The following is a 72,089-nucleotide window of genomic DNA, read 5'->3' on the forward strand; positions in this document are numbered from 1 at the left end:
GTCTGCACGTCCAGCACGAACGCTGGTCCAACTGAGGCGCCAGGTGGAAATGGCATGGCAAGCCGTTCCACAGGACTACATCCAGCATCTCTACGATCGTCTCCATGGGAGAATAGCAGCCTGCATTGCTGCGAAAGGTGGATATACACTGTACTAGTGCCGACATTGTGCATGCTCTGTTGCCTGTGTCTATGTGCCTGTGGTTCTGTCAGTGTGATCATGTGATGTATCTGACCCCAGGAATGTGTCAATAAAGTTTCCCCTTCCTGGGACAATGAATTCACGATGTTCTTATTTCAATTTCCAGGAGTGTATATTGTTGACGCACTGCCACCCTGAGTTCTTCGGTGAGAAAGTGCTACATCTGCTAGCATCTGGAGTCACAGTGAAATGTAGTGAGAAATACAGTGCAAAGAGCTAAAGTATCTTGGTTTTGTTCTTGTTTACAATCAAGCTTATCGCACTCAAATTTATATTTAGTCGCGTTTGTAAAAATTTTTAATTTGGATGACAGTAGATTACATGTATGTTATCTTGGAAATGATCAGGGCTATATAATATAAGAGATGGCGAAATACACGTGGACCTTTATTTCCTGTGCTTAAGGATTCTTCTGTTATAGTCGCATGATTAATGTCAAACCAACATCTGGCCGAGCGCTTCTAGACGCTACAGTCTGGAACCGCGCGACCGCTACGGTCGCAGGTTCGAATCCTGCCTCAGGCGTGGATGTGTGTGATGTTCTCAGGTTAGTTAGGTTTAAGTAGTTCTAAGTTATAGGGGACTGATGACCTCAACAGTTAAGTCCCATAGTGCTCAGAGCCATTTTTTGAAACCAACATCGGCACTTCAGTCCACTTTTGTAAATGTTATATTTATTTACTTAGTATTTGTTCTTTTCATACTTATAGGAGATGTAGCTTGGGGTCTGAGTTATCGATCTGAGCTTGAGACAGATCCTGTTTTTATAAGGTTTATTGTTGTTGTGGTCTTCAGTCCAGAGACTGGTTTGATGCAGCTCTCCATGATACTCTGTCCTGTGCAAGCTTCTTCATCACCCAATACCTACTGCAACCTACATCCTTCTGAATCTGTTTAGTGTATTCATCTCTTGGTCTCTCTCTTCGATTTTTTCCCCTCCATGCTGCCCTCCAATACTAAATTGGTGATCCCTTGATGCCTCAGAATATGCCCTACCAACCGATCCCTTCTTATAGTCAAGTTGGGCCACAAATTTCTCTTCTCTCCAATTCTATTCAGTACCTCCTCATTAGTTACGTGATCTACCCATCTAATCTTCAGTATTCTTCTGTAGCAAAGGTGTATTATAAGTTGTATTTTCGCGCTTTAATGTTTCGTGAAAGCAATTTTTCTTGACTTATTGTAGTCCTTGTCGTAACTAAGTGGGTCTCATGTTTACACTACTGGCCGTTAAAATTGCTACACCAAGAAGAAATGCAGATGATAAATGGGTATGCATTGGACAAATATATTATACTAGAACTGACATGTGACTACATTTTCACGCAATTTGGGTGCATAGATCCTTAGAAATCAGTACCAGAACAACCACCTCTGGCCGTAATAACGTTCTTGATACGCCTGGGCATTAACAGAGCTTGGATGGCGTGTACACGTACAGCTGCCCATGCAGCTTCAACACAATACCACAGTTCATCAAGAGTAGTGACTGGCGTTTTGTGACGAGCCAGTTGCTCGGCCACTTTCGACCAGGCGTTTTCAGTTGGTGAGAGATCCGGAGAATGTGCTGGCTAGGGCAGCAGTCGAACATTTTCTGTATCCAGAAAGGCCCGTACAGGATCTGCAACACGCGGTCGTGCATTATCCTGCTGAAATGTAGGGTTTCGCAGGGATCGAATGGAGGGTAGAGCCACGGGTCGTAACACATCTGAAATGAAACGTCCACTGTTCAAAGTGCCGTCAATGCGAAAAGAGGTGACCGAGACGTGTAACCAATGGCACCCTATACCATCACGCCGGGTGATACGCCAGTATGGCGATGACGAATACACGCTTCCAATGTGCGTTCACCGCGATGTCGCCGAACACGGATGCGACCATCATGATGCTGTAAACAGAACCTGGATTCATCCGAAAAAATGACATTTTGCCATTCGTGCACCCAGTTTCGTCGTTGAGTACACCATCTCAGGCGCTCCTGTCTGTGATGCAGCGTCAAGGGTAACCGTAGCCATGGTCTCCGAGCTGATAGTCCATGCTGCTGCAAAAGGTCGTCGAACTGTTCGTGCAGATGGTTGTTGTCTTGCAAATGTCCCCATCTTTTGAGTCAGGGATCGAGACGTGGCTGCACGATGCGTTACAGCCATGCGGATAAGATGCCTGTCATCTCGACTGCTAGTGATACGAGGCCGTTGGGATCCAGCACGGCGTTCCTTATTACCCTCCTGAACCCACCGATTCCATATTCTGCTAACAGTCATTGGATCTCGACCAACGCAAGCAGCAACGTTGCGATACGATAAACCGCAATCGCGATAGGCTACAGTCCGACCTTTATCAAAGTCGGATACGTGATGGTACGCATTTTTCCTCCTTACACGATGCATCACAACAACATTTCACCAGACAACGTCGGTCAACCGCTTTTTGTGTGTGAAAAATCGGTTGGAAACATTCCTCGTGTCAGCGCGTTGTAGGTGTCGCCACCGGCGCCAACCTTGTTTGAATGCTCTGAAAAGCTAATCATTTGCATATCACAGCATCTTCTTCCTGTCGGTTAAATTTCGCATCTGTAGCTCGTCATTTTCGTGGTGTAGCAATTTATAGTAGTGTAGATTGGAAGCAATATAATAAAATGTGTCCGTTGAGTGCTTTCTAGCGTCCAACATACTTTCACCGTTCTTTAGCTACTCACCGTGAGCATAGTCACATTATGAGGTAGCACCACACACAGTACACGTGGGTTAAGTCAAGCGCTGTCCAGACAAGTACACAGTTCAGAGCGGTAAGGTATAAACTAGCTTAATAGCGCCACATGAAATTCTTAAAAGAACTGCATGTGTACTAACAGTTTTCAGTATTTCTCTGCGAAACTTATCTCATTCAGTATCTCTGATCACGTTCAAATGAAGTCTTAAAATTATGAACAACTTAGATGTTTTAAGTATAATGCCTTTCGCATAGTCCGTACTTATTATTTATTTCATTTGTCCAAACAGATGATATCAGTGAAAAACAGTCAATAGTTTCGTCAAGCCCTGGATCAGCGATAAAATGCTCTACTGTTTGAACATTTATGAATGACAATCACCATCCATACTATCGCTGAAATATGCAGTCAATTTATTGTTAGAGTTTCAGTTGCGAAATGATCATGGATATTTTTTCTGGAGCCACTGACAGTCACAACGTTTGCTGCATTCCTCATTTACAATGTTAGCTTTTAGTGTGAGCAAATACCAGGATACCAGGCGGTGCATGCCCAAGAAGAATCCTTCGCCAGCTGGACTAGTTGGCTGCAGATCGCTGCTATCAAATGGCTCTGAGCACTATGGGACTTAACATCGATGGTCATCAGTCCCCGAGAACTTAGAACTACTTAAATCTAACTAACCTAAGGACATCACACAACACCCAGTCATCACGAGGCAGAGAAAATCCCGGAGCCAGCCGGGAATCGAACCCGGGCGTGGGATGCGAGAACGCTACCGCACGACCACGAGCTGCAGACGCTGCTATCATTTAGGTCAACGATATATGTCACTTGCAATCTCCCAGTTCTGGAGAATGGCAGAAGTGGCAAAGACAGCTATTCTTACTTGTAAGGCCCCAGAGCACCTGTCAATTTGAAGTATCATTAAGGAGATGGGTAAGCTTCTCGGACATGAAACTCAGTGGAGAATCTACAACACAGGTCTCATTGGTTCTGCGCCGATTTCGCATGTAGATTTCTTGACATTTGGTATGAGGCAGACACTACTAAAGTCTGATCCACGAACTGCGGCGGTTCTCGCATGTCAAGGTACGGACGGGGATGGATTGTTGCAGATTCCAAGCGGCAGTTGCGGTACGCGTATGCGCGTGCTTTACGTTTGAAGAAAGAGTAATTCCAGAAAATTACACTCCTGGAAATGGAAAAAAGAACACATTGACACCGGTGTGTCAGACCCACCATACTTGCTCCGGACACTGCGAGAGGGCTGTACAAGCAATGATCACACGCACGGCACAGCGGACACACCAGGAACCGCGTGTTGGCCGTCAAATGGCGCTAGCTGCGCAGCATTTGTGCACCGCCGCCGTCAGTGTCAGCCAGTTTGCCGTGGCATACGGAGCTCCATCGCAGTCTTTAACACTGGTAGCATGCCGCGACAGCGTGGACGTGAACCGTATGTGCAGTTGACGGACTTTGAGCGAGGGCGTATAGTGGGCATGCGGGAGGCCGGGTGGACGTACCGCCGAATTGCTCAACACGTGGGGCGTGAGGTCTCCACAGTACATCGATGTTGTCGCCAGTGGTCGGCGGAAGGTGCACGTGCCCGTCGACCTGGGACCGGACCGCAGCGACGCACGGATGCACGCCAAGACCGTAGGATCCTACGCAGTGCCGTAGGGGACCGCACCGCCACTTCCCAGCAAATTAGGGACACTGTTGCTCCTGGGGTATCGGCGAGGACCATTCGCAACCGTCTCCATGAAGCTGGGCTACGGTCCTGCACACCGTTAGGCCGTCTTCCGCTCACGCCCCAACATCGTGCAGCCCGCCTCCAGTGGTGTCGCGACAGGCGTGAATGGAGGGACGAATGGAGACGTGTCGTCTTCAGCGATGAGAGTCGCTTCTGCCTTGTTGCCAATGATGGTCGTATGCGTGTTTGGCGCCGTGCAGGTGAGCGCCACAATCAGGACTGCATACGACCGAGGCACACAGGGCCAACACCCGGCATCATGGTGTGGGGAGCGATCTCCTACACTGGCCGTACACCACTGGTGATCGTCGAGGGGACACTGAATAGTGCACGGTACATCCAAACCGTCATCGAACCCATCGTTCTACCATTCCTAGACCGGCAAGGGAACTTGCTGTTCCAACAGGACAATGCACGTCCGCATGTATCCCTCCCGTGCCACCCAACGTGCTCTAGAAGGTGTAAGTCAACTACCCTGGCCAGCAAGATCTCCGGATCTGTCCCCCATTGAGCATGTTTGGGACTGGATGAAGCGTCGTCTCACGCGGTCTGCACGCCAACACGAACGCTTGTCCAACTGAGGCGCCAGGTGGAAATGGCATGGCAAGCCGTTCCACAGGACTACATCCAGCATCTCTACGATCGTCTCCATGGGAGAATAGCAGCCTGCATTGCTGCGAAAGGTGGATATACACTGTACTAGTGCCGACATTGTGCATGCTCTGTTGCCTGTGTCTATGTGCCTGTGGTTCTGTCAGTATGATCATGTGATGTATCTGACCCCAGGAATGTGTCAATAAAGTTTCCCCTTCCTGGGAAAATGAATTCACGGTGTTCTTATTTCAATTTCCAGGAGTGTATGTCTCTCGCTCCTTTATGCAGAATTTCTGACCTACCACCACCATCAGTGATGAGAAATCGCAACAAACGGAATAGAAATTCACTAAGTATCTCTTTACGGTGACATTTAATTCCCGCATTAGCTGCAGCATTCGCAGTAGAGTGCTGAGACAACTATTGATCGCTCATTGGCTGTCGGAAAATGAGTCACGTAGATGCGCAGAACAGGCCTAAACACCACGGCCTTCGTTCGTGACTCCAACTATAGTGTTTCCAAACTGAAATATTCACTGTGCAGCTTAGTGTGTGCTGACATGAAACTTCCCCTGCAGATTAAAATTTTCATTATAGAAACATCGCCGGGCTGTGGTTCGGCCGTATCTCCGCAGTATCCTTTCGTACAAGAGTGGCTAGTCCAGCAAGTTTCGCAGGAGAGCTTCTGTGATGTGTGGAACATCAGAGACGAGGAACTGGAGGAAGTAAAGCTGTGGTGAGGGGTCGTGTGTCGTGCTTGTGTAGCTCAGTTGGAGAAGCACTTGTCCGCAAAACACAAAGGTCCCGAGTTCGAGTCTCGGTCCGGCTACAGTTTTAACCTGCCGGGAAGTTTCTCTACTAACGTTATTCAAAATCGGTCAGGTGTGCATTGTGCACCACGTTCAGCTAGTCAGGTGTACGTTTGTGTAGAATGCAAATGGAATTTTCCTGATTAGTACGAAGAGACAAGGTATGTTTCAGTTAAAAAGTGAAAGCACGCTACATCTGCAGGAACGCTAACCAATACGCTTGACTGCATTGGTAACTGCGAAGTCAGCGTGGCTGGATGCCAAACAGAGGGGTCTGGGTTCAATTCCTGGCTGTGATGCAGATTTTCTCCTCTTGGTAAATGAGTGTTGTGACACCTTCAACAGCGCACCATTATCAACGAACGCAACTAAAAAGACTTGCGCCTGGCGGCGTAGCCGCCATGAGAAAGAGAGAATGGCGGTGTGTATCTCATACGCATTACTTATCCACTGCTTACCTATTCCTCACCAACATACGAAGAATATGGCACAATTGTTTTTCAGACTGTCCAGATCACTGATTATTTAAACACGCGGAATGGTATTTCTAGTAACGACCTTCCTGTAAGAACACTCAACACTTTCATAACAACGTCTTACTTGTAACTGCAAATTTGGCATAAGACTGATCTCACACGATCTTCTGAAATTCGTAAAGAGTCTAGCATTATCCCAGAAGATGTTGCATGAGTATTCACTTACGTGATATCCTCTTTACTTTACTTCCTATAATTCTAATAATAAATCCAAGTTTGAATTTGTCCTAATTATTAATATCTTGTGTTCCATCCACTTCATAACACTATGCAACCCTACTCCAAGACATACGAGTGGCCCTAAATAAATAGTGCAACACATTTTTTTTTTCTGGAAGCACATTGGTTTTATTCAGGATTTTAATACACCATACTATTCTCCACTCTTTTAGCTACAAAACCTTATTTTTCAACACAATCGTCTTTCAATGTGACGGTCTTACGCCACCTTACTGGGAGGGCCTATATGCCCGCATGGTACCACTCTACTGGTCGACGTCGGAAGCAACGTCTTGCTGCATCAGTAGCCTCCCCATCATCCATGTGCTGCTTCCCGCGGAGTGCATCCTTCATTGGGCCAAACACATAGAAACAAGGAGGTGCGAGATCCGGGATGTATGATGGATGAGGAAGAACAGTCCGATGAAGTTTTGTGATCTTCTCTTGTGTGCGCACACTCGTGTGAGGCCTTGGGTTGTCTTGGAGTAGGAGAAGTTCGTTTTTGTGGCGACGAACACGCTGAAGTCGTTCCTTGAATTTCCTGGAGGGGGGGGGGGGGGGGGGGTTAACTCACTTCCGACTTGATCGTTGCACCATGAGGGAGGACATCAAACAAAAGATTTGCGGCTTTGAACTTTTCTTCGCAGGAGAGATGGTGTAGCGCCACTCCATAGATTGACGTTTTGTTTTCAGTTCGAAGTAACAGGCCCATGTTTCATCGCCTGTGACGATGTTCGACACAATATTGTAACGATGAGCCTCGTAACGCGCAAGTAATCCCGCACAGATGGCCCTTCGACGCTCTTTATAGTCTTCTGTTAGGTGGCGAGGAAACCTTCGGTCACACACATTTGAGTACGCCAACTGGTGAACGAGCGTGTCGGCACTACCAATAGAGATGTCCCATTGTGCAGCGAAGGTGTGATTGGGATCCGTCATTCACTTGGAATGGAAGTATCCGCATGCTACAACATTGCAGGAATCACAATATTGTGTGCAACCGCCCGACACGCGGGAAGTCAAAGAAGTTCGCGCGATCTTGTTGCAATAATGACTCACCCTGTTTTTGTTCACTGCTGGTATCCGCAGATATTTTGCAAGCAACTATGAATAAATGCAGTGCTCTGGTTTTCCACCAAAAGAAACTCAATGACAGCTTTCTGCTTGGACCGCACATCCTTTACAGACGCCATTTTCGAGGTTATGTATAGCGCAGCCACCTGTTGGAATTTCATGAAGCCTCGCGGGATTAGCCAAGCGGTCTCCGGCGCAGCAGTCATGGACTGTGTGGCTGGTCCCGGCGGAGGTTCGAGTCCTCCCTCGGGCATGGGTGTGTGTGTTTGTTCTCAGGATAATTTAGGTTTAGTAGTGTCTAAGCTTAGGGACTGATGACCTTAGCAGTTAAGTCCCATAAGATTTCACACACATTTGAACATTCGAACAATTTCATGAAACTATAGGGGCCGAAGCGAGACCATTCCTAAATATCGTGCAACAAATTACACTTTTTTTTTCAACTGAAGTTCGCCAAGAAACACAACTGTTTTGCATTTCTTACTGAACACCCCTCGCATAATAAGCATAAGTGTCCAACCTCATACCACTCTTATGTCCCAATATTGCAGACACCCCTCTGTCCTGCGAATATGCACGCCAAAGTCACATGGAAGACACGCAAATTGCTGCGAAAGTCAAGTAAAAAATTAAAATTCCTTCGCTGTGATTCTCAGAAAATAATTTTGTATTGAACCACACAAATATAATAAATTGATAGTGAATATCTTCACAATTTGTATGCCATTAAGGAGACGTAGTGTTACCCGGCCCCACAGCTGAGCACATTAAAACGCCAGATTCTGGGAAACGGGCGAGGCTTGCCAGCCTCGGGTAGAATCTGCTCAGCGGGTTAACAAAGAGCGTCAGTGCGTGAGGCAAGCCTGAATGTGATATTAGGCGATTTCCCACATCCGACTAGGAGGAAACCTGGCTGGTACCCTCAGCCTGCAACTACACGATTCTAAATCATTTCGAAAACGTTCTCACACTTGCACGTGAGATAATACTCGACGCAGACAGTTAGGGTACACAGTTTCCGACCTGGGGTGATGTGGTACAAAGGGGAAGGGCGTCTGGCCACCCACTACCATCAACACTGCCAAATCAGTAACAACAGATCGACCCCTTTGAAACATGGATTAAGCCCAGGAAGAGGAAAAAGAAGTAGAAAAAGAGGAACTAGAGATAAACATGGTGTTACAACAAAAGTTTACCAATAATTTCTGGATAGGTGTAGTTAGCACGGTGCCCAAAACCACGTCGGTGCGTGGAGGGCTAGGGAGAAGAAGTTGTTAACTAATCAGGCGAATGGCTTTTGAGAATATTAGCTGAGTGATCAATATCTCTGCAGCCGGGCACTGTACTTACGAGATGAAGCCTACACATTAACTCTCCAGAGTTAAATTTCCTCTCCCCTTAGTAATTACGAATGAGCCACATGGCCATCGATAACAAACGTAAACGTCCTGTCGATAGTCAAAGCAACACTGAACAAACAGCAGTCAACAGACTCCCGGGCGGCAATGCTTGACACGGATGCAGTAGTTCTGTACTCAGCATTTCGTCAGGAAATATGTGAAAGAGTGCCTGGCCGCTGACCACTACATTGTTGAGCGACCGAAACTCAATAACAACTAAAAATCGGTGACTGCAGATCATAAGCTCTAAGCTGTACATCAGCGTCTTTGCTTAACTTCCAAAACCCTCCATATATTTTCAAGGAGTGACATCTTATGAATAATGAGTGTGTACCACTTTCAGAACAATGACCCCATTGTTCTCCTTAGGTGAACAAACCGGTCATTTGTGATAGCCTAATTTAATGACCTTTTTATACAGAAACTGTTCACTTGGGTGCATGTGTCCTTTATTTTTGTCACATTTAATGGTCAATAGTCGTCATGTTATTACCATAATTTATAGACATGATGACTGCCTAGTGGCTTCAGGTTTACCCTAGTGTTGAATGATTTTATCTAGGTGATAACTGTCATTTTTATGTGATGGTAGTTTATGACCCAAAAATGACGCCTGTCACCGTCCCTACTGTGCTATAATTGGTCATCCCCCTCCACATCACCACTGCCCCCACTGATCCTTAGCATCCCCGAGATTGTCATTCTTAATGCGGATCTCACTGGAGCAGCAGCGGCAGTAGCAGTACATTCAGATGATGTTGCAGATTTCCATCATAGCATAGCACGCAGATATACTGGCTTTATTTTCACGTTTGTTCAGCTCCCACACTGTTTTCTGCGATATACGATGCTATTTATGGTTTCGTTGGTATTTTTGAGGAAGATGCAGTTTTTCATTGCTGTTTTCTGATTCCTCTGCACTTTTCTATAAGATATATGTAAATATGGGTTTAACTGATGTTTCCCCCCCCCCTCTTTTTAAGAAGATACACGTAAATATATGTTTCGTGACTAATTTTACCGATTTTTTGAGGCAACACATATAAATATGGGTTTCGCTCTATTTTATCGATTTTTTGAAAACACATGTAAAAATATACGGCTTTAAATTTTGAATAACACCGCCAACACATGACACGGTTTACTGTTTTTAGACGAGTCGTTAGAATTTTGTCGATTATCCCTCAACGTCCCAAAAACACAACTATTCAACAACATCGACTTAAATACGGAACTTTGTATGTCTAGCAACTAACACCATTGTGAATACAATCAACAAATGACACTATTTACAGTTATTAAAAATTTTACCGGTTTCCACCGCAAATAGCCACTTTCTTCAGGAAGACACACAAAAACGTGAATAATGCAGCAGGCGTATGTTTAGCTCAAAGTAAATTTATCTCCCCGCGCTTTTAGTGTATGACGTAACTATCAGCTCCCATAACAATATATGATTATACCAGATTTGTAAAAAACAATTCCTGTAACACTTCTGCAGAGGGAAGTATACATTCTACTCGCGAAGTCTGCAATGGCCCAGTGGAGTCTTATGTTTCTGCGACCACCGACCGCATCTAACCATCACTCACAGTCAGCATTTTACTACTTCGCTTTAACCACTTCCTTCCTTTCCCCTACGTATTCGAGCAGACTGAATGGGCTAACTGCGTCCTATCCTGAAAACTTGCATGCCTTTCCAGAGGTACGTGACGTCACTTGTTTCATTAAAACTCACGTTCATTTATTGTTTGGCAATTCTAGTATTATTTTTTTCCTTTCTTTCCGGCCGAATGATAATCGATGAATGTTTCAACATTCCAATTCCGGCGGATGGCACTGCCCTCATTTTAAGTTTCACTATCGGAGCGATAAAATATACAATTTGTCACTTCTATTAGTCGAGAAGCATGTCTGTTTTTTCGTCTGCAGCTAGAACTATTCGAAAATAGCTCGTGGAAAAAAGGCCTTTCCGTTAGCCAGAATTTTTGGGCTGCAGAGTAGTTCCATAATTTGATCCGTTGGATTTTTCTATTTAGTCTGCCTATCGAGATATCAGTCTATCAATTTAAAGGCTGACAAAACTCACAGAAGAATGTACACTACCACCCAGCCTACTCACGCACTCACGAAGGATCTAACACTATTTACTGTACAGCGCACTGATCAGACGATTGATAATAACTGACGAAGTAACGCTATTATATTCCATAACTGAGCACTCAGAACAAAATGTTAAATTACAAGTAAAGTCTGTGTCGGTAATATTCAACATTTTCTTCCACAAGTCATCGAAAAGAGCCTTCGTCTATTTAGCTTGATGTTACAGACTGTGTAAGGCTATTTGTTCATCGTCATTTATTACATAATCATTATTCAACGGGGTTATTCGATACCTTGACAGCGCAGTTTTAATTGGAGGTGGGGACCACCGACCAGCTTTAATAACGAGAGCTGATCCTTCGTGAATGACACCGCTTTTCCCCTCATATTCTTGTCTTTTAAAGTGCCTCAGTTTAAAAACTTCAGTCATCGATATATAGATGTCCAATGGAGCAGTAATATTATCTTTATTTCTTTTTTGTCCTACCATATTTATAGAGAGAAAAGAGAAAGACAGAACTTCTGCTGCTGAATGTCTCTCGGTAAAAACCTTCGTATTAGTCCTTTATTTTCTCACTGCAGTCACTTCATGAAACATATGTGGGAGGGAGCAATATGTATCCTCACAACATTTAGAAGAAGCTGTAAAATGATCACCTCGCTACTTCCTTTTTGCCAGAGTAGTGTTTGCCCTCTTAGATTCTCACGAATCTTCCAGTCTTCGAAGTAAGCCTTTTGCATCCACCTGATTTTCAAGAGTGAGGTTGGCTCTAGCTATCCTAGCCAAGTCACAGACCTCTGTTAATTGTCTCGAAATCCCATCACGCTGTGACAGCACTATTCCATAGTTATAAGTATGTGGAGAACTATTACAACGAGAAAAATAGCATACTAACACGCTACGGAAAATTCACCAACATGGGGATTCATACGTCCAGATATTTTACTGTCGGTATTGTTTCCAGTGATTTGTAGTCAGTGGCGTAATAGGACAGCAGCAGGTCACTTTAACTATTTTACATACAATATTTACATTTATCTGCATTCAGCTTCAACTCAAACCTGTCCTTAATCAAACGCAAATCATAGCCTACCGCTGTCACCACCCTGCTATACGCAGGAGCCTGCATCTAAACACATATTTCACAAATCACTTTACAGTCCAAGGCGTAGGCTATGTATTGTATTAACTGAATCATTTCTACTTATTCAGCTGGTTCACACGATCAAGCACAATTCAGAATTACTGTAACGGTAGGGAAAAGACTTTGGGATTAATCAGAGTGTTGTTCACCCCCACACCCCCCCCCCCACCCCCCACCACCACCCGTTATTAGGGAATGGGCTGAAGATGAAATCTTATTCCAATTAGACCAATGGACATTGTGCGTACTAAAAGTGGTACTAATTTTTTGTTATTCGAAACCAACCCACCAGTATTTACAAGTCCATCCGAGATTTATTGTTAGTTAGCTGACAAGCAGAGGGGATTTACAGTTGCTCGCCTGCCACATGCAAGTCGACCTGTCAGTTCTTAGTCCTTGGGTTACTTCCCTTAAGGTAACAGCAAATGATTCTGCGTCTTATATACACATTCTACTTCAGCTCGCTCCAGATGCTTACTGCTAGGCAGTTTACTGCAGTTAATGCTTCCGATACAGTGTACGGAATTTTTACTGATTTTAATGTGTCATAGATTTAGTTACGTCCACGTTAGCTACCAGCCCGACCACAGGTCTTTCCACCTGCTTCTAGTCAACTCCATCCCCTCCAAACATCCTAAGTCTAAAACAAGTACGCCACGCCACATTGCACGATGGAGGGTATATAGCACCAGTATTATCGATTAACCTTCCATCCTACCCTGGCGCATTGATCAAGTACAGAAATGATTGTCTGTACAGTTCCTTTACATAATCCACCCTTACGTTTCCGGGAAAAACGCATCGTCTTTTCCAGAGATTTTTTGCCACTTACATATTCGAATGGAGTATGCCAAATTATACGATCCTAGCAGCATCCACATGTTCTTTTGCTTCGAGATCACCCACGTAACACCAACAGATGTGGGCTCTGATGATTGGTGTACGTCTGCTAGGATGTACTGAGCTGTCAAATCGATGTTACTGTTCACCTACATGTATAATCTAGCCACTAATGGGTTATGCACGTTAATGCCAAGATGCCAGCTGACAGTGGCCTCGAGTTACAGTGAAAATTGAAATTGTATGGAGAGGTACAAACGTGATGCTCGTTCAAATGAAGTAGAAGTTGTGTGACAAATTGTCATATATCGAGGACAGTTAATGGCTAAGTATGGATCATTCTGTCTTGGCATACCTGTCTTCGACAGTGCTTCATTGCTCATACCTAACATCTGAGTGCAAATCTGTTTGTGTTACGTGGATGATCTCGATGCAAAAGGATCATGTGGATGCTGCAAGGGTAAAATTAACAGGTCGAGTGTCATCGCAAAGCGCATTTCTAAAGCATCGAAGTATCACGACCATACTTGGATGCAGGAAGCGCTGAGTGCTATAGTGAAGCGAGAGTAGATCTATGGTATTTTTTTGATTAAGATAGTGGTATCGTTTAGATGGAGTTGTGCTGTTTGTGATTTCGGTCACTCAGTCTGTCTAAGGTCAACGAAAGTTCAATGTAAGACGGTATACCTACATCAACAGGTTTTGGATCCAATAAATGTGGAATTAAAAGCATGCAAAAAACAATTATTTGCGTCATACTGTACGTAGTTTCTAAACGTCTACCAGTGCCCTTTAAGGACAGCGACGCTGTGTGTGGTACTTCCTCTCCTGTTAACAAATGTTCCATAAACACTACAGTCGTCCATTCCATATATGTACATATTATAGACTCCCTCCTCACTTTGAAATATAATTACCTTACGGTGAACTAGCCAGCTATCCAGCGGAGCAACGGATTCAGATGTCTGCGACATACTTTCTAAACTTTTGTCAGGGATATTTAAGTATAATGATGCAGCACGTGGTATTGCATCCCACCATCAACAATGTTCCATTAAAACTACAGGCTTCTACGCCGTAAACACCCCATACCGATTTTTGAAATGTACTTCCGTATCGCTAGCATTCAGACAAGATCAAACTCGAACAGTAGAATTCCGTAATTATAAATTAGAGCTTAAAAGCGAAGATCTTTTTAGCGGGATAAAATGTAAACGTTCCTGCCTGACGTTAGGTAGTGGCACATTTCCATTCTGTCAAAAAAATCGCCCATTTAATCCAAATCCATAAGGTAGTGTTCATTTATAGTGACAATTGCAATAGTAGAGGCTGACGGTCCATTTCAACCGCAACCAGCTGTGATTTAAATAGATTTCTGATGCTCTCATTGCATTCATACCAATGTATCCTAATACACCTCCTGCTCCTGACTGTGGGAAATGACACTGTCTCTAGACTGCACAAACTTTCCGCTATTATAGCAGTGATATATGACATCATCCTTCTGTCCAACATATAGTGAATACATTAAAAAACGAAGCTCCTTATATGGCCAATTACGATTACATCTGCTGTGTAACGCTTTTTATTGAAGTAATATGACGCAAGGGTGTAGGCAGCACTCAGATTTTCTTTTTCTCCCTGCACCCCAATGCAGAATCTAATAGTTTAGTAGGAGGCACGTGTCACAAAGCACTTGTTACTGGATATGAAACTGTTTGAAGCACAGGTGTTAACAATGGTACTATGATTAGGGATGAAATGATGTTTTTTTAACCCCATGGAAGAATTTATGTATTGAGAGAATAGTGGAATTGTCTGTTATTGCTATGTTTCTACACTAAAATATGACGATTATTCAATGTAGGCAAGGAGGAGTTATGATCATAGCGTAATCATTGCTATCACATGAAGAGCAGACCTGATTGATGTAGGAAAAGAAAACAAGAAATAAATGCATTTTAGTGATAGTGCTTTTTTCTTCCCAATGTGCATTAACAACGTATAAAAAATAGATAGTAAAATAACAGCATCTCTTACAATATCGTTGCTTCGTCTAAAGCGCTCTTACAGGTTCTGACACACAGCACACACAAGCAACGGCAGGTCCGCATTTATCGTAACCAGCAAGACACTGAGGTGACAAAAGTCAATGGTTATATCGTAATATTGGATGGAACCTCCTTTTGCCGGTGTAGAGCAACTCGAGCTGACGTGCAGTCAACAAGTCATTGCAAGTCCCCTGCAGAAATACTAACCAAACTGCCTCTGTAGCCGTCCCGTCCATGACTGCGAAAGTGGTTACCGTTGCAGGATTTTGTACACAAACTTCTGTCGATTGTATCCCATACATGGTCGATGGGATTCATGTCGGGAGATGTGGGTAGCCAAATAATTCGCTCGAATGGTCCAGAATATTCTTCGACCCAACTGAGAACAATTGTGGCCCAATGACATAAACATTGGCGTCCACAAAAAATCCATCACTGTTTGGGAACATGAAGTCCATGAATCGCTGCAAATGGCCCCTAAATAGCGGAACATAAACATTTCCAGTCAATGATCGGTGCCATTCCATATAAACATAGACCACACCATTATGGGACCACCACCAGCTTGCACAGAGCTTTGTTGAAAAGCTCGGTCCGTGGCTTTGTGGGGTCTGCACTCGAACCCCACCAACACCTCTTACCAAAAGAAATAAAGACTCAATTGACGAGGCCACGGTTTTCCAGTCGTCTAGGGTCCAACCGATATGGTCACCAGCCCAGGAGAGGTGCTACAGGCGATGCCGTGCTGTTAGCAAAGGCACTCGCGTTGGTCGTCTGCTGCCATAGCCCTTTAACGCCAAATTTCGCCCCACTGTCTTAACACAAATGCCGCTGCTCTCGGCCGTTGAGTGAATGCCTTCGGCCACTGCCTTCTCCGAGGTAAGATTTTGCATTCTCGGCACACTTTGGATCTCGAAATAGTGAATTCCCTAACGATTTCCGAACGGAAATGTCCCAGGCATCTAGCTTCAACTACGATTCCGCATTCAAAATCTGTTGGAAACATTTTCACATGAATACAAATAACAGCTTCCACTCCATCACAATATCACAATGGAAACCACGATTTCATCTCCGTCACCACGTCGCCAGCATAAAAGAATAGAGCTTCACATAAAGTCCGGGAACACTTTCAGTTATTTATTGCTCAAGAACCAAACAGTGAACAGATATCATACATATGTCATTTTGAAGAGAAACCCTGAAAGTTTTTTTTTTTCACGTATACCGCCACAACGTAGTTTGGTAATTTGCCTTTAGTCAGCGCTAGTCGCAGAGATGGCGAGCTCAGATGCGGAGCGAGCTTTCTGCGTGTAGGAGTTCGACACAAACAAGTATGATACAGCTGTTCAGCGGATGTTTAGAACCAAGCACAGTGAGACACCAACTTCAAGGAAGGCCATTTACCACTGGCACAACGAATTCGTTACGATGGTTGCTTGTGACCGGCAAAGAGAAACGGACGTCCCATTGTGAGTGAAGTGAATGTGGAGCGCGTACGAGAGACATTCATAAGGAGTCCAAAGAAATCGGTGTGTCGTGCATCCCGTGAACTCAAAATGGCTCCAATGACAGTGTGGAAAGCCCTGTGACAGAAGCTGTCTATGAAACCATTCAAATTGGAGTTAGTGCAGAAGCTCAATGACGACGACAAAGACAAGCGTTTTGAGTTCTGTTCGCAGTAGCAACAGTTGAATGAGGGTGAGGATGGCATTGTTGATCGCTTAATCTTCAGCGACGAATCCATCGCCTCTGCCACGCGATGTAGCAGAGTTCAGGGAGAGAATACCCTGAAGCGACTGCCACAGTCGACGATGCCATGCTGGGACAGGTATGGCAAGAATTTATCATCATTGGGTTGTCTGCCTTGTGGCAGGTTTTGACTGCATAGCCCCCCATGCTTCTCTGCCTTCTGCGTTCCTCTTCATTCTTTGGTATTCTCCTTGTGGCCTGCTGACATCATCCTCCATCTGGAACCTTCTCCTGCCCTTCCCTCTCTTTCCCGGAACGAAGCCTTCAGCTGTCTCTACTACAAGGCAATTCCTTCTTAGATTGTGGCCTATCCAGTTTAGTTTCCTGTTCTTCACCATCAGCAGCATCCTCCGTTCTTCTCCAACTCTGCTCAATACTTCTTCATTCGTGACTTTATCAGTCCAGATTTTCTCCATTCTACGCCATATCCACTTTTCACAAGCTTCAATTCCCTTTTCATCCTGCTTTCTCGAAGTCCACATTTCTGCTCCATACAGCGCCATGCTCCATATTAAGCACTTAACCAGTCGCTTCCGTGATACCTTGTTTAAACAGCTAGTTATGAGTCTTCTCTGCTTTTGAAATGCCTCTTTCGCCAGAGCCATTCTCACTTTGATATCTTGTTGGCAATCCATGTCTTCTGTATTCCAATTTCCCAAATATTTGAATGCTCTTACCTGTTCTATGATTTCTGACCCCAACTTAATTTTCACTTTCCTTTTCTTTAGGCCTATGACCATGCTTTTGGTTTTCCTTTTCCTAATTTTCATGCCATATGCTGTACAGGCTTCATTCAGCATTTGAGTCAGCGTCTCTTGATTTTCTGTGAGGATCGCCATGTCATCTCCAAATCTTATACATTCAATTTTCTGCCCACCTATCGTGACGCCTCTTGTCCCATCCAAACAGCTTTCCAGTACTTCCTGTTGATACATAGGGTCGGTGAGAGTCAACAGCCCTGTCTAACACCTCTCCCAATCTTGCTGTCTCCAGAGATTCCATTAGCTGTTCATATCCAAGCTTTCTGATTCAGGCACAGATTTGCGATCAATCTTCTCTCCTTCCACTTTAGTCCCTTCTTTTTCGAGATATCTAACAGCTTATACCACTGCACTCTACCAAAGACCTTTTCGAGGTCTATGAAGACAGCATACATTTCATTGCCCTTTTCTATGTATCTTTCGCCGATGGTTCTTAGAAGTCCAATGGCATCTCGTGTTCCCTTTCCCCTGATTAAATCATACTGTTCTTTACCAAGTGTTTCTTCCAGCATTCCATATAGCCTCCTATTCAGAATTTGAAGATCTACTTTTGCTGCCTGCGATATTAGGCTGATTGTTCTGTGGTCTTCACACTTTTTGGGATTATTAGTCTTTGGGATTGGGACCATTATACTTACGAGAAAGTCTCCTGGCCATTCCCCTTTGTCATAGCTGTAGTTGCAAAGAGAGGTCAACTCATTTTCGCCTGTTTCTTTTAAACTATTTAAGATTTCTGCCGGAATGCCATCTACACCACACGCTTTGTTGTTTTTAACTTCTCCCAATGCCTTATTTACCTCTGAACCTAGGATAAAATCTCATTTTTCGTCTTCATTTACTGATTCTTCCTTCTCAATCTGCAGATCGCAAGGTCTTTGATCTGCTTCATAGAGAGTTTCAATATATTCTTTCCATCTATTCTGAACAGCATGTGAGTCACTTAAAAAGAGTCCATCTTTCCCCTCTATCTCCATATTTATTTTGTTCTTCCTGAAATACTATTTCCTTGGCTACTCGATACATCTTTTCGTACTTGCACTCTTTCTCCAGTGTCTCAATTTCTGAGCAGATTTCTCTCGTCCATTTTTCCCTGATCTGGTCAGTTACTCATCTCAGTTCATTGTTCAGTCTTCTGTATGGCCTTTTTGCTTCATCACTTTGAGCGTTTTTCCATTTTCTCCTTTCTGCCATCTTCATGATCATGTCATCGGCAACCCATGGTTTCCTTCTACGCTTGCACTTCACCAGAGCAACATCTTTACTGGTTGCTTTCAGGGTGTCTCTGAACTGGATCCATAGTTCATTTATGCCCTCTGTCTTTTCTCTAATTTTCCTCTTGTCTCGGGACTCAAATCAAACTTTTTGATTATTCCTTCTTCCTTTAGAACATCGAAGTTAAATTTCTCTTTCACTTTAACTACTAACATTCTTTTCAATCTAACCTGCACATCTGCAACAACCAAATTGTGGTCAGAGTTAATATCTGCTCCTGGATAAGCCTTGGCATCTGTCATGAATATCCGGAATCTACTCTGTATTAGTATGTAATCGAGCTGCTATCTGCTACTATCTATATTCGATGTTCATGTGTACTGTCTCCTTTTGTGATGTTCAAAAAGTGTGTTTCCAAGTACCAATGAGTTTTCCTTACAAAATCTGACCATTCTCACACCTCTTTCATTTCTGTTACCCAATCCAAACTTTCCAACCACATCTCCGTCTTTCTCTTCGCCAACCACCTCGTTCCAATCTCCCATTACTATGATGCACGCTTTTTTCTTTTCTCTCTCCACCAGTGTTTCAATTCCGCTGTAGCACTCTTCAATCTCATCATCGCTGCTGTGGCTGGTTGGCATGTAGACCTGTATCAGAACTACATCTTTCTTGTGACCTTTCAACTTCAGCATCATCAGTCTGCTATTTATGTATTCCAACTTCATTATCATGGTTTTTACGTTCTTCTTTACCATGATAGCGACTTCATTCATTCCGTTTTTTTTTCCTCGCCTGAAAAAAATCGTTTGTAGTAATCACTTCGTAACACACCTTTGCCTCCCAATCCCACCTCGCACATTCCAAGAATATCTATATTGTCGTGCTCCATCTCTTTTTCGCATTTTCCAGTTTGCCAGACTGTAAGAGGGTGTAACGTTCCATGTACCAATCCTTAGCTTTTCCTCTTTCCTTTTCTTTATCTTTATCTTTACATATTCAATTAGTCTCGATGTGCTCCCCTCCTGGAAATCCGACTGAGGGGATGTTTTATCTCCAGAATCATTATTTTGCACATACAAGGCCATGTCAAGTGCACATTGGGAATAGTAATGTGGTTGGTAGCTTCCCGTTGCTTTTCACATGTGATACCAGCCGCCCACTCTGGGTCGGACGCTGTTTGCAGTCGCTCACTCTGAGTCAGACACTGCAGCTGCCTTTTGATCTGTGGGAAGTATCTGATTTCCCTCCCATACCTGGGAGGCGTTCCCCAATCCGCCACCTGGGGACGCGCCCTCTAGGGGTTTCAGGCTCCCCAGAAATGGCAGTAATTCGATTACCGTATTGACGTTTGCAGGGTCACTAATGGTTTGCATATCGAATGTTTCTAAAAAAACTTTCAGAGTTTCTCTTCAAAATGCTATATGTATGACATCTGCACAATGTTTAGTTCTTGTGTAATAAATAATTGAAAGTGTTCCCGGACTTTATGTACACCTTATATATATATATATATATACTCCTGGAAATGGAAAAAAGAACACATTGACACCGGTGTGTCAGACCCACCATACTTGCTCCGGACACTGCGAGAGGGCTGTACAAGCAATGATCACACGCACGGCACAGCGGACAAACCAGGAACCGCGGTGTTGGCCGTCGAATGGCGCTAGCTGCGCAGCATTTGTGCACCGCCGCCGTCAGTGTCAGCCAGTTTGCCGTGGCATACGGAGCTCCATCGCAGTCTTTAACACTGGTAGCATGCCGCGACAGCGTGGACGTGAACCGTATGTGCAGTTGACGGACTTTGAGCGAGGGCGTATAGTGGGCATGCGGGAGGCCGGATGGACGTACCGCCGAATTGCTCACCACGTGGGGCGTGAGGTCTCCACAGTACATCGATGTTGTCGCCAGTGGTCGGCGGAAGGTGCACGTGCCCGTCGACCTGGGACCGGACCGCAGCGACGCACGGATGCACGCCTAGACCGTAGGATCCTACGCAGTGCCGTAGGGGACCGCACCGCCACTTCCCAGCAAATTAGGGACACTGTTGCTCCTGGGGTATCGGCGAGGACCATTCGCAACCGTCTCCATGAAGCTGGGCTACGGTCCCGCACACCGTTAGGCCGTCTTCCGCTCACGCCCCATCATCGTGCAGCCCGCCTCCAGTGGTGTCGCGACAGGCGTGAATGGAGGGACGAATGGAGACGTGTCGTCTTCAACGATGAGAGTCGCTTCTGCCTTGGTGCCAATGATGGTCGTATGCGTGTTTGGCGCCGTGCAGGTGAGCGCCACAATCAGGGCTGCATACGACCGAGGCACACAGGGCCAACACCCGGCATCATGGTGTGGGGAGCGATCTCCTACACTGGCCGTACACCACTGGTGATCGTCGAGGGGACACTGAGTAGTGCACGGTACATCCAAACCGTCATCGAACCCGTCGTTCTACCATTCCTAGACCGGCAAGGGAACTTGTTGTTCCAACAGGACAATGCACGTCCGCATGTATCCCGTGCCACCCAACGTGCTCTAGAAGGTGCAAGTCAACTACCCTGGCCAGCAAGATCTCCGGATCTGTCCCCCATTGAGCATGTTTGGGACTGGATGAAGCGTCGTCTCACGCGGTCTGCACGTCCAGCACGAACGCTGGTCCAACTGAGGCGCCAGGTGGAAATGGCATGGCAAGCCGTTCCACAGGACTACATCCAGCATCTCTACGATCGTCTCCATGGGAGAATAGCAGCCTGCATTGCTGCGAAAGGTGGATATACACAGTACTAGTTCGACATTGTGCATGCTCTGTTGCCTGTGTCTATGTGCCTGTGGTTCTGTCAGTGTGATCATGTGATGTATCTGACCCCAGGAATGTGTCAATAAAATTTCCCCATCCTGGGACAATGAATTCACGGTGTTCTTATTTCAATTTCCAGGAGTGTATATATATATATATATATATATATGATACGCACACACATACGAAAAAAGCAAATATAGAGTACGTGACCATGTGACCAGAAGTGACGTCATGAACCCATGAGCAGAAGTGTCAGCATCTTGAATCTTTAGAGTTGGCTATGTCCTGTCTGAGGGAAAGGGGGGGGGGGGTGTATGTATCTGTGAAAGTGTATCTGTGGTGGGTCGAACTGTTCTTTTGTATGATACCTGTAACCTATGCAAATTGGAGGTGCTTCCACATTCATATCCTGAATCAGCATCGTAATGCATCTCAGCACGCTATGTGTGGGGGATTAGGTTAGCTCACCCTAAATACAGAACGTACATTGCGACGCTCGCATCTTCCAAAGTTGGTCTCTACCTATTTATTAAGCGATGTCCTGGCAGACTAAGAGAAGCTGAATTCTTTTATATCAGTGACAGGGATGAGACCGTGGGTTTCCACTGTGGTGGAGGTCGAAGTATTGGGGTGAATCGAACAACCCATGAGTTGAACACGCTGTGCGTTTTCTGAGTGTTTGTTATTCTTCTTGCGTAAAGGCCCGTCCACACGCAACGATCTCTCTGCGCACATCACATCTGCGCAGACAGATCGTTGCGTGTGGACAGAAGATTTGCACCAACCTGAGGTGTGTGCAAAGCTGGAAGTTGGAGGTTTGAGCGAAACCTTTCAAATCTGTGGGTTCAAACCACATCTGCGCAGACAAGTTGGAGCGTGTGGACAGGAGATCGCCGCAAATCTGGCGCGAAACAGCTGTTTGTTCAGTCTAGTCTTTGTATTTGTGCGCACAGGGCATTAAAATGGCTGATACTCGTCAGTGTTCTCGAGAGTTTGTAAGTGAATTCATTGAAATATATAGAAACCACCCATGTTTGTGGAAGATTAAAGTAAAGAATATAGTGACTGAGACAAAAAGACAGCAGCATACAATGCTCTAATTGAAAAATTGCAGGTATTATTTCACTCAACTCTTGTTTCGATATTGCAGTTGAAAATTCCAAATCCTTGTAGCTCCTTCCTGTTGCTAGGAATCTTAATGTTACCGCCCGCCGTTCATGAGGAGAAATTGCCGTTCTCTATACAAGTATTTTTTCTCATAATATGAGGGGTTACAAGCTTTAAGAGATAATTATAAGTTTCGACATCCATCCGCAAATAATTTCGCCAGTCGTTAGGTTCGCCCTGCAACTCTCGCAGTTAATTTACGTGAGAAAACTGCTTTCGCTTTAGCAACCTCTGTCTACACCATTTTGACCGCTTTCTCTGTTTCCTGCGGTTGGTCTGAATGTTTTTTGCAACACAAGTTGCGAACACAGACCACAATAAAACTTCCTCCATTTCTATATTTCAAAATAACTGAATTAAATTTTTGACGTTTACGGGGAGCGTAGTCGCTTGCTACTGATTTCTTTTCTACACCGACAGATGGCGGGCGAGTGGTAGATTGGGGTTTGTGTCGTGTGAACACACCACATTTGCAGCGATCTTTTGCATGTACAGACATCTGCGCCGATGTCTGCGCAGACAGATCGTTGCGTGTGGACCGGACTTAGATAGTATTTTGTGGATAATATCTGTGAAATATAAATGCAAGAATTATTGCAAACGATGCAGCTAATATTAAACCGCAATCAACTCTTCTGAAAGTAGCATCAGAATGTCAAGTGACTGTGAGAGCTTCTGACAATGATCGTCTGTGTAAAATTTGCTTCCAGAAAGAAATGGGTGTACTGTTGTTTCACTGCAGACATACTGCTGCTTGCATTAAATGCAGACCTACCCTTTTCTCGTGTGCTGTGTATCACAGACCTGTTTTAGCTGCAGTAAGAGCACTTTTGACGAAGCAACAATGTTGTAAGAGATGTTGTTATTTTACTATCTATTTTATACACAGTTAATACACATACATTGTTAATACACATTGGGAAGAAAAAAGCACTATCATTAAAATGAATTTATTTATCAAACTTAGGCCTGCTCTTTGTATGACAGCAATGATTTCACTATGATCAGAACTCCTCCTGACCTGTATTGAAGAATCGTAATTTCTAAGTGTAGAAGTATAGAGCAGACAGACAATACCACCATTCCTTTAAAGTATGCAGTCTTTCATAAGGTAAAAAACATCAGTTCATTCTACAGCATTGTTCACACCTGTGCTACACACAGTTTCATATATCTGGGAACAAGTAGTTTGTGACACACACGCCCCTCTAAGATGGTAGATACTAGATTCTGTATTGGGAAGATTGCAGAGAGAAAAAGAAAATCTGAGTGCTGCCTACAGCCTTGTGTCATATTACCTTAATAAAACACATTACGCAGTAGATGTAATCGGAATTGCACATACAATGAGCTTGGTTTTTCAATGTATTCACTATATGTTGGACAGAAGGATGTCATATATCACCGCTATAATAGCGGAAAGTCTATGCAGTCTAGAGACATTGTATCATTTCCCACAGTCAGGAGCAGGAGGCATATACGGAGAAATTGGTATGGAATAAAGGAATACAGGAAGTCTATCTATAGCACAACTGGCTGAGGCTTAAATGAACCACCAGTTTCTACTATTACAATGGCCTTATATAGATGAGCGCTAGCTTCTGGATCCGGATAAAATGCGAGATTTTTTTCACAGAATGGAAACTACTATCTAACGCAGGCAGGATCTTATCCTGCCAAAAAGATCTTCGCTATTAAGCTCTAATTATAACTATGGAATTCGACTGCTGGAGTTTGATCCTCTCTAAATGCTATCGATACGGAAGTACATTTCAAAAATCAGCATGGAGTGTATATGGTGCAGAAGCCTGTAGTTTTAATGCAGCATTTGTTGACCACATGCTGCATCACTGTACTTAAATGTCCCTGACAGACGTTTGAAAACTATGTTATGATATCTGAATCCATTGATTCGCAGGATAGCTGGGTATTTCATCCTAAGCAAATTACATTTCAAAATGAGGAGGGAGTCTAGATGTACTTATATGGCACAGAAGACTGTAATTTTAATGGAATATTTGTTAATGGGGGAGGGAGTGCCACACAGCATCAGTGTACTTAAATGGCACTAACAGACGTTTAGAAACTACGGATAGTATGTTGCAAATAATTGTTTTGTGTATGCTTTGAATTCCACATTTATTGCATCCAAAACCTGTTGGAGTAAGCACACCATCTTGTATTGAACTTTCGTTGACCTCAGAATGACTGAGTGACCGAAATCACAAGCAGCACAACTCAATCTCAACGATCCCACTACCATCATCAAGATAATACCACAGATGTACTCTCGCTCCACTATAGCGCTTACCACTTCCAGCATCCAAATATGGTTGTGGTACTTTGACGCTTTAGACATACGCTCTCCAATGGCCCGGGACCTGCTAATTTTATCGTATTAACACCAAACACAATGAGTATTGAAGCACTAACACTGCTGCTGTCGAAGACAGGTATGCCGCGACAGATTGTACCATAGTTAGCCCTCAACTGTACCTCGATGTACTAGTATGACAGTTCGTCACACAGGTTCTCCTACTCCGTTTGAACGAACCCGTCATTCGTACCTCACATTACATTCTCAATTTCCACTCCAACTCGAGGCCATTGTGAGTTGACATCTTGACATTAACATGCATAACCCGTTTGTGGTTAGATGATACGTACTTGGTAACAGTAACGTCGATTCAACAGCTCAGCACTACCTAGCCGATCTCTACCAATTATCTGAGTCCACATCTGTTCGTGTTACATGGGTGATCTGCGAAGCAAAGGAATCGTGTGTTTGCTGCTAGGATTGTGTAGGTTGGCACACTCCAATCGAAAACGTAAATGGAAAAAAAATCTCTATAAAAGGTGACGTATCTCTCCCGGAAACGTAATGGTGGATTATGTTATGTATGGAACTATATAGGCAATCATTTTTTTTACTTGATCAGCGCGTGAGAGTGGGATGCAAGAGTAATCGATAATGCTGTTGTTGTTGTTGCAGTCTTCTGTCCGAAGATTGATTTGATGCAGCTCTCCATCCTGCCCTATCCTGTGCAAGCCTCTTCATCTCGAAGTAACTACTGCAACTTACATCCATCTGAATCTGCTTGTTGTATTCATCTCTTGGTCTCCGTCTACGATTTTTACCGTCCACGCTTCCCTTCAGTACTGAATTGGTGATCTCTTGATGCCTCAGAATGCGTCCTACAAACCGATTCGTTATTCTAGTCAGGTTGTACCACAAATTTCCCTTCTCCCCAATTCTATTCAGTACCTGCTTATTAGTTCTATTCAGTACCTCCTCCTTAGTTATGTGATCTACCCATCTAATCTTCAGCATTCATCTGTAGCACCACATTTCAAATACTTCTATTCTCTTCTTGTCTAAACTGTTTATCGTCCATGTTCCACTTCACTACACTCCATACAAATATTATCAGAAAGAATTTTCTCACTCTTAAATCTGTACTCGATGTTAACAAATTTCTTTTTTTCAGAAACTTTTTTCTTGCTATGCCAGTTTTCATTTTATATCCTTCCTACTTCGCCCATTATCAGCTATTTTGCTTCCCCAATAACAAAACTCATCTACTACTTTAAGTGTCTCATTTCCTAATCTAATTTCCTCAGCATCACTTTAATAATTAGACTACATTCCATTATCCTCGTTTTGCTTTTGTTCATTTTCATCTTATACCCTCCTTTTAAGACACGGTCCATTGGGTTCAGCTGCTCTTGCAAGTCCTTTGCTGTCTCTGACAGAATTACACTTTCATTGACAAACCTCAATGTTTTTATTTCTTCTTCCTGGACTTTAATTCCTACTCCAAATTTTTCTTTAGGTCCAACCGAAGCGGGGCTAACACTTTTGCACCCCGTGTTCGAAACTCGATTATTACTTTTATTTTTATTTTTGTTTTTAATTTACCAGTATCTACCCATGTTCGCAGAGGATTACTAAGCGAATGGTTCTCAATGTACACTGAAATAACGTTTCCCTTGTCTGTCTACTAACTGCATGTCTGAGTCGCCTCATTCTCTGGGCTTCCGTACCATTCTGATTGTATAGTTCCATTAACAATGGTTACAATATAACTGCTGCTGATGAGCCTCGATTTTTGAGTTTGACCTTAATAAATTCCCCACAGTTTCACACTGACGGGCCCTTCCAGCTAACAAATTATTCATATGAGAACTACCTAAGCATAATTGCTGGAACACTGGACTGCTTTGAATAGTACTCCGTTTTGGGGTGTATGTGACTCGGAAAGCGACTTTAATCTGATTTTGAGTCCAACTTCTGTCGACGTACTGAATGCTGACTGCATGATCTGACAATTATGTTGCCTCACGAGTGAATTCTGTAAAGTGCTGTCTCTGTTGTGAGTCAGTGCTGAATGGACACGTGAATAGAGATGTAGAGACGTTCACTGCAGTAAGGAGGGGGGGGGGGTTATCTTCCACCGTTACGTGTCTCCACACCATGATGAGTAGGGTAACACGTGGCTCATTCACAAGAAAACTTTTATATCCGCAAATTCATCTGGTAGCTATGCATGAAAGGAAAGAGACTCCTGGGCTTTATCGTGAATGGGACTGCAATTTGAATCTGGTATGATATTATACTTCACAACCCTAAAATTTTTTTTCACACTTCATACCGAAACAAGTACTGTGATAACTAGAGAAGGAAATGAATCACATGCATCTCAGCAAAACTATTTACTTGTATACTACTATCGATTGCAGAAAAACTCTTTAGTTCCTTGTGTGTGTTTTGCGTAAATTTTGATCTCATCTCATCTTACTTTGCCAGTAAATTCTCTTCCTACTGGGGTAAGAAGAGACTCGTTAATCACTGTTGAATATTCTAACGCTTTTGACATAATACTTGTCCCACGCCGCGCGGGATTAACCGAGCGATCTAAGGCGCTGCAGTCATGGACTCAGCGGCTGATCCCGACGGAGGTTCGCGTCCTCCCTCGGGCATGGGTGTGTGTGTTTGTCCTTAGGATAATTTAGGTTTTTAGCGTGTAAGCTTAGGGACTGATGACCTGTAAATAAATAGATATCTAGTTATTTCATCTCCTTATATTTGAAGAACGTATTTATAATTTACACACTGTATTATTTATTTTCTTTTATTGTCTAAGAATTCAGGTCCAGACATAGCTGAGAGGTGGAGGTGTATTGCAAGTTAAACATCCAGATTACGAGCGTACTTTACCATGTCCAGTATGTGAAGAGAATCTTAGCCTGAAAGCCAGACAGAGAGACTGGCTGAATAAGATCGAACGATATGGTATCGAACTGGCAAAGTGATCATCTGACCTGTTAATCACGGATTTTCACGAGTCATAGGTATGTCGTCTTGGAACCTGTCCTGAATACTGTGCTAGTGACGTTTCATCCAACGGCTTTTAGTCGAAGTATTTTTCGTACTGTCTACACCAGTAACGTGATCTCTGTGTTAAGCAACTGAGAGAAGCGCAGCGGCCAGAGTTCGAGGTTAACATACGGATGGTACGGATTCAAATTCTGTCCGTGCACTCTTTTTACAATTTATTCATACAGTACATCATTAAATAGTATAAGTCGTGCAAAATTATTAAAAAATAGTTCATTGTAGACATAGTAATTTCATTAATAAAACAACCATTACAGCAAACTTTCTTCAAGTGTGTACCCTGTTTGCTGCGATATGGATTACAGACTCTTCTAACTCACTTTCGCTTACTGTACTAGAACAGAATTACTGATAGTTTTTTGTCGTAGAGGCTCCTGAAACGCAGATTGGTAGAGTACCACGCATATTTAATGAAAGCTACTGCCCTCCAGGCACACTGATTTTTCAGAAGGGATAGCGAGAAACATAGTTTATTTAAATTCCAAAAACTATTAGTACTGCGTTCAACTTCGATGTGAACCACGCATATTTGATCATTACTGTGAAAGCATGCACACCAAAATGATGCATAATTGAAGTATGTATTTTATGGAATCTTCTCTCGAAACAAATGTCTCTAATAGTATTTAGCAACTTCGTGCATTCTGAATTTTTTTCGTGAAACTTTGAACCTGCATGCAAAAATAAATACCACAGGTTTGGCAAAGTGGAATACATGTTCGAGGGACATTTTGTACAGTGCAAGTGCCTGCTTTTTTTCATCTACGAAGATGTGATTGGAAAGTGCCTGATAATCTGCACTCCCCGTGAAACAAACGAACGTTGTCCAGATATTTCGAATTGTAAATACGTGTCACAAATATAATACACGTTTGAATAATGTTTTCGGTACAGATTTTTTTATTAATGAAATTACTACGGCAAAAACCACTATTCTGAAATACTTTTGCATGACATATAGTATTTCATGATATTCCGTACGATGAAATTTATAAGAATAGTACACAGACAGGATTTGAACCTGTACCGTCCGCATGATAACTGTGAAACGTAGCCACTGCGCTACTCTCACTAATTTGAAACAAAGCTCATTTACAGGTATAGGAGGTAGGCAAAAAAAATCAAAATCGAATTCCTCAGAAACTGGGAGCTGCTGGATGAGAATCTGCTAGCTAGCTACATACTCAGAACAGATCCTTATTCAACATACCCAACATTTATCAAAATTCCTGGTTTACACGTCTAGTGGTCTCCTTGTGAGATATGGAAATCACTGCATAGTTTGAACAGCTTCGTTTGCGACAATACTGCGCAAATAAATCCCATCGATGGCATATCAGGCAGCAACCACCCAAGGGAAATTGAAGAAATTGACTTGTGCCAGCATTGTGAAAATTCTCACACGCTATGTTTATGTGATGGTAATACTAGAATGAATATTAACTATCCGTCTTAGTGGCGAAAATATACATCGAATCACATTTGTGGAAGTCGTAATAACAATAATAATAATATATCATAATATTATTATTGTTATAATAATAATAATATATAATAATAATATATCATAATACCTCCCCCCCATGAACCATGGACCTTTCCGGTGGTGGGGAGGCTTGCGTGCCTCAGCGATACAGATAGCCGTACCGTAGATGCAACCACAACGGAGGGGTATCTGTTGAGAGGGTAGAGGGTAGACAAACGTGTGGTTCCTGAATAGGGGCAGCAGCCTTTTCAGTAGTTGCAGGGGCAACAGTCTGGATGATTGACTGATCTGGCCTTGTAACATAACCAAAACGGCCTTGCTGTGCTAGTACTGCGAACGGCTGAAAGCAAGGGGAAACTACGGCCGTAATATTTCCCGAGGGCATGCAGCTTTACTGTATGGTTAAATGATGATGGCGTCCTGTTGGGTAAAATATTCCGGAGGTAAAATAGTCCCCCATTCGGATCTCCGGGCGGGGACTACTCAGGAGGACGTCGTTATCAGGAGAAAGAAAACTGGCGTTCTATGGATCGGAGTGGGAATGTCAGATCCCTTAATCGGGCAGGTAGGTTAGAAAATTTAAAAAGGGAAATGGATAGGTTAATACTAAGTAGACCCAGAATTATTTCTTACGGTAATTGCATTAATTTTCCAGACAAATACTTAGGCATATTACCGTCTGCTACCAACTGAAATGACAGTTATTACACAGGTTCCATACGTAACAGTTAGTTAAGTAATCAGTTTGCTGCAGTATTTTTTCCACTCTTATGAAATATACTGCTCATTAGTTATTTGAATCAATAGACATTTGACTACCAGTCGCAAGTATTTGACGCATTACAAGACAATGACTAACGAAAGAATGTTGTTAAAGTCCCATTCCATGAATTGTCTGAGAAACAGTTACAAAAAAAATATTATCTGAGAAGTTTTTGGCAACCCAGTGATAGTTGACGGTGTTTCAGGACTGGAGCTTAATTACTGTAGTTCACTGGGTATTTGTTTGGAATTTTGATGCCTGTATAACTTGTGCGTAATTAATGTATTCGCCTAGCTTACAGGATGGTCATTTGAAAGAGGAAATTACAATGCCTCTCATAATTTACTGTCTGGAGAACCTCTTTTTTTCTTAATTCATTGCTGGCAAGTTGGCTAAGTTTCAAGATAGCGACTGTGTGGAATAATTATGACCAAATCAGCGCTTGACTAAGCAGTGTGGTAGTGGAATGTCGTAAACCACTCATCCTGTGTGCCGTGGATACAGATGAAGTATGTGGTGGCAAAAATGTAAGTGAATAACTGACTTAACAAAAAGTCTGTCACACGGTATCGCACCACAACAACTGAGGAAACATTATTCGCAGCCCACACAGGCCGTGATTTCAGTCACGGCAAACGAGACACAGCTCAGTGTCCACAGAAGTGCCTTCTGGCAATGGACTTATAGCCACTCGCTGCCACCGCTTCCCCTCAAATACTCCAATAGTCACTCCAGCGGCGAACAGCGAATAAATGTTCACATTCTCGACGGTATCTCACTAGCTGCATACTGCTGCAACTGTAGCGATACATTCAGATCTCCCCTCAAATATATGTTTGGAGCCAGATGTTTTTCCTCTGCCTCTATTTTAACTGAAAACGACCGCAACGAATTCATCTAAAGGAATCATATGAAAAATTTGAGTTCGTAATAGTCAGATGAGTGATGGAGTTCGCCACACTTTGCCAGTTACTACCATTATTTTTGCTATCAGTCATAAGCGCATTTATGACACCAAGAAGCCTATACGGTAGGAACGAAACTGCATCAAATGTAAAATTTCAAGATACATCCATGGTTGCTGTTGTGGTTAGGTGGGGTAGGAGTGGGTGTGAATTATGGTGTGGTAGACCGTAACAGTTGTTCATAGCTTACAAAACGAGGTAACAGTCTACTTGCAAAAGAAGTAAAAAAAGATGTTGCCATAAAGACGCGAGAATGTGGCATTTTACTATGATTAACTGGTATATTACAGGTCTGTGTAAAGTATGGGGTACCAGCGTGTGGATCCTACACGTCCACTGCTGAGGAACTCTCATGAGCAGAAAATAAGTCTGAGCTAGAATGCGACGTAGAGGTAGTTTAGCGTCATGAATCAGCAGAGTATAGATAGTTTCTGCAAGTACAGGAAGTGTAAGCCCATCTGTGCCTTCGTATTGCACGTTGATAATTCTCAGGGGACTAACATGGCAGGATAGAGGCGTCATTTATAAATGACACCACCAGGGATTCAGTTAATAACACAGTGCACTGACTATGAAGCACTGCATAGAAAATTGGCTCAACGCTCAGTGTGGTGAACGTATTGTTATCTCAGTATCTCTCTGTCTTAATCATAACGGAAGTCGAGAAGCTCTTCAACCTGGATGCTTTTCGCTTTTACTGACAAATCAGTAGTGGTTATACAGTAATCATTACAAGTAGATACCTAACATTCTTCCAGTATTTAGAGCCTCAATGATAGCTTTGCTTTAGGATGACTTATTCCAGACATTATTGTCTGCATTTTTTGTTCCTTATTCCTTGTACTGATGAAAACTGCTCCGTATTTCACGTTACCAGCAGCTCGAATCGAACTAATACTGCACATATCCGCTGGCATCATTTTTTACACAGTTTTTGAGCCCGATTTCCAGCTAATTCTTGGTTTGAGGCATAACAGTATTCGTAGCTTACGAAGTCTTTTTCGGATGTTCACGTTTTGCAATGAAAGCTCTGTCGCTTAATTTGTGTTCTTCCGTTTCGGGGACGGTACCAACGACAGTTTTCTTAAGAGAAACATTTTCGTTTTCAAAAGCTGTAACGATCAAAAGACGTCTTACTTTCTCAGAATGTGTGCAGCATAACCACTCGAGACGCTCCAGTTATGTGAATTGCGTTTGGTGAATTTGTTTTTCATTTTTCAATATGCTTACGATAGAAGAACAGAAATAATTGTGGCAGTTACTCATTTATGATTGTTTCTCTGCAGTTGCAACATCTGCGTATTATTAGTAATTACCCTCATAAGCCGTGTCTTTCACACACAAGAGGTGCTCACTTTCGCGCAATGCTTCACATCGCCTGGTGGAACGATTTCTTCCTGCTCGTAGTTTTGTGACGGCTCCCAAACCCAAGGTCCTCGGCGGTACTTTTGGGGAAGCCACCACAAATTGTATCAAGCGTGGGTAGTGACCAGGATGTAGCTATGTCTGTTGGCCGAAAAATAATTAATAACAAGAATTGCGCCAGCTAGAATGAAGAGTTAACTTATCTTTATTTCTGACGAAACGTGCACCAACAGTACAAGTCCAAGTAATATCCAAGATTAATCCGTGTACTGAGGCTAGTCGAATATAATAGCAAATATCACGCGCAGTGACTCCTCTATAATCTCCACGAAAGGCTAGCAATAGACAATCGACAATAGACTGTCCGTGTCGGGGCCAGCGCTCCTCCTTATATGCAAAAGGCAGAGGGCGCTGCGGACCCGAGCTCAGCCATGGCGCGACCTCTTCCGTCGGCGGTAACGCCCTGAGACGCCGACGGCCGCGACAGGAACTGTGGCCTGCGATGTCACGGTCATGGCGCGCGTGCGCGAGTTCGTTGGTTGGTTGGGTGCTTGGTTGGTTGGTTGGTTGGGTCCGTGGATACAAGACGTAGAATAACTGAAACTCTGCAACAAGGTTGAAAATGGTTGGCAACGATGTGACTACCCAGTTACTTCCTGCATTACATATATGTTTGCTTGCACGTTTACTTCATATTTCCTTGTCAGTTTCATTGAATAGTCTGCGTTATTTTGCTTAAAGGTGGGACATCGGCGTATCAAAACGGCTCTGAGCACTATGGGACTTAACATCTGAGGTTATCAGTTCGCTAGAACTTGTTGTTGTTGTGGTTTTCAGTCCTGAGACTAGTTTCATGCATCTCTCTCTCCATGCTACTCTATCCTGTGCAAGATTCTTCATCTCCCAATACGTACTGCAGCGTACATCCTTCTGAATCTGTTTAGTGTATTCATCTCTTGGTCTCCCTCTACAATTTTTACCCCCCACGCTGCCCTCCAATACTAAATTGCTGATCCCTTAATACCTCAGAACATGTCCTACCAACCGATCCCTTCTTCTAGTCAAGTTGTGCCACCAATTTCTCTTCTCCCCAATCCTATTCAATACCTCCTCATTAGTTATGTGATCTACCCATCTAAACTTCAGCATTCTTCTGTAGCACCACATTTCAAAAGCTTCTATTCTCTTCTTGTCCAAACTATATATCGTCCACGTCTCACTTCCATACATGGCTACACTCCATACAAATACTTTCAGAAACGACTTCCTGACACTTAAATCGATACTCGATGTTAACAAATTTCTCTTCTTCAGAAACGCTTTCCTTGCCATTGCCAGTCTACATTTTATATCCTCTCTACTTCGACTATCATCAGTTATTTTGCTCCCCAAATAGCAAAACTCCTTTACTACTTTAAGTGTCTCATTTCCTAATCTAATTCCCTCAGCATCACCCGACTTAATTCGACTACATTCCATTATCCTCGTTTTGCTTTTGTTGATGTTCATCTTATATCCTCCCTTCAAGACACTGTTCATTCCGTTCAACTGAGACGTTTGTATTCCTTTTTGCCTGCTTCATTTACTGCATTTTTATATTTTCTCCTTTCATCAATTAAGTTCAATATTTCTTCTGTTACCCAAGGATTTCTAGCAGCCCTCGTCTTTTTACCTACTTTGTCCTCTGCTGCCTTCACTACTTCATCCCTCAAAGCTACCCATTCTTCTTCTACTGTATTTCTTTCCCCCATTCCTGTCAATTGTTCCCTTATGCTCTTCTTGAAATTCTGTTCAACCTCTGGTTCTTTCAGTTTCTCCAGGTCCCATCTCCTTAAATTCCCACCTTTTTGCAGTTTCTTCAGTTTTAATCTACAGCTCATAACCAATAGATTGTGGCCAGAGTCCACATCTGCCCCTGGAAATGTCTTACAATTTAAAACCTGGTTCCTAAAGCTCTGTCTTACCATTATATAATCTATCTGAAATCTGTCAGTATCTCCAGGCTTCTTCCATGTATACAACCTTCTTTTATAATTCTTGAACCAAGTGTTAGCTATGATTATGTTGTGCTCTGTGCAAAATTCTACCAGGTGGCTTCCTCTTTCATTTCTTATCCCCAATCCATATTCACCTACTACGTTTCCTTCTCTTCCATTTCCTACTCTCGAATTTCAGTCACCCATGACTATTAAATTTTCGTCTCCTTTCACTATCTGAATAATTTCTTTTATCTCATCACACATTTCTTCAATTTATTCGTCATCTGCAGAGCTAGTTGGAATATAGACTTCTACTACTGTCGTAGGCGTGGGCTTCGTGTTTTTGTTTGCCACAATAATGCGTTCACTATGTTGATTGTAGTAGCTTACCCGCACTCCTATTTTTTTATTCATTATTAAACCTACTCGTGCACTACCCCTATTTGATTTTGTATTTATAACCCTGTATTCACCTGACCAAAAGTCTTGTTCCTCCTGCCACCGAACTTCGCTAATTCCCACTATATCTAACTTTAACCTATCCATTTCCGTTTTCAAATTTTCTAATCTACCTGCCCGATTAAGGGATCTGACATTCTACGCTCCGATCCGTAGAGCGCCAGTTTTCTTTCTCCTGATAACGGCGTCCTCTTGAGTAGTACCCGCCCGGAGATACGAATGGGGGACTATTTTACCTCCGGAATATTTTACCCAAGAGGACGCCATCATCATTTATCCATACAGTAAAGCTGCATGCCCTCGGGAAAAATTACGGCTGTAGTTTCCCCTTGTTTTCAGCCGTTCGCAGTACCAGCACAGCAAGGCCGTTTTGGTTAATGTTACAAGGCCAGATCAGTCAATCATTCAGACTGTTGCCCCTGCAACTACTGAAAAGGCTGCTGCCCCTATTCAGGAACCATACGTTTGTCTGGCCTCTCAACAGGTACCCCTCCGTTGTGGTTGCACCTCCGGTACGGCTATCTGTATCGCTGAGGCACGCAAGCCTCCCCACCAACGTCAAGGTCTATGGTTCATGGGGGGGGCCCTAGAACTTAGAACTACTTAAACCTAACTAACCTAAGGACATCACACACATCCATGCCCGAGGCAGGATTCGAACCTGCGACCGTAGCGGTCGCGCGGTTCCAGATTGAAGTACCTAGAACCGCTCGGCCACTGCGCCCGGCTCGGCGTATCACTTTATGCTTTTGAGTCCGGGTAGGTCATTACAGGTGGAAAATGCAATTGCCTTTTACGTTGCAGTTTATAAGTTCAACCTACCAGTGGTGCAATAAGAAGGAACCCATGACAGGAGCACCTTAGCGGCACAGAAATAACGTGTTTGCTTCTGAAGCAACGGTTGCGTTGGTGTACGGTTCCAGTCTTGCAGGAGACCAAATTTTTTTTCCCTGTCTCGCAACATAGCTACCGGCACAGCAGAGAGATCAAAAATCAATAAATAAATTGTAATTATGAAATGACGAATTTGCATACTGTTAAAGTTTAACATAGGAAAGCATATATACACAGATCGTTTCGAAGTCTAGAATGTGTAACATCTTATTCATTCGTCCTGTTGCAGGCACGCTCGTGTTACAGTTCTTTCCGTTTTATTACGATAGGCTTACATCATAAGGTTACCATAGTAAGCTGAATGGAAGTTCTTAGTTGGCAACAAACACCAGCTACGATAGACCCGACCTTGAGGAGTGTTTCATAGTGTATAACATCCTTACTGGGCCATCGGCTGCAAAATAATATGTTCACACTTCCCTTTGCTCGATGAGACGTCTTGTCTTACGTTAATATACAGACGCCATAACTAGACACTAGTAACAATACTGGATAGGAAGTCTCAATCAGCAAAACGATGACGTTCAAGCTAAAATGCATTAATAGTCACGTCTTTAATTTTTGTTGCTTTCATTTGAGCCTGTTGTAGTCCTACACCGACTTCTCAACTTTGTCTAAAGAATTAAAATGCCGTACTACGGTTAAATGGTCTCGGTTCGTCACCTGTGTTAGTTATCGAGAATTCCTGAGTGTAGAAAAGGGGTCGTGATGGAACGAACGGCGTTTCTCGAAACAGTAAAATCGTATACCGACTTTTTTTGTCCAAAATTGCTGGTTCAATACAAAGTGCAAGTGTTCCGAGATGCCTTGCTGCCTTCACACCTCTGTTAAACCCAGAACACACAACATGTTGCAAATATTAGACTTTTTTTCCACTTGCGACTCTTGTTTGCGACCCTTGAATAACGTTCATTAGAGTCGAGCACGAAAAATCCAATATGTAACTGCAAGACGAGAGAACTTCAAATTAGAAAATAACATTCGATAACACAATGATAGCGCCGCGTTCGCCCGGTCGTACAACGCGTGACGAAGTTCGCGAGTGCCGTGCGGTCGGTAGCCGTCTGCCAGGGCCTCTGTAGTCCAGGGAATTCCCGAGCGTCAACTTGGCCTTGGCACAGCCGCGACCTATGTGGCAAAATTGTTGTGGAGACTTCTGATATTACAAGTGGTTTAGAAACTATGCGCGATGCTTATCACTAGACCATAAGCAAGCCTTTCGGCCCCTCGACAGCAGAATAAGACTTCCTTCAGACACTTCTGCATTCTAGAGTGTTGCCAGATAATGCACACCCCTGGACTTAGAATTCTGGTGGGTGATCGACTTTATTTGCCACCTTAAGTGAACGATTCGCATTTAGCCTCTGCGGCAGCTGACCGGCAATATATATATATATATATATATATATATATATATATATATGTGTGTGTGTGTGTGTGTGTGTGTGTGTGTGTGTGTGTGTGTATTGTCTAACACTGTATACGCGCGGCTTGTCAGTGCAACAAAGTATGTCGCCATGCACAGCCGACACTCAGTCGTTTTGAGATTCCAAATGGTCGATTTCAACTTGTCCACCTCAACCTGGTTGGGCCTGTTCCCGAGTCTGAAGCCTATCGTTATATATCTGTATCGCTGACCGCGTAATGTGCTGGGTGGGAGCAATTCCCTTCAAGTAAATTACAACAGAGGTGACAGCAAGAGTATTTGTCGACTCATAGATACCGCCTTTCGGCTGTTCGATCTCTATAACCACTGGCCATGGACGACAGTTTAAACGGTCCTATTTAACTAGCTATGCAACCTCTTTGGTGTACGACGTTACTCCAAAATGCCTCACCATCCACAAAGCAACGGCCAAATAGAACGATGACACTGTATACCTAAAGCCACCCTTATGTGTCATGGTGGTTATTGGATGGGAGCATTACCTTTGATGGTAATACTGTACGCGTTGCTCACAAACAAGATCTCTGTGCCTCTATGGTGAACTACCTGCTATGACCACAGACTTTTTGCTACAAGAACCACTGGTGGAGACCACAGAAGTCCCTGCTGTTGTCACAAGACTCAAACAACACATCACACAGCTCAGGATACCGCCTCCACAGCTACACAGGTCTCCGAAAATCTTCGTGCATAAGGTACTAGTGGACTGTCACTATGTCGTGCTCCGAGATGACACTACCCGCCCTTCCTACAGTCACCTTACACTGACGCTAAGAGATTTATCACATGAAGCACTAACATTTTCGATATACAGCTTCATGATATGCTAACCACTGTGGTGGTTAACCACTTAAAAAAAGCTTGGTTTTTATGTGATATCACCCATGCTGGCGACATACGAACTACATCATTCACATGGTTCCTCTTCTCCCTTCACAACCCAATGACACATCGCCCAGCTTGAACACCGACAACAGCTTCATGTACCAACAAGATGTGCAGCACTTTCAGCTGCGTGGCATTCAGGTCAAACCAGTCGATGATTTCCTCATGACTGAGGGGCGGCATGAGTAACATCAAATCGATAATGGATTTATCACCCTACATTTCGCTTGCAGTGACAAAATCCTGTGTACTGTGGAAAAAGCCTAATTCACATCACGACTATCACCTGAGGAATTCCTCACTATCACTGCTCCCAGGACATCACGGTGCCCTGCAGGTGATCCTGCAGGTCCTGATTCCACTGCCCCCGGCACTTCGACGCACCCACGCTCAGGCCCCACACTGTCGACAATCATCAGTCATTCTCGTTATGGCCGACCCATTGGATACCATCTATACAACGTGGATTAGGACCAATGTCATCGCGTCCTCCACGTTCAACGAGAAACGGTCCAACTGTGTCCTACTTTGGAGCCAGCTTGAATGCAGTTGGTCACGTGCACAGGCGTGAAGGTGATCGCTACAGTGACGCTCCCTGGCTATCTCCACCCCCCAATGCTCCACATTCCCAGTGGGGAGGAGGAGCGAGAAGGGGACCTCTGTGGGGACTCCAACAGCGTCTGCTACATCGAGTACATTCTCTGACTAGCGTCAGCATCTGGTGTGAAATATCTAAGGACCTATGATTTGGTCTGCTTTATGCCTGCTGTTTTATTTGTCCCACCCCGATTACAGAATAAAGTGCATATTCTATGTAACTCTGTCGTTACTACACGTTACCCTTATCCAGTCCCAGAGTAAAATCCATATTCATCAAAATATAAGTGAAAAACGGTATTAAGATGAATATTACAGACTGATGAAATATGTTATCCCATATGATTCGTGAATATGCTGAGAATTATAGAAAAGGCAAGTCACATGAAAGCTCGCATCGAAAGTAATCCGAAAACCCTAAAACGACCACTGCCTAGCGAATGACAGAACTGTGGCAGCTTCGAAAGGGAAATGGAAAAAACGGCGCAAACCGATTATGTGGCTGCTTGTCGACATACAGCGGCTGGAACCAGTCGAAACTTGTGATCTATTTGTTCTGTAACCATTATACTACACTGTGGACCACTGTATTAAACTGATTTATAATTAAATTGCATGTTAATACGAAAGGGTTGTTTTGATTTTATCTCAACGTTTTTATGAAAAATCTGCGGCACAGTCCTGAACTTTGCATATAAAATTATTTTTTCTACTTGGTGTTATTTTGGAAGGGTTCTGGGGTGTTTAATTTTTAACACTGTGTGTGTAGTTGACACACTTGGTGCTGTATGTATGTATGATATGGTCTGAAATCTTCTATTGTAGGAAGGGCAATAATGAGAGCATTTCACCTATGTAGTCATACTATTATCTACATCTACACCTACATGATCACTGTAAGGTGTCAGGCAAATCCAACACCTTCCATCAAAAACCTGACATGATAGCAAATCCGGCAATATGTCACATAGCTCCGAATAAATCCTGACATTAAATTAACCAAAGTAATACGATCAACGAGTGAGCATATAGAATACCACAGACTAACACAAGATCGTCTAAATGCATGTCATACCTTCCCACGGTGAAACAGACGCAGTTCCGAGGGGAGAAACGAGAACAGAAGCCGAGAGCATAGCCGTGTGGGCTAGAAGTCCCTACGATAAGAGCGGGACAATGGGACACCCGCATCGCCGGGCGACCGCCAAGAGGTCCATCCCCCAGCCCATGTTAAAAGATAGAGCCCTCCAGAAGAACAGTATAGATCTTACGATAACACTAAAAGGGCCACACCAGCTGCAAGTTTTAGCGTGAGACTGTACACATCTCTGTTACGTAGCAAACATTAAGAACATTGCCCCACCGTGAAAAGTATAACGTTTCTCGTTGGATAGACAGAATTTTTGCAGGCAGAGCTTAAGGTTAACATTGAGACGCTGATTGGTCAGTTGAAAACACAGCCAGATACCTTTTTCTTAAACCAACTTCGGTAAACAGTAGTAAGGATAAGTTCGAGAGAGTTGCTACCGAGACGGCGAGATGTGTGGAGATGTGCCGCCTGCCTAACCACCGACAAGGTAATGAACGCACGCGATGCTGCATAAGAGCGCATAAGGCTTCACTCAGAACCGCAGAAGTCTTATCTGTTACATCCCCTTTTTACGTAACACTAGTGTCGATCGTCAATTAAATTTCGTGGTATTCACATTTGCTACTTGAAGTTAAAATCTGAAATGCGATGATTTTTCTGTTATATAATTATTGAGAAGCCACATCAGCCACTGTAATTTACGACAAGTTAAATAAGTAATTGAAGATGATTGAGGGTCACTGTAGACCATTTTTGATAGTTTTCTCTTTTATGAAACTTAATTTAAACCTAGATTATAGATGTGATATGGCATAGGTCATCCTTCGATCCATTATAGAACTTGGAAACCCATCCAGGGTATATTGGTTCACATTTTTGTTGGTTTTTATCATCCTGTATTAAGATATTTCCTTTTATCAACACTACAATTTATAAACAATGTTTTGTGAGTAGCATAAAAATTCCAATGGTAAACTTAACTGCTTTTTCGACGATATTTTACCAGCTAACTAAACATAGGAAAGCCTTGAACCCCTTCCACTAAATTTAGTTAGTATTAAGATTCTTTTACAGGGAGTGCAGTGGAACTGACGCTGAAATCATTAAGTATTTTATTATATCATCGCTAGTCTCCCTGAACTCTTCTGAACTCTACATGTCATGTGTGGTCTGGCGTCTCCTTACCAGCAGCGGGTCCCAGATTCAAACTAGTCAATTCCCTAAAAAACACGCTCAGAGCGTCGTTGCGCGAAAGTGGTAGGGAGACACGACTTAGAATAAACAGACACCACGCAGAATGTTAGATCACTACGAAATTTATAATTAACTGCCTGGCAAAAGGTTCATCGACCCACCTTCAAGCATATATCTCTACTGTCCCGTCAGCCTGCTTAGCTGCGTGGTAACGTGTTTACCTCCCATGCAACAGGCCCGCGTTCGATTCCCACACAAGTCGGAATTTTCTACGCTTGTGGACTGGGTCTTGAGTTGTCCTCTTCATCATTCCCTCCTCATCACCTCCACGCAAGCTGCCCAGTGTGGCGTCCACTGAAATGAAACTAGCACTTTGCGGCCGAACTTCCGAGGATGGGGCCTCCCAGCAAACAATGCAATGCTCTGATTTCATTTTTTTTCTACCATTCCACTCTCGAGCGGCGGGCAAGAAAAACGAGCATTTAAATCTTTCTGTGCGAGCCCTCTCTATATCGGTAGTCGCCAAAGCAATATTTTCGAAATCGGAGCAGAAAGTTGTTGGTTGAAATTTCAGGAGAAGATCCTGCGGCAACGAGAGACGCCTTTGTTTTAATGATTGCCACCCCATTTCACAGATGACTTGATTTATCGTGTAATCGAAATTACCGGATTTCTTTTAGTACTCAAATGGATGACTTCCCAATTTTCATTATTTAGAGTCATTTACTACTTTTCGCACCATACAGGTATCTGTGATATTGCGGTGTCTGTGTTGTTCAGAAGTACGCTGCAACATTACTTTGGACATGCGCATGTGGGAAGAAACACTCCACCGTACTTCTGAACAACTCAGGCACCGCACTATCGGCACCGGGCAAGCAAACTTTCAGTTAAAAGTGTCCCAATGTGCAGTATTATACATAATGGACGTACGAGTGCAGATTATATACACACAGTTGGCAACGTTTGACAAATTGGAACTAGTAACGAAGCGTGCTCGGAGAGCCTAATGGTAAGACGACCGCTGGCGATAAGAGGGAACATCCGGGTGCGAGTCTCAGTCCAGCGCAAATTTTCGTTGTTGTCATTCCATTATGCAGCTGATGGTTGTCCGTATTCACAACTGCGTATACTCTAACGTAGATAGATATTCTTGTCTAATTCATTTTGCATTTGGTGACTTTACAAGACAGTAAATGATTGCATCATCTGTAAACAATCGAAGAGAGCTACACAGAGTGTCTCCTATGTGGTTTATGTAGATAAAGAACAGTAAAGGGCGTACAACGCTTCCTTGGGGAGCGCCAGATATTACACTACTGGCCACTAAAATTGCTACACCACGAAGATGACGTGCTACAGTCGCGAAATTTAACCGACAGGGAGGAGATGCTGTGATATGCAAATGATTAGCTTTTCAGAGCACTCACACAAGGTTGGCTCCGGTGGCGACACCTACAACGTGCTGACATGAGGAAAGTTTCCAACCGATTTCTCATACACAAACAGTAGTTGAACGGCGTTGCCTAGTGAAACGTTGTTGTGATGCCTCGTGTAAGGAGGAGAAATGCGTACTATCACGTTTCCGACTTTGATAAAGGTCGGACTGTAGCCTATCGCGATTGCGGTTTATCGTATCGCGACATTGCTGCTCGCGTTGGTCGACATCCAATGACTGTTAGCAGAATATGGAATCGCTGGGCTCAGGAGGGTAATACGGAACGCCGTGCTGGATCCCAACGGCCTCGTATCACTAGCAGTCGAGATGACAGGCATCTTATCCGCATGGCTGTAACGGATCGTGCAGCCACGTCTCGATCCCTGAGTCAAAAGATGGAGAGTGTGCAACACAACAACCATCTGCACGAACAGTTCGACGACCTTTTGCAGCAGCATGGACTATCAGCTCGGAGACCATGGCTACGGTTACCCTTGACGCTGCATCACAGACAGGAACGCCTGAGATGGTGTACTCAACGACGAACCTGGGTGCACGAATGGCAAAATGTCATTTTTTCGGATGAATCCAGATTCTGTTTACAGCATCATGATGGTCGCATCCGTGTTTGGCGACATCGCGGTGAACGCACATTGGAAGCGAGTATTCGTCATCGCCATACTGGCGTATTACCCGGCGTGATGGTATGGGGTGCCAATGGTTACACATCTCGGTCACCTCTTGTTCTCATTGACGGCACTTTGAACAGTGGACGCTACATTTCAGATGTGTTTCGATCCGTGGGTCTACCCTTCATTCGAACCCTGTGAAACCCTACATTTCAGCAGGATAATGCGCGACCGCATGTTGCAGGTCCTGTACGGGCCTTTCTGGATACAGAAAATTTTCGACTGCTGCCCTGGACAGCACATTCTCCAGATCTCTCACCAACTAAAAACGTCTGGTCAATGGTGGCCGAGCAACTGGCTCCTCACAATACGCCAGTCACTACTCTTGATGAACTGTGGTATCGCGTTGAAACTGCATGGGCAGCTGTACCTGTACACGCCATCCAAGCTCTGTTTGACTCAATGCCCAGGAGTATGAAGGCCGTTATTACGGCCAGAGTTGGTTGTTCTGGGTACTGATTTCTCAGGATCTATAAACCAAAATTGCGTGAAAATGTAATCACATGTCAGTTCTAGTATAATATATTTGTCCAATGAATACCCATTTATCGTCTGCATTTCTCCTTGGTGTAGCAATTTTAATGGCCAGTAGTTTTTTTTTTTTTTTAGACCGTTGACTTTCCATTAATTACGACGAACTGTGACCTTTGTGACAGGTGACAGGAACTCCCAAATCCAGTCACAAGTGCGACGACATTCTGTAGGCATGCAATTTGAATAGAAGTGTCTCCTTTGAGAAACGGTGTCAAAAGCCATTTGGAAACAAAAAAAATATGAAATTACTTTGACATTCCCTGCCGGTAGCACTCGTCATGTCACGAGAATAAAGAATTAGTTGTGTTTCACAAGAACGGTAGTTTCTAAATTCCTGCTGACTATATATCAATAAATTGTTTTCTTTAAGGTAACTCATAATGTTCGGACACAGTAAAAGTTCCAAATCCTACTACAAATCGACGTTAGTGACGTGGGTGTGTAATTCAGCGTATTACCTCTAAGATTGTTACTATTATTATTGTTGTTGGTGGTGTTGTTGTTGTTGTCTTCATTATTATTGAATGTACGTTTTCAATACACAGAGTAAGCACCATGTTGTGCCTTCCTAAAATAATGACAGAATGGCACTCCATCTGTTCACCGCAGCATTATTCTATAAAATTCTTTCTGTTTTTGTGCCGTGTCACATTTGAGTAGTAACATGAACTTTCGAACCTGAAGACCAACTTCAGTCTCAGGAAATGAATGAAAGACATAACTAATGTGTGGCTCTTGTTCAGCAGTGTTCTGCTTTACTGTGGGTGTAGTGGCGTCAAATGAGGGGGGTGTTCAGCCGAGTAAATGCAATGGAGCAAATACAGCCCTCTCCGCGGGGCCAGAAATATGGAGCAATACGGGAAAAGAGACTGGCAGAACATCACATCTTCCCTCTCAGATTAAGACACTAATATTTCCTCTTTGTGAGCATCTCATCTCTAGCGCTCATCCGCAGGCTCCAAACATTAGATCAGCTTTCGCAGTGCGTGTGATGTGACGCAGTGGTCAACACACTGGACCCTCATTCGGGTGGATGACGGTTCAACGTGCCTAAATTGCTTAATGCAGATGCCAGGGTAGTTCCTTTAAGAGCAATGTGGCCAATTTCCTTCTCCACCCTTCCCAAATATGCCTCTAAAGGCCTCGTAATGCAAAGGACATTGAACCGTTATCTTCTTTCTTTCTTCCTACTCTCGCCAGTAACGGTGGGCTAAATCCTAGTCAGACTACGGAGAAAGTACACCCAAAGCATTCCCATTTTGCAGAGCTTCTTCAAGAGAGACAGAATGTCTGCTCGGCAAATATGGCATTATTAGGCCAGTGTTATGCCTACTGTCATAAAAACAGCTCATGCTATTTTCAGTGGCAGAAGTCTTTGGTTCGATAGTACCTGGAATATACAAAGCGTTATGCGAATATAGTGAGACACAGGGTACACAGTCCGGATAACGCGAGACTGCTGCACTGAAAATACGAGTAACTGAGAATAAAGTTATAAACCTCGAAAAATCAGCGATAGTGGATTACAGCCTTACAAAAAGGTCTAAGGTTAGCATACCTTGTTCATTGTTCAGTCTGACTGGGATCCTATATTAAAAGAAGGAGCAACAGTTCACAGGTGCACATGCAGTGAAGACAGTATCTACAATAATAATGGAGAGTGGGGACGAGTACTCATGGTAACGAAAAGGTAAAATTTAAGGAAGATGTTGAAAAAAGTCAGCCAACTAGTTCCAAACTAAGGTTTATTTGCCCTTGACCTAGGTTTCGATATTCCCAAAAATATTTTCTTTAGAAGAGGTGGGCCTTGTTACATCACATGGTGGTACATTAGAATAGCTGAAGCCAAGCGCCTCTTGTCATATTTTTTGAAATATCGTAACCTATGTCAAGGGATAATAAACCTCTGTTTTTTAAACTGGTTAGCTGATTTTTTTATCCTCTTCAGATTTACACCGTTGCTGATTCGCAGTCATATTTAAGATTTTAAAATTTAAGGACTGAATGTAAGTTGAAAGCGGTGGCGTTGAGATCGTCCCTGTTCCCTTCCTCTCCACAATTCGAATCTCAGACCTGATTCCCTGCATTTGCGCACCCCAATCATGCCCCCAGGCGACGTAACGATAAAGGTGGAACTAATCTTCGAAACGTTGAACTTCAATTCAGATGTGACGCGTTTCGACGCAAGAGAATTGTATACGTGTTTGCCGGCCGGTGTGGCCGAGCGGTTCTAGGCGCTAAGGTCTGGAACCGCGCGACCGCTACGGTCGCAGGTTCGAATCCTGCCTCGGACATGGATGTGTGTGATGTCCTTAGGTTAGTTAGGTTTAAGTAGTTCTACGAGTAAGTTCTAGAGGACTGATGACCTCAGATGTTAAGTCCCATAGTCCTCAGAGCCATTTGAACCATTTTTTTTATACGGATGCGAAAGGTTCCGCGTCTGTCAATAATGTTCTGTTGTATTTCATGTACTGTGGATGGGCTGTAGGTAAGATTCCTACATTTCGAGTTATTTTGCATGAAGACGTTCGGGATAGCGATCTCTGTGAGTAACAGACATATAAATCTGCACCGTAAATTTAGATGGCTGCAAATAATTCTCCTGAAGACCTTAAAAAAGGCGTTGGTGTTGACTGGAAGGGTAGAAAACTTTAAAGGAACTCTTCACAAGACAATAGTGGTAATTATGATTGGTGATGACGAAGAACAGGAGACAGGTATTCGAAGAAGTGTTAGATAAGGCTGTTGTTTGTTACCAACGCTTCTCAACATTCACGCTGAGAAACATGGCAGAAAGCAAGTGGTGTCATAGTAGGTGGATAAAAGACAGAAAGAGATGACCCATTCGAGCTAACAGGCGTGCTGTTTGCATTCCGTGCCGAGGCGGCTTAAATTATGCCTGTACTGCCGAAGTGAGATACTTATTATTCGGTTTACCGACAACTTTTTGCACATTTTGCAGTCTGATATCTTCATTCGATGAAGAGCTAAATTTCTTTTCGTTATCCTTCACACTTACTGCGCTGCATCAAATTAAGTAAAACATCGCACTAAATATTAAAGATTTTGCAGAGGTAGAAATATATTGCGAAATTTTTTACGTGTGGTTGATTTTAGCAGATATATTGCAATAAAGGAAACGTAGGTAAAATATCAAAGTTTTATTTGAAGTTGGGAGCAAAACGATATCCGATTTCATTTTCGAGCTATGGGATTTATATCCGACGGAAAGTCGGGCGCAGTGCGCTCAGTTCTATCCATGCTCACTTCTCGGCTCTTATGAAATACAGTTTTTAATAACACTATTAGGTGAAAAAAATTGATTTTTGCTCAGCTTACAGTCTGATATCTTCGCTTTATAAAAGACTGAATTTCTTTCCGTTATATGCCATAGTTACTGTACTGCTTCAAATTCAGTAAAACGTTGTGCGAAATTGTGAAGATCTTGCAGACGTAAAAACACATTGCGTAAATTTTTCCTATGGTTGCTTTTAGCTCATACATTGCAGCAAAAGAAATATAGACAATATATCTAAATTTTATTTAAAATTGAGAGCAAAAGGATACCTCACTTCGTTCTTGAGTTGTTGGATTTTATGTCCGATGGACGGTCCCGCGCAGCGCGGCCATAGACGTTCTTGTGCATCGCGAATCACGTGGTCGTAACAACCACCTGCAGGACTGTAGGGAAACACAAGGGGTACGCCACAGCAGGACGTGTATACACGCCCACAGCTGCCAAAGGGTTTCCATTCGGCTGACCAAGCAGTGTTGACTGAATCAGAGGGCAAAACTTACGAAACTTGGATGAACACATGGAAGATCAGTAATGAGAATCAGCAAACATGAAGGTTTCGTGCAAATATCACTGGTTGCAGAGATGCTGGAGTAAGCAAAATCGTTTAGGTACTTAGGAAATTTGGTGATAGGAATCAGAAGCTGTTTGGAGGACCGAGCGAGCTGGCGCACTGGTTAGCACACTGGACTCGTATTCGGGAGGACGATGGTTCAAATTTGCGTCCGAACATCCAGATTTAGGTTTTCCTTGACTTCCCTATATCACTCCAGGCAGATGCCGGGATCGTTCCTTTGTACTGGCATGGACGACTTCCTTCCCCATCCTTGACACAATCCGAGCTTGTGCTCCGTCTCTAATGGCCTCGATGTTGACATGACGTTAAACGAATTGTTCATGCTTTCCTCCTGTTTGGAGGAAATAAGAAGTAGAATATTTGTGAACTGAAGAGATTTGAAAAAGCGAAAATTATGTTGTCTCCAGAAAAGAACTGTGATAAAATTAAGAAAGATATTCGGCAAGTGTTATTTATAGAGTGTAGGGTTGCATCGCATCGGACGATGGACAGTGAAAAAGAAAGAGCAAAAACACTTTGATACCTGTGAACTGTCGTTGTGGAGAAAAATGCTAAATGTTACATTGGCTGACAGAATGACGAACGAAGAGGTGTTTCTAAGAACACAAAAGGAAAAACCACTAGTAGGATTGGTAAGATTGAGCAGTACATTTTGATGGGACGTGTACTGCGATGAAATTTCCCATAACAAAGAGTCATTGAAGGGAAGTGTAGGGAAGAGCTAAAGCAGAAGAAGAAATAAATAAAATTGCTTTCATTGACGGAAGGGTCTGAAGTTGATGACGCATAAGAATATTTTGGTTAAGTTACCTGAAGGCCAGAAGGTGACCATCAAGGCGGTGTAGGTGGTGAGGATGGAGATGAACGTCGCGACGAGGCTCATTTTCAGCGACAGCACACCTGCTAGAGTGACCTGGGGCCGCTCCGAGGTCGTCTGCAGCACCAGCAGGCGCAGCTCGCGTTGGGCGGCGCCGCCCATGCGCCTTCCTTCCATCAGCAGCTCCCAGCACAGCCTGTGTGTGCACCCCGCCTCCGTCTCCACACAGTGGACGGGGAATACCAGTAACAATAGGAAGATCATGTGTAAGACAAATCCCATATGATACTGCCATTTCATGCCATTGAGGTCTACACCAAGAAATAACACTTCTGTAAAACTGAAATATAACATTATGGCACTAATCGCTGATATCGCTACGAAATATAATATCAAGAAACTTGCGTGAGTGGAGAATACCACCGTTGACAGTTCACACAGCCCCATGTACACTCTCCTGAGTGATCGCACATGCTCTGACATGCAACAGGCACCTCCGTGGCTGACATTTAAGTCTTTCCCTGACGCAACTCGTCCAGAGGAATACACCCGCCTACGGCACGTAGCGCGGAAGTTGTCTCGCATTTCAAGTATGCAAATATTCAGATGTGAGATTCTCTGCCTTATCACCAGCTGTAAGTTCAAAAATCGTACAACAGTTAGTATACTTGCACCATAATTGTACATACAAAAGATTCCTGATAACCTGAAGCGCTGCTCAGCCTTAGCAGTGATTCCAGCAACAAGCATTACACTGTAAGTCAAAAGCAATAAGAGCAGCTGCAGCTTTATGAATATTCCCTCTCTACCAGTCTCTTTCTTCATGTGGACTGACAGAATTCTGTCACAAGCTGTAATTAGCTCAAGCATATTTTCATACTTTTTTCTATTGAAGCAAGCATCAGAGATTACAGGGACTAAACACAGAACTGTGTAACATATATGTCCTGTAAGAGTAATGAAGTCTATCACAGAAAATTTTTGTACCGAACGAGAAGAGAAGAATGGATAAGTGAAAGCGGACACCAGTTGTGTTGAGCAGGCGAGGGTCAGCATCACCAAATCCGATCTGCATCTTCTGAATGACGCCGTCCTCACATCGACAGTAAACGGCATCAGGCCAAACAGCTTGCATACGACGTGGAACGGTTTGCTCCCCAACAGGAGCTTTCTAGTGATTTCTGTCACTGTGGCGGTGTCCATGTTTACTGACGTCATCTGAAAAAGTAATATATGCTGCTTGTATGTTAAAAGTGCCGAAGTATTTATTATTTGCATTGCTGCCAAAAGAAAATCTTTTCCCTCTGTCTATCAAGGTGTGGGTAATGGGTAAACTTAAAGTGTCTAACTCTTTCATCGTATTTGCCAGTTCTTCCACTGTGTGTCTGCTTCAAGAACAAATTGTTAACTTTACTACACTGATGGGCATATATACGCTGGAGCAATCATTCTAAGACAGCAAAACGAAAACTGAAATTTTAAATTTAGCATCTGAGAAATCTTTCACGCAGGAGGATCGTACAAACATACCGCCGTTTGAGTCTCGTGCAGATTCCCGTATGGATGACATAGTGATAGACATCCCTGGGGTTGTGAAGCAGCTGAATGGGTTGAAAATAAATAAATCGCCAGGTCCCAATGGGATTCCAATTCGGTTTTAAAGAGAGTACTCTACTACATTGGCTCCTTACTTAGCTTGCATTTATCGCGAATCTCTTGCCCAATGTAAAGTCCCGAGCGACTGGAAAAAAGCGCAGGTGACGCCTGTATATAAGAAGGGTAGAAGGACGGATCCTCAAAATTACAGACCAATATCCTTAACATCGGTTTGTTGCAGGATTCTCGAACATATTCTCAGTTCGAATATAATGAATTTCCTTGAGACATAGAAGTTGCTGTCCATGCATTAGCACGGCTTTGGAAAGCATCGCTCCTGCGAAACGCAACTCGCCCTTTTTGCACATGATATCTTGCGAACCATGGATGAAGGGTATCAGACGGATGCCATATTCCTTGACTTCCGGAAAGCGTTTGACTCGGTGCCCCACTGCAGACTCCTAACTAAGGTACTAGCATGTGGGATTGGTTTCCAAGTATGTGAGTGGTTCGAAGACTTCATAAGCAATAGAACCCAGTACGTTGTCCTCGATGGTGAGTGTTCATCGGAGGTGAGGGTATCATCTGGAGTGCCCCAGGGAAGTGTGGTAGGTCCGGTGTTGTTTTCTATCTACATAAATGATCTTTTGGATGGGGTGGATAGCAATGTGCGGTTGTTTGCTGATGATGCTGTGGTGTACGGAAAGGTGTCGTCGTTGAGTGACTGTAGGAGGATACAAGATGACTTGGACAGGATTTGTGATTGGTGTAAACAATGGCAGCTAACTCTAAATATAGATAAATGTAAATTAGTGTAGCGCTTGACACAGTCACGTCGATTAAATATTTGGGCGTAACATTGCAGAGTGATATGACGTGGGACAAGCATGTAATGGCAGTTGTGGGGAAGGCGGGTAGTCGTCTTCGGTTCATTGGTAGAATTTTGGGAAGATGTGTTTCATCTGTAAAGGAGACCGCTTATAAAACACTAAAATGACCTACTCTTGAGTACTGCTCGAGCGTTTGGGATCCCTATCAGGTCGGATTGAGGGAGGACATAGAAGCAATTCAGAGGCGGGTTGCTACATTTGTTACTGGTAGGTTTGATCATCACGCGAGTGTTACGGAAATGCTTCAGGAACTCGGGTGGGAGTCTCTAGAGGAAAGGAGGCGTTCTTTTCGAGAATTGCTACTGAGGGAATTTAGAGAACCAGCATTTGAGGCTGACTGCAGTACAGTTTTACTGCCGCCAACTTATATTTCGCGGAAAGACCACAAAGATAAGATGAGAGAGATTAGGGCTCGTACAGAGGCATATAGGCAGTCATTTTTCCCTCGTTCTGTTTGGGAGTGGAACATGAAGAGAAGACGCTAGTTGTGGTACGAGGTACCCTCCGCCACGCACCGTATGGTGGATTGCGGAGTATGTATGTAGATGTAGATGTAGATTCTACAGATCATTAGAAGACTCACAAGGGAAATGAAAGGTGAACCGAAAGTCGCGAAGGGTTTATAACTATGAATAACTTTTTTTTGTTTATCATTAGTTTCCCTTGATATTTCACACACTTAAAGAAAAAACATGCTCAGTTTCTCGTCTTTCCTATGTCGGAATCTGAAACAAATGTAAGGCCTGTATTTTACATTGGAATGTTCAAGTAATCTGATTGACACTTTCATCCTTAATAATTGCTAGCCGGATTACAAGGTGATCAAAAACAGGCAGTAAGTTTGTGAGAAGAGAAATATCAGAGAAGGAAGCAGAGTCAGTAAAGCAATGATTGAGTCATCAAACATCGAACCAGCAGCATCAGTAGCTGGACAGCGTCACAAGACTTAACTAGCGCATGACACTTCGACACACACAATATTAGTTTTGTAAAATTACACGGATTGACGCGAGCTAATCAGCCACACAGTATTGGCCCGAGGTAAGATGAGTTTGTTGTAAGGCTAAATGTTAGCGGGCCCAGGTATCAGTGCACGGTGCGGCAGTTACGGCTTTGACCAAGGCGACCGATACGAGCGAGCCCAGGTACAAAGACTAGCAGCGTATGAAACTTCCTGGCAGATTAAAAATGTGTGCCGGACCGAGCCTCGAACTCGGGACCTTTGCCTTTCGCGGGTAAGTGCTCTACCATTTTTTATGGTATAGTATATCAGGCCCCCCGTGAACTATGGACCTTGCCGTTGGTGGGGAGGCTTGCGTGCCTCAGGGATACAGATCGCCGTACCGTAGGTGCAACCACAACGGAGGGGTATCGGTTGAGAGGCTAGACAAACGCGTGGTTCAAGAGAAGGGGCAGCAGCCTTTTCAGTAGTTGCAGGGGCAACAGTCTGGATGATTGACTGATCTGGCCTTGTAACACTAACCAAAACGGCCTTGCTGTTCTGGTACTGCGAACGGCTGAAAGCGAGGGGAAACTACAGCCGTAATTTTTCCCGAGAGCCTGCAGCTTTACTGTATGGTTTAATGATGATGGCGTCCTCTTGGGTAAAATATTCCGGAGGTAAAATAGTCCCCCATTCGGATCTCCGGGCGGGGACTACTCAAGAGGACGTCGTTATCAGGAGAAAGAAAACTGGCGTTCTACGGATCGGAGCGTGGAATGTCAGATCCCTTAATCGGGCAGGTAGGTAAGAAAATTTAAAAAGGGAAATGGATAGGTTCAAGATAGATATAGTGGGAATTAGTGAAGTTCGGTGGCAGGAGGAACAAGACTTTTGGTCAGGCGAATATAGGATTATAAATACAAAGTGAAATAGGGGTAATGCAGGAGTAGGTTTAACAATGATTAAAAAAACAGGAGTGCGGGTAAGCTACTACGAACAGCATAGTGAACGCATTATTGTGGCCAAGATAGACACGAAGCCCACGCCTACTACAGTAGTACAAGTTTATATGCCAACTAGCTCTGCAGATGACGAAGAAATTGATTAAATGTATGATGAGATAAAAGAAATTATTCAGATAGTGAAGGGAGATGAAAATTTAATAGTCATGGGTGATTGGAACTCAATAGTAGGAAAAGGAAGAGAAGGAAACGTAGTAGGTGAATATGGATTGCGGCTAAGAAATGAAAGAGGAAGCCGCCTGGTAGAATTTTGCACAGAGCATAACTTAATCACAGCTAACACTTGGTTCAAGAATCATAAAAGAAAGTTGTATACATGGAAGAAGCCTGGAGATACTGACAGGTTACAGATAGATTATATAATGGTAAGACAGAGATTTAGGAACCAGATTTTAAACTGTAAGACATTTCCAGGGGCAGATGTGGACTCTGACCACAATCTATTGTTTATGAACTGTAGATTAAAACTGAAGAACCTGTAAAAAGGTGGGAATTTAAGGAGATGGGACCTGGATAAACTGAAAGACCAGAGTTTGTACAGAGTTTCAGGGAGAGCATAAGGGAACAATTGACAGGAATGGGGGAAAGAAATACAGTAGAAGAAAAATGGGTAGCTTTGAGGGATGAAGTAGTGAAAGCAGCAGAGGATCAAGTAGGTATAAAGACGAGGGCTAGTAGAAATCCTTGGGTAACAGAAGAAATATTGAATCTAATTGATGAAAGAAGAAAATATAAAAATTCAGTAAATGAAGCAGGCAAAAAGGAATACAAACGTCTCAAAAATGAGATCGACAGGAAGTGCAAAACGGCTAAGCAGGGATGACTAGAGGACAAATGTAAGGATGTAGAGGCTTATCTCACTAGGGGTAAGATAGATACTGCCTACAGGAAAATTAAAGAGACCTTTTGAGAAAAGAGAACCACTTGTATGAATAAAGAGAGCTCAGATGGAAACCCAGTTCTAAGCAAAGAAGGGAAAGCAGAAAAGTGGAAGGAGTATAGAGGGTCTATACAAGGGCGATGTACTTGAGGACAATATTATGGAAATGGAAAATGATGTAGATGAAGATGAAATGGGAGATATGATACTGCGTGAAGAGTTTGACAGAACACTGAAAGTCCTGAGTCGAAACAAGGCCCCGGGAGTAGACTACACTCCATTAGAACTACTGACGGCCTTGGGTGAGCCAGTCCTGACAAAAATCTACCATCTGGTGAGCAAGATGTATGAGACAGGCGAAATTCCCTCAGACTTCAAGAAGAATACAATAATTCCAATCCCAAAGAAAGCAGGTGTTGACAGATGTGAAAATTACCGAACTATCAGTTTAATAAGCCACAGCTGCAAAATACTAAAGCGAATTCTTTACAGACGAATGGAAAAACTAGTAGAAGCCGACCTCGGGGAAGATCAGTTTGGATTCCGTAGAAATGTTGGAACACGTGAGGCAATACTGATCCTACAACTTATCTTAGAAGCTAGATTAAGGAAAGGCAAACCTACGTTTCCAGCACTTGTAGACTTATTGAAAGCTTTTGACAATGTTGTCTTGAATACTCTCTTTCAAATTCTGAAGGTGGCAGGGGTAAAATACAGGGAGCGAAAGGCTATTTACAGCTTGTACAGAAACCAGATGGCAGTTACAAGAGTCGAGGGGCATGAAAGGGAAGCAGTGGTTGGGAAGGCGGTGAGACAGGGTTGTAGCCTCTCCCCGATGTTATTCAATCTGTACTGTATATTGAGCAAGCAGTGAAGGAAACAAAAGAAAAATTCGGTGTAGGTATTAAAGTCCATGGAGAAGAAATAAAAACTTTGAGGTTCGCCGATGACATTGTAATTCTGTCAGAGACAGCAAACGACTTGGAAGAGCAGTTGAACGGAATGGATAGTGTCTTGAAAGGAGGATATAAGATGAACATAAACAAAAGCAAAACGAGGATGATGGAATGTAGTCGAATTAAGTCGGGTGATGCTGAGGGAATTAGATTAGGAAATGAGACACTTAAAGTAGTAAAGGAGTTTTGCTATTTGGGGAGCAAAATATCTGATGATTGTTGAAGTAGAGAGGATATAAAAGGTAGACTGGCAATGGCAAGGAAAGCTTTTCTGAAGAAGAGAAATTTGTTAACATCGAGTATCGATTTAAGTGTCAGGAAGTCATTTCTGAAAGTATTTGTATGGAGTGTAGCCATGTATGGAAGTGAAACGTGGACGATAAATAGCTTAGACAAGAAGAGAATAGAAGCTTTTGAAATGTGGTGCTACAGAAGAATGCTGACGATTAGATGGGTAGATCACGTAACTAATGAGGAGGTATTGAATAGAATTGGGGAGAAGAGGAGCTTGTGGCACAACTTGACTAGAAGAAGGGATCGGTTGGTAGGACATGTTCTGAGACATCGAGGGATCACCAATTTAGTATTGGAGGGCAGCGTGGAGGGTAAAAATCGTAGAGGGTGACCAAGAGATGAGTACACTAAGGAGATTCAAAAGGATGTAGGTTGCAGTAGGTACTGGGAGATGAAGAAGCTTGCACAGGGTAGAGTAGCATGGAGAGCTGCATCAAACCAGTCTCAGAACTGAAGACCACAACAACAACAACAACAACAACAGTAGATCAGGGGGCAGAGTGGGCAGGGGTCGTGCTTGGAGGTCTGGCCACAGTGTCCTGGTCTCCTGACAGTATAAGGGAGAGGCAGCGGGAAGGAAACATTGTACATGTATGTAATTCTTTTTGTTTTATTATTTTTTTATTTTTTCATTTTATTTTATTTTAATGTCCCAGAAAAAAATACACATGCAAAAGAAAGGAAAGGCCGAAGTCACTTCACTGGGAGTAATACCATATCTCGTGAATCTACGTAAACGTGGGACTCCCCACCGCTGCGGGGGGTCATTAAACTTGCTGCCTATAAAGTTCGCAAAGTGCATTTTGTATTTAGAGTGACGTCGAATAATTTCGTGTTGTTCTAGTAGATAATGCCAATAGTCCATGCCCAATTCACGGTCCGCGAGAGCATGCAGCGTGATGCGTGTCCTGCAATCCAACGGCTTGCCGACGTTTTCTGTGATGGGAAAAAGACAGCGTCTGGGAAAAATAATACGTCCGTTGTGGTCGTGGCTTCGTCGGTGCACCGGAGGAGTGCCATGATGCGTTGCGTCAGCTGCCAAACATCCTTTGCCTCACCACACTGCAGAGAATGTTCGTTGGTGTCCTTCGTGCCACATATAAGGCAGAGCGGAGAATCTACCATGTGAATGTCGTACAGTCGTTGGCGGTTGACTGTCTTGCGGATTATTGATGTATACCAAGACGATCTCGCTGCCGTGGTGAGGAGAGGCGTATGGACAGCTAGCCAGATCTGTCCCCAATCCCTCGTTGGGTATTTAAGTTCGACAACATTGCTGCCACGAAGACGCCTCAAGTATCGATATATCTCATGGGTAGTGGGGATTCTTGAAGAAGATATCTCCAACTGAACTTAACTAAAATTAGCAAAGAATGGCGCGATGTGAGAAAAAAAATGCGATATTGTGCCTACCGCCACCGGCGGTTAAAGAACGGGGGAAGTAGCACGTCCAAGATCGCCGACGTGATGGAGTGTAGCCGTTGGTTCCATGTCCGTAGTGTCGCTTGCAGGTATAGAGCTAGAGTCTTGTTCCGCACATTCGTTAGGACAAGTCGCCCAGAATTGCGTGGGAGAGTTAAAGTCTCGTATTTGACCTTAACATCCCGTGGCTGACATAGTATCCAAAGGCCGCCATTAATCTATCATCAGTACCATGTGGCATTGGTACTACCTGTGCCAGGTGCGGCAGTCGCGAGGCCAGATGAGCATTAGCGTATGCTACCATTTGGAGCAAGTCGCGGGTTCTGAGTGAATTGTTACGTATGTGCAGTCGGACATGCGGCAACAGACGTCGGTATCTAGCCGCCGCTGATTGCCGTAGCGATCGGGTGAACAATACCCCTAAGCATCGAAAGGTGTCCACCGTCGTAAACGGACTGTGCAGAGCGTCCAGCCCTCGTCCGATGTGCGTAATCTCGGTTTTATTCGTGTTGACCCTGCTACCCGCCGCTACTCCGTCCGTAGTAAGAAGGGCAACCACTTCACGTACTTCGCTCTCCGACCGGACGAGTATCATGAAGTTGTCGGCATATGCACGACACGTGAAGGAACTCGCACGGAGTCGGACGCCTGTAAGGGTCCGTCTAAGAGTCTACATCAATGGTTAGAGAGCTATTGCAGTCATCGACAAGAGACATCCTTGCCTAACTGACCTGCAAACAGGAATCGTTCCTACATCCCTGCCATTGACTCTCACCGTCGAAGGAGCGCCGCGAAGGAGGCGCATGAGGACGTTAATAAAATCCTGAGGTATCGTCATGCGTCGCATGGTCGAGTCAAGGAAATCATGGTTGATCCCGTCAAAGGCACGACCAAAATTCACTGATACGAACGTCACTCGCATGCGACAAGCGTCCGTCTGGTGGTAATGTCTTCGATATTACACTCTTGAGCCTTGCCGCCAACATTCACTCAAAGATCTTATAGTCGATATTGAGCATCGTGAGCGGTCAAAATTGATGGGCGCTGACACTTCCTGCCGATTTCGGTGTTGGTATAAGCAGTCCTGCCATAAATTGCGACGAAACGTCCATGTCAGAGCTCCATGACTCATTATACATTAATACCAATTGGGGCATCATTAAATCATCAAATTTACGATAAAATTCGAGTGTCAAGCCATCTGCCCCAGGGGATTTATGCACCACACCCTTCATGAGTGCCCTCCGTATGTCTTCTTCCGTTAGCGGTTCCAATAACGCCTCTGTATCCGAACCATACACCTCCGTTCGCATCTGTCGCAAAATTTCTTCTCCTATTCGATTGTCCGTCGGCGTCCCAGTGAAAAGGAGGTAGTAATGCTCCAGAAACACAGCAGCAATGTCCTGTTGGGACGTCAAGGGCCGACCATCATCATCATGGAGCACTGTGATAAAGGATAGGCGATTACGCGCATGTCCCTTGGACACATGATGCATGCTAATACGTTCTCCATCGACGTTGTCCAAGCAACGAGCAAGGATCGCAAGTTCCTCCAGTCGACGTCTCGTGATCGATAAAATGCACGCCTGAATGCGATGGACTTCCGCTTGACGCTCGGGCGATGGGGCCCTGGAGGCAAAATCACGGAGCACCATGTAGTAATAATCAAGTGTGTCTCGGAGCCATTTCGCTTTTTCCTTGCCATACGTTATGAGAGCTATCCGTATCGCCAGTCTTTCACATTGCAGCCACCATGAAAGACCCGCATCGGCAGACGGCGAGTGCATGTCTGCCATGTTTCTTCGATCCGCTGGCAACATTCGAGATCCACCAATAAGCATGAATTAACTTCCCATGAACTACGGCTCCAACAGACCCGCTGCCGTAGGAGGGTTAACGTGCTTAAATATGCAAGATAATCCGTAAAAGCTGTGGGCCAAAGTTCAGCAGCCAACACGTGAGCTCTTAATCCGTCAGAAACATAAATCCGATCCAGCCTGCTCCCCAAGTGGCTAGTAAAAAACGTGTAGCCCTCTCGCTGCCCATGGATCTTTTCCCAGGTGTCCCGGCAGATCGTGTGCAGTGCGTAGCAGGAGCTGAAATTAGGGGTTTGATCCTTCGGTGTGATAACACAGTTAAAATCCCCTGCTACCAAGATGTGGTCATATCTCCCATGGAATAGAGGGGTAATCTCCTCCGAGTGGAATCCTACTCGCGTCCATCGATTGTCAGATCCGGAGGGTGCATAGATATTGACAATACGAATGCCGTTCACGGTCATAGCCAAAACCGAGCCGAAGGGAGGTAATCGAGGTCACACATCGGAATCCCTTCCCGGACTAATATCGCTGTGCCATGTCCTCCATCTGGAGTTGGCACTAGGTAAGTGTTGTAATCATGCACGTCGGGAAGGGCAGCATTGCAGGTGTCCTGCACCAGTGGAGCATCCACGTCTGTGGCGTAAATCATGTCCCTGAAAAGTTGCATCTTTGCAAGTGAACGTGAGGTGTTAATGTTCACTGTTCCCACCTTTTATGCTTGGTCCGTTGTCATTGTCATGCTCGTGTCATGTTGTTGTGAGCTCCAGGGCATTTAGTCCACTATTCGTGCTCAGAGGGGTGCCTCCGTTGTTTTCGTTCCGTGGTGTACATCCTGTAAGGGAGTCGTCATCAATTGGGGGTGCCATTCCTGTATCTCTTCGACTGGTTCCGCCCAGTCGCAGTGGTCATCAATCACAGAGATGTCCTCTGATGTATTTCGATGTGGTCACCGGAACATTGTCCCTGACTTCACCGTCGGTAGTTCTAGCCTCGGTCCGGCCCACAGTTTTCATCTACCAGGAAGTTTCACATCAGCCCACACTCCGCTGCAGAGTGAAAATCTCGTTCTGGAAACATCCCCCAGGCTGTGGCTAAGCCATGTCTCCTCAGTATCCTTCCTTCCAGGAGTGCTAGTTCTGCAAGGTTCGCAGGAGAGCATCTATGAAGTTTGGAAGGTAGTAGAAAGGTACTGGCGGAAGTAAAGCTGTAAGGACGGGGGGTGAGTCGTGCTTGCTAGAGCACTTGTCCGCGAAAGGCTAAGGTCCCGAATTCGAGTCTCGGTCCGGCACACAGTGTTAATCTTCCAGGAAGTTTCATATCAGCGCACACTCCGCTGTAGAGTGAAAAATCTCATACTAGCAGCGTAACCAGAAAAGGGGAAGTCCCTAAATTTGGAATTCTGACGGCTGTTACTGGCAAGGCCTTTGTAAAGGAAATGTTACAAGAAATGCGGATTGTCAGACAATCTTAATAATGGCTAGGTTACAGCTCCTTGATATTAGACAACAACCGACATCAGATATTAATGCAAATCTGAATTCATTTGCTACCTCAAAAAATGCGGCACATCCAGTGACACAATAATATTCAAATTCTTTAAAAGTACAGAAGTTGATATTTCACAGCGAATAAATATTTACACTGCAAACCTCTGAACTAACAACTTTTGATTACTTCATGCGATTTCAACCAACGATATCTCAGATGATAGCATTACACTATACTTACCACTCCTGAAAGCTACTTGTCTGTGGCTATGTTATTTATTGATTTACGATGTCTTTTGTATATTTTTCATTATGGAAATGTTTGTCAGAACATTGTATTTTTCACATTTGCACTGCAAATGAACACAGCATCAGTACCTCACATTTTGTCATACTTGTGTATTTATTTAATGAACAGTTTACTGTTTTGCCATTAAATTTATTCAAATATTGACTGCAAGCGCTATTAAAAACTGTGCTGATTTATAAGTGGTCAGTCTCATGTGTTAGCGGACACCACAACTGATTAGACAACCAAGAGACACTTATGTCAAGAAGGCGTAAATAACTGTTTAAACAATACTTAAGGACAACCTGTTGTCATTTATCGTGAACAAACTTGCACAAAAATGCTGGCATTTTTATTTATGAACCAACTACTACTTACATTTGCTCCAAATGAACGGAGTGCAATTGAATGTTTGTGACATTTGCTTATTTACATTGTAACCTCCCCACAAAATTTCGTAAGACAATTATATAGAAATGGGAGCCAAGTGTAACCTCCCGTAATGAAATTTACTGGCAACGACAATTAAATAAAAATTAGTAATCTGACTCACAAATAAAAATGAAAAACAATTCAGTGGTAATGAAAATCAGTGGCAGTGAAAATTCAATTAAACCGAAATATCGGTCTTTGGCCCTGTGCAAAATTCAGAATTAAACTCTTACCTCATTGTAACTGCTAGTCACATTTCTGCTCTTATTGTTCCGCACTGCTTGGAGGAACTGCATTGCAAATAATAATATTCCTTTTTTTTTTTGTAATTTAACTGAAAGTTTTCTTTAAGGAAATGCAAGGGAGATGTTATTTCAAAAACGATTGTTTGTTAAAAATGCTTGGTTTGAAATCAAATTATTATTGGGGCACTTGTTGCAAATTAATTACAATAAATGAACTTTAAATTATCTGATAATTACCTTAATTAATAATATAGCTTATTCAGCATCTTGACCAGTGTTGCCCACAGACTGCTCTGCATGACGACTACTCGCGTACTCCACGACGACTACCACTGAACTGCTCTCAACGACTACTAACTGAGTACTGCTCTCAACTAGACAGAGCTACAGACTCGCAACGACTGACCGACAGACTGAGAACCGCTCGCAACACTCGCGCGGTCAAGCGCATTCTCTCTGGTCACAGATGCTACAATGCCTCGCCATCGCTGCTATGTTACATACGTGTTTCATAACCCTCCACTGGGGGGGCAAAAATTTGGCAGCGATGGTGAGTCATTTGGACTTGCCAAGCGCGGCAAAATTTTTCTTTAATTAACAAACTTCTACAACTTACAGAATATTTAGATGTAGTACATGAATTAAATGTTGTGCACACGCACTAAGTACAAAATATATCAGACAAAGACAAAATGTGAGTACAAAACATAGTAGCAAATCAGAAAAATGTATATACAAATTATTTGACAGATAACAAAGTGCACAGGCACTGAAAAAATTCTTTAGCATATTCAGAACAAATAAACAGACTGGCAAAAAATATTATGTTGACAAGTGACATGAGTGCACATGCACTGCAGTTGAGAACATATCAGTAAATGATGAAATGTATATACAATTAGTAACAAATGAGATAAGTGCATACGCACTGAAGTATTGAATATACAGAATGAGTACAAATCATATTGAAAAATGAGAAAAGTGCACAGGCACTGAAGTTCAGTAGAAAACATATTAACACACAACATAAGTGCACACGCACTGTAGTTCAGAACATATCATTAAAATAAAATACTAAAAAAAATGTATATACAATATAAAAGACAAGAGTGCACATACTGTACTTGAGAACAAATCGAAAAAATGTCTTAGGTATTTTTGCAATAAATAAACATAATGGCAAAAATCATATCGACAAGTGACAGAACTGTACTCGCACTGGAGTTCAGCGAATCAAAAAAAAGTATAGTCATGAACATAAATAATGTTAGCAAAAAATTATTTTCACTATGTGACAAGAATTAGGATAGGAAAGGGAAGGATTGCATCATGGTTGTAGCTCTTTAGATTGCACACAGCTGTTCTGAAAGTCCATATCTTTCCACAGAAGTACAACACCAAGTGACACAATTTGCAGTTCTTTTCCCATCAGAATTCATCAGTGTAACCAAGACACTGAACTCTCGTAGTAATATTTCATGTTCTCATTTTGGCAGTACATTAGGTACACCAAACAGTGGGACCATAATAACGTCTTCATCGCTCATGGTGGTGGACAGCATGTCGTGTCAACACCACGCTTTACAAGGCACACCAACGTAGAAGTAGTGCAAACCCAAAGGTAGTGCTCCATGATCACTAGGATGGACAGGACAAATGGACATTGCAGTAATTCAGGGTAGTTAGCTCATGAGGTGAAGGACATTAAGTCACATAATATTGATAATTACAGTTTGCATTTGGGGCATGCATAGCCCCGTGTTGAACATTTCTGTACCATGAATGTAGTATTACAGAAACTGTTCACAAAATTAAATTATTGGCATCATGGGTAATCGTATTACAATAAACAGTGGCAGTCCTTGGACGGTTACAAAGCCTATTTAGTATGACAGAATAATGTTAATTATTGGCACTCAGTGGCCAGCAAGTATTGAATATTACAGAACATTACACTCATTCTTGGCACTCAGTGGCCAGCAAGTACTGAATAGTACACAACATTACACTTATTATTGGCACTCAGTGGCCCAGCAATTACTGAATAGTACAAAACATTACACTCAATCATTGGCACTCAGTGGCCCAGCAATTACTGAATAGTACAAAACATTACACTCAATCATTGGCACTCAGTGGCCCAGCAAATATTGAATAGTATAAAACATTGTTCCTCATTCAATATTATTCAGATCATTAAAAAGTAATAACAATTCATTGAGTGACATTCAGATCATTACGAAGTCATTATTAAAAAATCAGCTAATTACAGTCATAGCATTAATAATCATACACATTATAAGTAGTCTCATTACAATAAACAGTGGCAGTTATTAGCCAGTTACAAAGCATTATTTTATACATATATTTTTTTTTGTATCTTTACGAAGTCATTACTGAAGTGACATACTATTCAGAGTTGATCAGTATTATTCAGAACTTTCTCCAACTGGTATCACTATTTGGGAGTGGTAATACATTTTTTTGTTAGCAATGCATTGCGTTTGGTAATTATAAGAGAAAGCAAGAAGAGAAGAAAAAGAAAAAAATTGGTTCTGGGTTGTCACTGTAAATGAAAAAAAATGAGTAACGTCATTCGTCATGAGTCAGCTGTAGCAAGGTTATGAAACAAGGCAGTATATGTGATCACATTTATAAATAATAGACACAAATGGGTAAAAAATGTAAGTGCTAGTACAGGTATAATAAGTAATAGGTTTAGTATGTATCATGAAAAACTTCTCCTGGAAAAAATATAAAATGGATTATTGACCTGAAAGAAGAAACGCACACTATGCTGAAAAGTAGTGAACTTCGAATTAACAGGTAGTGAAATGTGTATAAAATGTGTTCCATAGCTGTCCTTTCCAAAACTTTCCATCATCCTACTATGCAATATAACACCTGCTGTCAAAACAAACTGCAACAAATACTTAAATAACTACGTAGCATAAATACATAACTTCAACATTATCCTCATCTATAAAGAAAAAACTTCATTATTCATAACAGCATTATCCATATTATCATAACTTCTTTATTATCATCACCTGTAAAGAAAAACTTCATTATTCATAGTAGCATATCCTTCATCATTATTCATCAGTATTCATTATCATCTGCAAAAATATCACTTCATTACTCATTATACAACTATTCCTTATCTCTAGCATATTTCATCACTAAAACTAAGATGTGTAGTTCTGTCTGACAGCCTGCATCAATCACCTTGTATTCTGAAAGAAAAAATTAGTTAAGACTGCTATTCTACGATAAGTATAGTATATTCTTGTTAATGCTTGTTAATCCTGATCCATTTACTCTTCCTCATAAAGTTTTTGTATCCTCTTTCGTCTATTCCGTAGTTGAAATTCCCATTTCTGTTTAATTTATTTCCTTTACACGTTATTTCTTTCTGAAAATGATGAACAAAGATTAATGTCTTGCATTTACATCATATACCCATTAGATAAAAACTGGTTTATGGTAACATAATTAAGCATACAGCATAACATGACAGAAAACGTAATATGTCAAAAGCATAGACAGTGTTCAAAGGCAAAATGTACACGGAATATCACAATGCAGCAGCAAAAAATTAAAGTAGTCACGATGTTGAGATATCACAAAGCAAAATGTCAAAGTCAACTGGTGTTTGCTATATCTTAACTAATTCACAGTGCATACAAACAAAACAGGAAAATAATCATATATACATAAAAAATGGAAAATGTGCACGGTCTGACGTGTAACGACAAGAAAAGCGACCTGCTAACCTTATCTTGCCGAGCACTTGCCAAGAAAAATACGACAGTCATCAGTAGGTAATCATATAAATATAATTGCATAAGTGGTCATAAAATGTGTAAGTTCGTCTGAAAAAAATATGCACGGTCTGATGTGTAATCGACAAGAAGAGCGACCTGCTAACCTTACCTTGCCAGGCACTTGCCAAGAAAAAATACGATATTCATCAGTAAGTGTTCATGTGCGTATAATTGCATAAGTAATCATAAAAAATTAGGGAATGGCATTACTGTGCGATAAATCATAAAGTATGTTTATTGAATAAAGGGTTTGATGTTGGAGACGTGGTGATTGCCTTTCGATTTTCTGGTTCTCAAAGTTTCGACGTGTACAACATTGTGGTGAGGGATGCTGCGAATCCGATATGGACCTGCGTATAGAAGTTCGAATTTACTGCACTTACCTTTTATTCTGCTGGATAAATGGTGTGTACGTACTAATATCTTCTGTCCAACGTGAAAGTCGCGGCGTGTACAAACCTGTTTTTGCTGTCTTCTCCGGCGCTCTGCAGCACGTTTGATGTTGTTCAGCGCAATGTCAATTATTTCGTGGTGTCGTAAGCGACGAGATGTAGGAAAATTTACGAATTCTTTAATTTTGTTTGGTGGTTCAACGTTTTTCAGTATAACAGACGGAGATAGCATAGTGGATTCATTTGGAATGGAATTAATTACATCTTGGAATGAGAGTATGTGTGTATCCCAATCAATATGTCTTTTGTGGCAGTATATTCTACACAGTTTACCAATTTCTTTCATTAATCGTTCACAAGGGTTCGAAGAAGCATGATACTTGGATATATAGATCGGAGAAATGTTTCTGGCTCGTAACATGCGTGTCCATACGCTACTACGAAATTGAGATCCATTGTCAGAAATTACTTTCATCACATGCCCTACATGAAATAGAAAGTGCTTTACAAATGCTTTTGAAACAGTTTTAGCAGTAGCTTTGCGTAACGGAGTGAAAGTAACAAATTTTGAAGTGAGTTCAACAGCGACAAAGATGTAGCAGAAACCTCTGTTAGTTCTCGGAATTGGACCAAAAATGTCTACAGCGGCCATGTGTCTTAATTTAACAGGTACAATGGGATATAATGGAGGAATATGTGAAGTTGTGTCTGACTTAGCTTTCTGGCAAATTTTACAAGACGCTAAAACTCGTCGTATATGTTTCTCCATGTTGTTAAAATAACAGTTCTGTCTCAGTATAAGAAAACATTTTCGTGCTCCGTAATGTGCGTAACTTAAATGAGTGTACCAGATTAATTTGTTAACCAGTTCGTCAGGAATGCATAATAACCAATTGTTGCTGTCAGGGTGAGAGCGGCGAAACAGAATGTCATTGCGTACAGTGTAGTGGTTTCTAATCGTAACATTATTCCTATCTTGCCAAAGGTGTTTAATTTCTTTCCACACATTGTCTTTACTTTGCTCTTTTGCTATGTCCTGTAATGACGACGAAATAAAATTTTCAAATGCAACTTGCTGGATGTACATGACGCTGAAATTTGCTTTGCAGAAGTTGGCTGCTACGTCTTGCTGATTGTTGCCGAGAGAACGCGATAGTGCGTCTGCTATAACAATTTGTGTGCTGGGAATGTGAACTATTGTAAAATTAAATTCCTGTAAATAAAGTTTCCATCTACTTAATCTGTCGTGAGTAAATTTAGCTGAAAGCAAAAATTGTATAGCTCTATGGTCTGTGTAAACGGTTGTATGTCTGCCATAAAGAAAGTGCCGAAATCTCGTAAAAGCCCAAACAACACATAATGTTTCAAGTTCAGTAACGGAATAATTTCGTTCAGCAGGTGACAAAATGCGGCTTGCAAATGCGATGTTTTTAATTACTATTGAACCATCTTCTTCAATTTCCTGGAAAATGTGTACGCCTAAAGCTGTGTTGGAACTGTCAGTGGCAATGGAAAAATTTCTGGTAAGATCTGGGTGCGATAAAAGTGGAGCATTCAACAAAGCGTGTTTCCAATAACATTCTCATGAACAAAATTCTGCGTGTCAAAAGTATTGCTTACATTATTGGAATATGCAACCTGTACTGTATTTAATCATATTCTATCTGACGTGTTATTGAATGTACGCTGAAAATTGTGCTAATTAATTTTACGTATGTCGTGATAGTCATTTCCATACGGCACATTGCGATAGAGATTGAAATACTGTTTTTTTCTGTACGTAGTTATTTCCTCGTGGCTATGCGTTACTATTTGTTGTAGCTGGGACTATACGTGCACGCGGCGAAACATTAAAGCTTGGTTGACCTTGTAGACTGCATTGTTGGTTAGGTATGCTAAGCGGCTGACTTTCATGCTGTTGTGGAGAAAAACGTCTATTGTTACAAAAATGTGTTTACTGTTACTGATAATTTTACACGTACTGATGATTACGATTTTATCCGTTATTAAAATTTACGCTGCTAATTCTGGAGTGCCTAATAAAAATTGTCACTTTCGGTATATACTTGTCTTATCCGGTTTTCTTATTACTACGTTTCTTAATTCTAGATAGAGCAATAGTTAAAGAGCGGTTTTGATAGATATAAAGGATAGTAGAAGAGAAGGCAGCAGTGCAGAAAACTAAAGATGAAACAGCACTACTACAGCTCGGGGCCCTATGCTCGCTACGGCACATATTCATTAAAGTGTAATGAATCCCCTGAGGTTAATTACGCACTGCAAATACTTTTCAGCTTTTGCCTTACAGGCAATGCCGGTAAAAATTCACAAACAAATTGCTGTATCCATACTAATTCAAGTTTCCTCATTACAGGCAATGCTGATAAAAATGCAATAGCAAATTGTCGCATCAGGTTCAAAGCTCGTTTCTGCGTTACAGGTAATAGCGGTGAAAGTACAAAAATAAATCGTCGTATACAGTTCAAATCGTATATCTGTGCTCTGTCATTATTAAATTCTTTACATTTTCTGGCGGATAAAAATTGCTCGTAATCTACGTTCTCGTCATTGAATTTGAAAACACGTTCACGTTTGTGTGAGAATCTATTTGTCTGCGTCATTTCGGATTTCAAGTTGCTTAGCTTTTCGGATTTTACGTCTCGTAGTCTCTGTAAATTGCTCGCATTATACGCGCTGCGTGAGTCTGGCAAATGTTCGAAAAGTGGCGCCTGCTGTGATGTGTTATTAACTGAAATATTTTTCATCTCTGTTACTTCTTGCTGTAAACTCGACAGTTTTCTACGCAACGTGTTGTTAGACGAATCGATCTCATTAATTGTCTGCTGTAAATTCTGAAATTCTGGTGTTTGATTAAATGAAACCGGTGCAGTATCGTCTGATTTATTGTCATTACTACTTTCAATAGCATCAATACGACTGGCTAATTCATCATATTTTTCAGTCAGTATTTTTGCCTGATCATCGGTTTTAGAATCGGACGCATTAATCTGTTTTTGCAACTTACGCGTAGTTTCACTCAGTTTTTTTACATCAGCTTTGATGACATCGCAATCCTGCGTCAGTTCTAATTGTTCGAATCTGTCTGTCACTGTTTGAATATCTACTGTGTGTGTATCTGTTTTTGATTTAAGATTGGAAATTTCGTCACGTAATTCAGTGTTCGACTGTTTGATGGAATTAATTTCGTCGGACACTGAGGAAATATTGTTGTCTACGTATGTCTTCGCTTTCGCGAACATTTTACGTTTGTCTTCTTGTCTCTGTGCAGTGATTGTTTCCATGACCTGACGTTTGACTTTATTTTGATCTTGAATAAATTTGCGGAAACGCGTATTACTGTTTTCTATGTGCTGATTAAAGCGCTCGTTAATCTGAGTGTTCTGCTGTTCGAATTTCGCGTCTATCTTTTCATCCATTGTGCGCGAAAGTTCTGCTGTCATTGCTTTAAACTCGTCGCGTAATTGTGTAGCTTTTTCAGAGCATTGTTTAGCGACTCCGCTAATTTCGTCTCTGAGTGTTTCTGTTGCGGCAGTTTGCATTTCCCTTAATTCCTGCGCAACAGACTTAATTTCTTCGCTATTTTTACGTGAACAAGCTTCAATTTCCACGCGCAACTGTTCCTTAGTGTCATGACACTGCGCGGCAACAGCTCTAATTTGTTCACTAAGCTGTCTGGAATTGTCGTCTAATTTTTCATTTAACTGTCTGGAATTGTCGTCTAATTTTTCATTTAAGTGTTGTTTGAGATTTTCATTATCCTGTCTGTTCTGTTCTCTAAGTTGTCTGAAATTTTCATTCTGTTGTTTGACCTGTTCACTAAGTTTGTCTTGTTTTTCGTTCTGTTGACTGGAATTGTTATCTAGTTTTTCAACACGTTCATTAATTCGTAGCAACAATGCCATAATTGGATCCGACACAAAATTAGCATTTCTATTCTCCGTGCTGTTTAATGGTGGATCTGGAATTGTCTCGCTTTCTGTAACCATTTGGTTATTCTGAGATTTACAAAAAGATTTGTCAGTCGGACGTACACTGTCAGTCACTATTTCGGAATTAAATAAATCCGTCCTACTTTCAGTACACTGACCATTTTCATTCGACACATTTGTCTGTACGTTACTTGAATTTTCTAAATCGGGTGTGTTAAGCTGGGCAGCGCTCATTACAATAGGGCGCTCCGCATCATCGATTGTCGACAAATCAACAGAAGACACAATCGAGTTCGTTCGTTCATCATTAAGACAAAAGTCATCATTAGTGGTTGGAATGCACTGATTGTTATTGAACGCAGGATTGTCATCATTACACTGCGTGTCACAATTACTATCGGTCAAGTTGTTTAAATCGGTAATTTCGTTCATAATACCTCGCGATACACTATTCACAGTCTTTCGCGGCATTTTTACAGTAGTCACAACTATTCACAAAACAATAAGCACAAATGCAAAAGCAACACACAAATACAACAGAGCAACGAATTGCCGTTGACCTGTAGAAAGAAAGTCACAAATTAATAAAAGCGTTGCGCCAAATCCTAATTATATCTAAGCAAATAAGAGCAGATATCTGACTGTTGTTCAAAAGACTCTCAACGAAATACGATCCTGGACTGGGTGTCGCCAAGTGTAACCTCCCCACAAAATTTCGTAAGACAATTATATAGAAATGGGAGCCAAGTGTAACCTCCCGTAATGAAATTTACTGGCAACGACAATTAAATAAAAATTAGTAATCTGACTCACAAATAAAAATGAAAAACAATTCAGTGGTAATGAAAATCAGTGGCAGTGAAAATTCAATTAAACCGAAATATCGGTCTTTGGCCCTGTGCAAAATTCAGAATTAAACTCTTACCTCATTGTAACTGCTAGTCACATTTCTGCTCTTATTGTTCCGCACTGCTTGGAGGAACTGCATTGCAAATAATAATATTCCTTTTTTTTTTTGTAATTTAACTGAAAGTTTTCTTTAAGGAAATGCAAGGGAGATGTTATTTCAAAAACGATTGTTTGTTAAAAATGCTTGGTTTGAAATCAAATTATTATTGGGGCACTTGTTGCAAATTAATTACAATAAATGAACTTTAAATTATCTGATAATTACCTTAATTAATAATATAGCTTATTCAGCATCTTGACCAGTGTTGCCCACAGACTGCTCTGCATGACGACTACTCGCGTACTCCACGACGACTACCACTGAACTGCTCTCAACGACTACTAACTGAGTACTGCTCTCAACTAGACAGAGCTACAGACTCGCAACGACTGACCGACAGACTGAGAACCGCTCGCAACACTCGCGCGGTCAAGCGCATACTCTCTGGTCACAGATGCTACAATGCCTCGCCATCGCTGCTATGTTACATACGTGTTTCAACATATTGTATAATAGTTCAGTCTGTAGAGCTTACGGATGATGCATTTTTGGTGCGGATGGCCTCGGGCGGTTGAAAAGCAGATAGTAGCGGAATACTATGGGAGTCTAGTGGAGACTGGGACTTTTCGAATGAAGAGCTCGAGGAAGTGACTCTGAGACACTTCATGACGAGTTCTCGAAGAAGGCAGAACTGCCTGCGGTAATGTGCGTGATTCGATCGTGGAGGTACTTGATTCTGGCCGATGAACGTCTGCTATCATACTTCTGAAGGGACTTTCTAATTCGGCAGACCTGAATGTGCTCCAGAAAAGTACTCTTAATTTTTTCCGCTTGTAATAAAGAACTGCACATAGACAGAGTATGAGTTACTTGTCTTTGTTTCGCTTGTGATAATTTGTAAATCATTAGGTTGAACTCTGAACTGTTTTGAGCTGGTAAATATTTTTTTGCATTGTGATAACGAAATGAACTCATCTACATCTACATGGATACTATGCAAATCACATTTAACTGCCTGGCAGAGGGTTCATCGAACCACCTTCATAATTCTCTATTATTCCAATCTCGTATAGCGCGCGGAAAGAATGAACACTTATATCTTTCCGTACGAGCTGTGATTTCCCTTATTTTATCGTGGTGATCGTTCCTCCTTATGTAGGTCGGTGTCAACAAAATATTTTCGCATTCGGAAAAGAAAGCTGTTGATTGGAATTTCGTGAGAAGATTCCATCGCAACGAGAAACGCCTTTCTTTTAACGATGTCCAGCCCAAATCCTGTATCATTTCCGTAACATTCTCTCCCATATTTCGCGATAATACAAAACGTGCTGCCTTTCTTTGAACTTCTTCGATGTACTCCGTCAGTCCTATCAGGTAAGGATCACACACCGTGCAACAGTATTCTAGAAGAGGACGGACAAGCGTATTGTAGGCAGTCTCCTTAGTAGGTCTGTTACATTTTCTAAGTGTCCTGTCAATAAAATGCAGTCTTTGGTTAACCTTCCCCACAAAATTTTGTATGTGTTGCTTCCAATTTAAGTTGTTCTTAATTGTAATATCTAGATATTTAGTTGAATTTACGGCTTTTAGATTATACTGATTTATCGTGTAACCGAAGTTTAACGAGTGAGGATGACCTCACACTTTTCGTTATTTAGGGTCAACTGCCACTTTTCGCACCATTCAGATATCTTTT

Source organism: Schistocerca cancellata, chromosome 5, assembly GCF_023864275.1.
Source record: "Schistocerca cancellata isolate TAMUIC-IGC-003103 chromosome 5, iqSchCanc2.1, whole genome shotgun sequence".
NCBI lineage: Eukaryota > Metazoa > Arthropoda > Insecta > Orthoptera > Acrididae > Schistocerca > Schistocerca cancellata.